Source organism: Saccopteryx bilineata, chromosome 3, assembly GCF_036850765.1.
Source record: "Saccopteryx bilineata isolate mSacBil1 chromosome 3, mSacBil1_pri_phased_curated, whole genome shotgun sequence".
Lineage (NCBI taxonomy): Eukaryota > Metazoa > Chordata > Mammalia > Chiroptera > Emballonuridae > Saccopteryx > Saccopteryx bilineata.
In genome coordinates, this window is record NC_089492.1 from 276,111,723 (window position 1) to 276,180,085 (window position 68,363).

The following is a 68,363-nucleotide window of genomic DNA, read 5'->3' on the forward strand; positions in this document are numbered from 1 at the left end:
CTTAAATAAATAAATAAATAAATAACTTGTTTATTCAACAACTACCATGGTATTTACTTACCACTCCTAGGATGAGGAAGTGCTCGGTCTGTCAACACAGACTCTGACCCCTCCCAGAGTGCAGGAGAAAAGCAGCCCATTGGGAGATATAGATTCCATGTCTGGAGTCCTGGGTTCTGGTCCCTCTTCGGATCCCGACTAGCTGCATGATCTTGAGCAACTTCCATCCCCTCTCTGGGTCTCAGTTTACTCCTCCCCAAAATGAAAAGTGTAGGAAAGGGGGTTGTGTTGAAGATCTTCAAAGTCTCCTCCAACTCTGACATGCTACAGTTCCCGCACTGATATGTGGGGCCTGGCTGTGCCACTTGGGATCTATAACACCGGTGGCAGAAGCCAGGCAGGTTCACATCGGATTCAGGCAAATAACAACGGAACTTCAGAGTCAGAAAGCATTGGGTCGTTCCTGTTTAATAGATTCTCGCCACAGTGGATGAGCAAACAAGCAGGGGTAAAACCACTTCTCACAGCAGCAGGCAGCCAAACAGTAAAATAGCTCATTGCAGTGGAGGGGAGGCAATCCACAGTCCCTGCAAAACCACCCTGAGTCAAAGCACCAGTAGCTTACACGGACTGTACACACGTGGTTCTGCCACATGCTCATGCACTAATCATGCAAAGTACAAGCGAGCAAGCCTAACACAACGGTTTTCCCTACAGGGTCTTTATATTTCCCATACCTGATGGCCTCACCTCGTGTCTGAGCACGCACAACATGTACAGATTGTGGAGAACTGGGCAACTTCCCTGCCAGACAAAGTTCACACAGGTACTCCTAGGGCCTGGGGCTCTTTTTAAAATTTTTTTCAATTACAGTTGACATTCAATATCATTTTATATTAGTTCCAAGAGTATAGCACAGTGCTTAGAGTGTTATAAGGTACCAAAAAGCTGAAAATTGATATTGATATTCTGGGAGGAAAGGTCAGGCTTTCCTGTCCCGTCCCTCCTTTAGGGAGGGGAGGGAGAAGAATGTAGAAGTTTCTGGCTTGCAAGAACAATGGGTCAGGTCCTGGCCGGTTGGCTCAGCGGTAGAGCGTCGGCCTGGCATGCGGGGGACCCGGGTTCGATTCCCGGCCAGGGCACATAGGAGAAGCGCCCATTTGCTTCTCCACGCCCCTCCTTCCTTTCTGTCTCTCTCTTCCCCTCCTGCAGCCAAGGCTCCATTGGAGCAAAGATGGCCCAGGCGCTGGGGATGGCTCCTTGGCCTCTGCCCCAGGCGCTAGAGTGGCTCTGGTCGCGGCAGAGTGACGCCCCAGAGGGGCAGAGCATCGCCCCCTGGTGGGCAGAGCGTAGCCCCTAGTGGGCGTGCTGGGTGGATCCCGGTCGGGCGCACGCGGGAGTCTGTCTGACTGTCTCTCCCCATTTCCGGCTTCAGAAAAATACCAAAAAAAAAAAAAAAAAAAAAAGAACAATGGGTCATTCAGGGTTTTTTTTTTGGGGGGGGGGTCATTCAATTTTAAATCTAAAATAACTTCTTCTCTTTCATTAGGAGGCAGAATTTACATACCACCTTGCATTGACTGTAGTTCCTCCCCCTCCCTGGAATCTTGAGGGTAAAATACCTCTAGGCTAGTGGAGGGAAGATGAACCCTGAAAGATTTGGAAACATCTTTGATTGTGTTACTTTGAAAGTCTTAATGTTTCTGTGTATCCCCTAAACAAATGTTGCCAGCTTGTACCCTGAAGTCAAGCTCTCCCCAGTGTGTGATCAGGGTATATAAGCAGCCCCTGAACTATTTTTGGGACTGTACGATTTGGGTCTGATGCCCCACGTCAGCCATATGCAGCCAGCATATTTAATAACTCTCCTCCTCTAATAAAACTCTTCAGAATTCATCTGGACTGGGTGTCTCTACGTGAATTCGATGAAATGAGGTACAATGCCTTTCAGAATCTGGGGTGTGGTACTTTATTTTTTTTTATTTATTTATTCATTTTAGACAGGAGAGAGGGAGAGACAGAGAGAGAGGAGAGACAGAGAGAGAGAAGAGGGGAGGAGCTGGAAGCATCAACTCCCATATGTGCCTTGACCAGGCAAGCCCAGGGTTACGAACCGGCAACCTCAGCATTTCCAGGTCGACAATTTATCCACTGCGCCACCACAGGTCAGGCCTGGGGTGTGGTACTTTATAACAAGACAATTCTAATACCTGCCTGAGACCATACATAGTTAATACAATTTTTTTTTTTTTTTACTATATCCCCTATGTCAGTGGTTCTCAAACTTTTTGAAGTTGGGGCACATTTAAAATCCTACAAATAATTGCAGGCGCACTATATACAAATTTCTGAGAAATATGTTATAATAATTGTCAAATATTAAAGAAAAAAATATAAAGTCCAAGCGTGTTTTTATGGTAATTAAATGAAATAAATACAACAAATTAAATTTATTATGACATTAAAAAACATTTTTTTTGCCTGACCAGGCGATGGTGCAGTGGGTAGAGCACCAAACTGGGATGTGGAGGACCCAGGTTCGAGACCCCGAGGTCGCCAGCTTAAGCATGGGCTCATCTGGTTTGAGCAAAGCTCCCCAGCTTGGATCAGAAGTCACTGACTTGAGCAAGGGGTTACTTGGTCTGCTGAAGGCCCACGGTCAAGGCACATATGAGAAAGCAATCAATGAACAACTAAGATGTCGCAACAAAAAACTGATGATTGATGCTTCTCATCTCTCTTTGTTCCTGTCTGTCTTTCCCTATCTGTCCCTCTCTCTGACTCTCTCTGTAAAAAAAAAAAAAAAAATTAAAACATTTTTATGTTACCTTTTTTTTTTGTATTTTTCTGAAGCTGGAAACGGGGAGAGACAGTCAGACAGACTCCCACATGTGCCCGACGAGGATCCACCCGGCACGCCCACCAAGGGGCGATGCTCTGCCCCTCCGAGGCATCGCTCTGTTGCGACCAGAGCCACTCTAGCACCTGGGGCAGAGGCCAAGGAGCCATCCCCAGCACCCGGGCCATCTTTGCTCCAATGGAACCTCGGCTGCGGGAGGGGAAGAGAGAGACAGAGAGGAAGGAGAAGGGGAGGTGTGGAGAAGCAGATGGGCGCCTCTCCTGTGTGCCCTGGCCGGGAATCGAACCCGGGACTCCTGCACGCCAGGCCGACGCTCTACCACTGAGCCAACTGGCCAGGACCTTTATGTTACATTTTTTGAGTTATGTTTTTTAGAATTTGTAAAAAAAAGAGGTGTTAAAAAATAAAAAACAAAAAACAAGTTATTTTTTTAATATACTGTATATAGATACATTCTTAGCAAGATTTAGTAAATTCGGCAGGTCCCTACATGAATGTGTTTTTTCATTCTTATGTTTATGAGAAACATAAGCCTGATGTGTCCTAGCTATTTCTTCCATGTTTGGGCATATATTTGAAAGACAAACTCTCATTTCCTCGTCAATACATTGAAGAATTCTTCTCTTCTTACTCTTAATTGTGCTGAGTGCAGAAAACCCCCACCATACATATCATCTTAACTTGACACCAAACAAAGGATAGAAGAAACTTGCCTCCAGTCTTTCTGGGGAACATGGGGGGTAGTGTAAACAATCCAGCACCACAGCTTAACAGCCTTTTGCAACCTAATCAGGCAAGTGAGGTGGGGAGTTGGGCAGACTGTCAGCTTACAGCCAATTCCCCACACTTCTGTCCCCCAAAAATCTAAACTCCAAAAACCCTGTTCGTCTTTTGGTCCCCAACAGACAGATATTTCTCTAGAATGCCATGCACCCTGGCGCACACTTTGAGAACCACTGTCCTATGCTATAGGGCCTGGGGTTCTTAATTTTCCTGCCCTGCTACTTTAAAAACGTTCCTTTGTGGTGAATTGTATTTACATGGGTCTTGTTTTTCCAATTAGGTGTTAAACCCTTTGAATTACTTCAGAATTCTCAAAGCAAGTATTAGCCAGGCAAAATGGTCATACCTGCTCTTCCTCTTTCAGCACCCACTTTTCTCCCCCTTCCTCCTTCAAAACGCTTCTACCGTCAGTATTTTACTTTCTACTTTGTTATTTCTACCAGGACGGTTACAATGCCCTTGCACCTGGTATTTCTGCCTCCAAGCTTGCTCTTCTGTCCTCAAAAAGTCCCTTATAGCCCTTAACAGCAAAATGCAGTGCTCCCAGTTCTCTGCACACATCAGGACTTCCACAACTCCACGATTTAACCCCGTTATTTCGTCTCTTCCAAAGTTTTCTTTCATTCGACCATCCGCAGAGCGCAGTCAGCGCCTCCTGGCGTCTTTCTCCCTTTAAGCGCCAGAGGGCGCGACAGGAACAGCGGACCACGAGGGGAAGAGACTCGGTAGCCAAGCAACAAGGGCTGACCCGCCCCATTTTCCTTCCAAGCCAATCATTAGTTAGATTGGGCGGGGCCGCGCTTCTGCACCTGCGCGTTTAGAGGGGAGGTTGGCAGCGGAAAGTGGAAAGAAGATGCGGACTTCAGAAATGAAGTCGTGGGCGCTGGAGGCCCAGCTGCTGCTGCTGCTGCTGCTGCTGGTTCTCCGAGCGGCAGTGCCGGCGCTCGGGTCTCAGCGCCGCTACACCCCGGACTGGCCGAGTGTGGACTCTCGGCCACTGCCGGACTGGTTCGACAAGGCTAAGTTCGGGGTGTTCGTGCATTGGGGCGTGTTCTCGGTGCCTGCCTGGGGCAGCGAGTGGTTCTGGTGGCACTGGAAGGGTCAGGGATTGCCGCAGTACCAGCGCTTCATGAGCGACAACTACCCGCCTGGCTTCAGCTACGCCGACTTCGGACCGCAGTTCACCGCGCGCTTCTTCGACCCGGACGACTGGGCCGACCTCTTCCAGGCCGCCGGGGCGAAGTGAGTGTCGCCGCGGGTGCGGGCGGAGCGCCTCCTCCCCGGATTGGAGCACCGGGAGCGGGGTTGGGCAGGTGGGAACCGAGCTGGGAAAGGTGGGGCGACCTGCCCAGAGTCACACAGCCCTCTGTCTGACTTAAGAAACCCCCAGTTCATGTGTTTTGTCCCCTGAGAGACGCAGAATTAAATGTGGCACACCTGATCATAAGAAGAAGGTGCGTCTGGTTGAGGATTAGAAGAAAATAAAAGGTTCAGGGAGGTGGTGGGTGGGAAAGCCGTCAGTATACACCTTTGTGTCTAGAGGATGAAGTTACCGTGACCTCATTGTCCATTCCAGGTCGGTAAGACAGTCAGGATTCGAGGATTTTAAGCCAGTGCTCTGGCACCTGGTCCTAGTTGAGCTGTGAACTTGAACAAGGCATTTTACCTCCCTGCAGCTTCCTTCCATGGCTGTGGATAGGGATTGTACTAGTTAGTTCCTTTCGTATTTAATATCTCCAAGAGGGAAGGGTAGGGGAGTTCAGGTGTGCAGTGTATTTGGGCAACAGTACAGATTCTCATTCATCTGTTCTCAATGCCTTGCACATGAAAGTGCTCAAGAAATGTCTGCATGTTTCGAGAGCTATTGGAGCTTGCTTGTGGATGGAACAGAGAACTGAAAGTGCAGTGTGCTGTGGTGGGGGGAGAGAGGCAAGGACCCATGAGGTTGTTGAAGGCTGGGGCCAGCCCTGGAGGAATAATCTTGAGGGGCAGTATGTGGCCAGGTGTTAAATCAGGGAATGGTTATCCTCAGCTTCTAGAAGGGTTTGTTTGGCAGCTGTTAGGGATGTGGGTTGGAGGAGAGTAAAAATGCAGACTGGGAGGTCTCCTGGCTGAGAGCAGTCCTCCACCTTGTTTCTTTTTTTTTCATCCTCCAGCTTTCAGTTCCTCTTGGATTTTAAGATCTCTTTTCCTAAGAAATTACAACTGGGTCACACTCTCCCGGAGGACGCCCATGCCTTTCTTCCCTCTGGGCCAGCATCTCCTAAACTCTAAGGGTCCTCAGAGACTTGCAACCAGGACCGAAGGGCAGTGGCAGCTGGTCCTGGCTAAGCCCTGAAACCCTCTCTAAGACCCCGTTTTCTCTGACCATTCAGTGAGCCAATAGCAGCTCCGCCTTGGCTCACTTCTGTCATTGACATTTCTCAGTGAGTCCATGCAGGCCCTGCCTAGACTCATTTCTTTCCTATAACACTTCTAGAGAGCAAAAGCAGCCCTGCCTAGGCTGTCTCCTGTTGCTTCTTCTATCCTAAGCCCTTCTTTGTTTCAGGGTCCCCAGCTGTAATAAAGATAGCACTGGGAACAAAATTTTTGTTGCATCCACAAAAACACTTGTTCTTACCTAATTCGAGTGTGCTGATCTCAAATCTGACATTAGTTTTTCTCTGTAAGCTACAGTTTTTTTTTTTCAATTCAAGATTTTAGGTTTTCTTTTTTTAGGTTTTCATCTTATTGTAAAATTTTCAACATTTAGTTTAACATAATGAAGTAGAATGTCTTCCTGGGCATCATCTTTGTGAAAATATAATAATTTATATAATGCAGTGAATATACTAATACAGTAAAAGATATGATTGCATCAGAATTTGTCTATAATTTCAAAACAGAACATATTAAAACACTTATTTTAATCATAAAATTTGTGCAAAACTTATTTAAATTCTTCTGTTCAGGCAAAAATTTGCGTTTGTCTACTTGTTGAGGACAATCTCGTTTGATGCTCCAGCAATAGTCTGCTCATCACTAACAGCTCCAAGATTTTCGGGAAACTTATCAAAGGTGACTGTTCAGGAAGTGAATCTTAATGCTCATGTTACAGCCAATGTCGCGGAAAGCCAACTGCATCCTTTGAACCAAAAGTTTATAGTTTTCTGCTTTTTTGTTGCCAAGGAAGTTCTTTGTAACTGCCACAAAGCAGCAAGACTGCCATGCTGCTTTCTCCTCCTATTCATCTTCCTGGCAAATTCTTTGTCACATATGAGGGTTCGAATTTGAGGTCCATCGAATATACCTGCTTTTATCTTCTCAAAACACAAGGCAGGAAAAGCAGAAATATGTTGAAAGCATTCACTTTCTCTATTGAAAGCCGGAACAAACTGCTTCATTAAGCCAAGTTTGATGTGAAGTGAGAGAAAAATGATCCTGTCTCGATTAACTACAGATTCATTCACAATATTTTGCATCCCTACTTCCAGAGCTTCACGTTTCAGCCATTCCTTCTGTGTCTAGTGTTTCTCCCAAGCTCGGCTGTCCCACAAACACAGAAAGCAAGGATACTTTGTGAAACTTCTCTGTTGTCCTTGCAGGAAATTTACCATTTTAAGATCCACACAAATGATCCAGTTATGTTCCTCATACTTCAGAAAGTCGAGGACAATTTTTATGTCATTATAATCTCACAGATGAGTTGAATAACCAATTGAAACTGCTGCGTAAACATTACCATTGTGTAGGAGAACACATTTCAGACTCCGCTTAGAGCTGTCAAGAAATAGCTGCCATTTTGTTGGACTGTAAGTGGTAACACCTAGCTGGCTGAGAAGACTACTGATATGACAGTAAACAAAGTGTTTGTCTTCGGAAGAAAAGTCCACAAAAATTTGTTCACACTTCCTGAAATGAGATACTTTAGCTGACCAGTGAAGTACATTCTTTTCTTGAAGCCTGGAGGCTAATAACTCAGCTGCTTTCTTTGATAGGCCCAAATCTCTTACTAAGTCATTCAATTAGGGTTGGCTAAACTGCTGAGGGGTTAATGACTGCTTGGCATCAGAAGAAGACCCTTCAGATTCTACAACCATTTCCTCATGCATCTTATCAAAATACACTTGATCACCATGTTCACTTTCTTTGTCCTTAGAAGAAATAAAACATTGAAAACTGGAACCGGGAGTGTCTCAGAGTGTGGGATAGGTCGTATTGCTGAAGAAATATGTGATCATATGCCGTTTTTTCTTGCCGATGCCCTTTGTATGGATCAGACAGAAATAACAGTCCCTGCTGTGGTCTTTAGGTTCATGACAAACCATGGGAATACCAAAAGGCATTCCTTTGCGTTTTCCTTTTGTCCAGTCACGGAGCATTTCCTCACTATTATGACACACAATATGAGGAGCCCAATTCTTGTCTTGATTGCCAAGGGCAACTTGAAAATAGGCAATATATGCACGTGTCACAAATGATGCAATATTGCACCTTTGATGTTGAAGTGTGTAACAGCCACATATATAACAGAAGGTGTCAGGACTATTCTTACATTTATGCCTACTCGAAGAAGCTATGATTCAATCTGAAAACAAAATAAGAGGGTGTTTTTATCAGATAATAATTTTTTATATTTAAAAACAACTGCAATTATATCAAAATGATGTTTGTAAAACATTAATTGCCTTGTGGTTATGTTTAATCCAAGAGTCCTTGCCCTCTAACTCCAATATAAAAACCAATGCATGCCATTAACTGTAACAAAAAGAAATTAAAATTGCATAAAAACTAGAGTATGCACCAAAAAATGGATTTCAGATTTGGAACCAGCGATGCAGAAATACATAGAAACAGTTCTAAAACCTCATGCAACAGAAAATGAAAAAAAATTTCCCCAGTGTAGTCAAAATAAAAAAAAGTAAAGAAGAAGAAGAAAAAGAAGGAAGGAAGGAAGGAAAGAAGGAAAGGGGAAGAAAGAAAAGAAAAGTTACAACAGGCATTTAGTGTTTGCCATCAACTGTATGGGGCTGTAAGGCTGGAATAAACAAGGAGATGTTCTCTACTTCTTAGGAACCTTAGAAATCCATTCTTTAAAAATGAAAAAAATAATCTGAGAAACATCCTTTGTCCAGACATCCTTATTTCATGTGGACCAGGTGACTAGCCCACATTGAGGAAGGGAACTGATATCCGAGACTCCAAATCTTGGGACTACAAGGTGAAAGTTCTTTCTCTCACACCAGAAGTCTACATACTGTGGCAAGAGGGATTGAGCCTCTGCTTATTTTTGTAAGTTCCATGAAACGAGAGTGATTTTTACTCTTTAGAAAGGTTATAACTCACAAAGCCTGAAACACTGTCTGGCCCTTAAAAGTCTTGGAACTCCCTGGCCCTGGCCGGTTGGCTCAGTGGTAGAGCGTCGGCCTGGCGTGCGGAAGTCCCGGGTTCGATTCCTGGCCAGGGCACACAGGAGAGGCACCCGTTTGCTTCTCCACCCCTCCCCTCCCCCTCTCCTTCCTCTCTGTCTCTCTCTTCCCCTCCCGCAGCCTAGGCTCCATTGGAGCAAAAGATGGCCCGGGCGCTGAGGATGGCTCCTTGGCCTCTGCCCCAGGCGGTAGAGTGGCTCTGGTCAAGACAGAGCAACGCCCCCTGGTGGGCGTGCCGGGTGGATCCCGGTCGGGCACATGCGGGAGTCTGTCTGACTGCCTCCCCATTTCCAGCTTCAGAAAAATACAAAAAAAAAAAAAAAAGTCTTGGAACTGTCCACACTGGCCAGTGATTAAATTACATCTCTCTTTTTGTTTTTTGGCCATAAAAGCAAATGGAATGTTAGATGATTTGGTTATGTCAACACTTGCCTTTTCTCCTCAGCCCTTTTGGATTTTTGTCACCTCTGTAAATAAGAGGCAATTTGTGTAGACTTGGTAAAACAAATAGCTTACTTTTCTATTATCTGCTATTTCCAGTTGAGATTTCTTTTTCCTTTTTTTTTTTTTTTTTTAGAGCAAAGGGTTAAGAAAAGTTAATCATTAATTCCCAGAGGGTTGAAGAATGAGAGCTAAGGTGCACATCTTTCCCTCTGGGGTTCCTCTTTGACTGGGGCCTAGGGACTATGGCTTCCTCTGGTTTGTTTCCATTCCTGGAGTGGTCCCCATGGGGATGTGACTGCAGCAACTCACACAAGTACGTTTCCAGAAGGCAAGTGTGCAGATGTGGCTGAACTGACTCCATCTTTGTAAGCCCCCCACTCTCTCTATTCAGGCTTTAACTTTGACCAAGCTAACTTTCTGGCCAGCATTCACAAGCCTTATAGTTAATGACTACTGTGTTCTGTAAGCCTATGCAATGTAATCATAAAGATTCTTGTCAGTAAAGGGCCAGACTGGTAGAGTAGCCAACACAAATATCAAACTAGGTGTCAGTGTCAATGCTAAGCAATTACCCACCGCTAGGAGGTAGCGTTCTTGACTCGCACTGCTTTCTGTGTCCCTTTGCCTTGTCAATCATTAATAGTTCAGCCATGCTATAAAACATCTGCTGTGATAACTATAGAGCAGCAGAGAATAGATGCTCAGAACTGCTAGGGTTGTCTATCCACTCAAGCCCTGCATCTCTGTAAATAAATTACTCCGTAATAAATTGTCATATTCTATGGAGTTGCCCACTTCATTTTTTGGTCTTAAGACACATTTATAGCTGGGTGGTCACCGAACCTCCACTCCACATTCAGCCAGTTCTCCTAATGATTTCCAAAGCCTCAGTTGTGCTGGGTAAGTTCATGCTCGTGGCCCACTGCCCACTTCCTTTGCTCATACAGTTTTGATGTCTACAGGTATGTAGTCCTGACAACAAAGCATCATGAAGGCTTCACAAACTGGCCAAGCCCTGTGTCTTGGAACTGGAACTCTAAGGATGTGGGGCCCCATCGTGATTTGGTTGGTGAGTTGGGAACAGCCGTCCGGAAGAGGTATGTGTTTACAGGTGGTTAGTCCGTCATTGCTTTTGATCTAGTAGCCGTCCAGCGTACCATACCTTCTTTACTCTTGTGTGTTTTCTAAGTTTGCATTTAGCAAGTAACCTGAAGGACTTCTGGCCTTTGACTTAGCGGTATTTGATGCTTGGCAGTTATGTGACCAAAGGTGACACCATCAGAGAAATTTGTGGTTCTGTCTGGTTGGGTGAAGGACACCCAGCATAGACCACAGTGGCCCATTTGTAGTTTGAGAAGGATTCTTTCTGGAAAGCCTTCCAACGCGGGCCCTTCTCTAGGGTCTGATGGATGGCAGGGACTGGGTCTCTCATGTTTGTGTTTCTCCTAGTTGTCAGCACAGATGTTTGTAGGCATTCAGGCAAAGTTTGGGTAATAATAGATTAAGAGGGAACTAAAAAGGGTTGTTAAAGCAGCAAAAAGTTAGGTAAGGAGCCACTGGTTTGATTCTAATTAACGCTCCTAATACTTGCCTCTTAAGTACCTTCCCAAGGTCAAAAAGCTAGGAAGTGGCAGAGGTGGGATTTGAACTCAGGTATTCTCGTTTTGGACCCTACAGTTCCAGGTATGTTTGTCTGTAAGGAGGAAAAGTGGTATTAGTGTCATGCCTAGTCATAGCTCTGTTGTGATTTGGTAAACTTGATGTCCTATTTAAGGGGTGGGCCAACTGCCTGTTTTTGTAAATGAAGTTTGATTGGAACATAGCTACGCGCATTCATTTATGTGTTGTCTACGGCTGCTTTCAATCTACAATTCAGAGTTAGAATAGAGACCACAAGGTCTGCAAAGCCTAAAATACTGTCTGGCCCTTTGAGAAAGTATGTGCTGACTCGTTACCTGCTCAATATTCAGTTTCCCAATAATGTCCTTAGATAATAGTCCTGCTGTAAAACTCTGAGGTGTTGATTAGACCCAGACTTTAGGATACTGGTTTTTATCTTCTTTGTATCTATTTAGTTCCCAAGTCATATGATGAAATAATTAACTTCAGTTCTTTCTGCCTTATCTGTGCTTTATTGTATATGGAAATAGGTCACTTTAGCCTTGGCTGGAGAGCTCAGTTGGTTAGAGCATCGTCCTGAAGTGCAGAGGTTGCTGGTTTGATCCCCTATTAGGGTACATAGAGGAGAAGATTGATGTTCCTATCCCTCTCTCACTAAAATCAATAAAAAAGAATTAAAAAAAAAAAAAAGGAAATAGGTCACTTTAACCACATTTTACTCTGGGTATGTTAAAAACTATTAGTCAATCTTATTTTCTTAAAATCAATCTTAGATAAAGGAACAATAATCCTGGCTTGAGCACAGGATAATCCCAAGATCACTGGAGTGAGCCCAGGGGTCTCTGGCTTGAACAAGGGGTCACTGACTCCATTTGAGCCCCCCGGTCAGGGCACATGTGGAAGCAATCAGTGAACAACTAAGGTGACGCAACTAGGTGTTGGTGCTTCTCTCTCTTCCCCCTCTCTCTGTCCCTCTCTTCCTATTTTTCTCTCTCTCTTTTTTTTTTTTTTTTTTTTTTTTTTTTCATTTTTCTGAAGCTGGAAACAGGGAGAGACAGTCAGACAGACTCCCGCATGCGCCCGACCGGGATCCACCCGGCACGCCCACCATGGGGCGACACTCTGCCCACCAGGGGGCAATGCTCTGCCCATCCTGGGCGTCGCCATGTTGCGACCAGAGCCACTCTAGCGCCTGGGGCAGAGGCCACAGAGCCATCCCCAGCGCCTGGGCCATCTTTTGCTCCAATGGAGCCTTGGCTGCGGGAGGGGAAGAGAGAGACAGAGAGGAAGGTGCGGCGGAGGGGTGGAGAAGCAAATGGGCGCTTCTCCTATGTGCCCTGGCCGGGAGTCAAACCCGGGTCCTCCGCACGCTAGGCCGACGCTCTACCGCTGAGCCAACCGGCCAGGGCATTTCTCTCTCTCAAATCAATATTTTAAAAATATATACTTATGTATAAAAAATAGTTACTTGTACTATCAAAAATATAGTAAACTCAATCATTTTAAATGAATGACAAGAGATAATTCAAGTAGTGGTAGTTGGATCCCACGCCCCTGCATGTCCTTAACGGGTACGTTTCACTGAGGTGTAAAAATGCTGCTACTGATTTTTCTTAAATTAGTTTTTCTTTGCTTAATGACAGTTGCTGTCTTGTTTTTCTGTTTAAGGAACATAAGATATGGACTCTACCATTCACTCTTAGAATGGTTCCATCCACTCTACCTACTTGATAAGAAAAATGGCTTCAAAACACAGTATTTTGTCACTGCGAAAACAATGCCGGAGCTATACGACCTTGTTAACAGGTAAAACACAGAAATGTTTTCGGCTTTATGACTTTTCTCAATGGAATTAGAGCTTCCTATAGGATGCTGTTATGTTGAGGAAAAGGAGAAAAGGTGGAATATGAAAAAAATCTGGATGACATCAGAGTATAAAAGTGATGGTTGTATTGAGACAAAGTGTGTTTTTCCTCCTACCCTTCAGAACTTCCATAATGTGGTCATATGACCTTTATGAATTGAAACCATCACACAAAACCCGGCTGGTAGCCTGACTAGGCAGTGGCACAGTGGATAGAGCGTCAGACTGGGATGTGGAAGACCCAGGTTCGAGACCCCGAGGTTGCCAGTTTGAGCGCGGGTTCATCTGGCTTGAGCAAAAAGCTTGCCAGCTTGGACCCAAGGTCGCTGGCTCGAGCAAGGGGTTATTCGGTCTGCTGAAGGCCCACGGTCAAGGCACATATGAGAAAGCAATCAATGAACAACTAAGGTGTTGCAATGCACAACGAAAAACTAATAATTGATGCTTCTCATCTCTCCGTTCCTGTCTGTCTGTCCCTGTCTATCCCTCACTCTGACTCTCTCTCTGTCTCTGTAAAAAAAAACAAAAAAAAACAACAAAAAAAAAAACCCGGCTGGTGGTCAGTCAGAACGTCACTTCCCTCCTTGTGTGCCATTTTCTTTGTCAGGAAGTTGGAGAGGCAACAGCCGACCCCAGACCCTGCGTGGGATTTGACATTGGGCAGATTTGTATTTGAATCCTGGCTCTTGTTATTTACAAGGCCTTAAACAGATCACCCTTCTGAACCTCAGATTCTCACTCTAAAGTGGGGATAATAATTGCCTTCTTATGGGGCTCAGAGAAATATGTGAAAAATATTAGTCACCATGCCTGGTACAGAGTAAATGTTGTTATTATTAATATTCTTTTTTTTTTTTTTTGTATTTTTCTGAAGCTGGAAACGGGGAGAGATAGTCAGACAGACTCCCGCATGCGCCCGACCGGGATCCACCCAGCACGCCCACAAGGGGTGACGCTCTGCCCACCAGGGGGTGATGCTCTGCCCCTCCGGGGCATCGCTCTGCCAAGACCAGAGCCACTCTAGCGCCTGGGGCAGAGGCCAAGGAGCCATCCCCAGCACCCCGGCCATCTTTGCTCCAATGGAGCCTTGGCTGCGGGAGGGGAAGAGAGAGACAGAGAGGAAGGAGGGTGGGGGGTGGAGAAGCAAATGGGCGCTTCTCCTATGTGCCCTGGCTGGGAATCGAACCCGGGTCCCCCGCACGCCAGGCCGACGCTCTACCACTGAGCCAACCGGCCAGGGCCTATTAATATTCTTAAAATGATCACTTTCAGTTTAGGATTTGTCTTCACCTTGTTTTATTCCTAGTTTACCCTTCTCACACCTGGGACTTCCTAAAGCAGGGATCGGGAACTTTTTGGCTGAGAGAGCCATAAATGCCACATATTTTAAAATGTAATTCCGCGTCACCTTAGTTGTTCACTGATTGCTTCCACATGTGCCCTGACCGGGGGGCTCAAATGGAGTCAGTGACCCCTTGTTCAAGCCAGCAACCCCTGGGCTCACTCCAGTGATCTTGGGATTATACAACGACCTGTGTACGTTATGCATTATCCAATAAAAATTTGGTGTTGTCCCGGAGGACAGCTGTGATTGGCTCCAGCCACCCGCAACCATGAACATGAGCGGTAGGAAATGAATGGATTGTAATACATGAGAATGTTTTATATTTTTAATGTTATTATTTTTTTTATTAAAGATTTGTCTGCGAGCCAGATGCAGCCATCAAAAGAGCCGCATCTGCCTGACCTGTGGTGGTGCAGTGGATAAAGTGTCAACCTGGAAACACTGAGGTTGCTGGTTCGAAACCCTGAGCTCACCTGGTCAAGGCACATATGGGAGTTGATGCTCCCTGCTCTTCCCCTCCTTCTCTCTCTCTCTCCCTCTCTTTCTCTCTCACCTCTCTAAAATTAATGAATAAAATAAAATAATAAAAGAGCATTCATTAAAAAAAAAAAAGCCACATCTGGCTCGCAAGCCATAGGTTCCCGACCCCTGTCCTAGAGAATGTTGCACCTTTATCGCTTAAGAGGCCACCATCTCTGCCTGGACTCATTTTAGGAGGGAGCGGGGACCTGGGCCCTCCATGCATCCAGATGGCTTCTCTAAGGAAAGAGTACAGCCATAAGAGACCAGCAGGACCTTGGAGTCAGATAGAACTGGATCTGAAACCTGGTTCTTTTTTCTTCTTGGCGCTGTGGACTTGAACAAATTACTTAATTGTTCTAGATCTCTGTTTTTTTAAATCTGTGAAGTAGGTATAATATACACCATAGGATCATTCTAAGAACTAATGAGGAAATGAATATTAAAAAACCTCCTATAGCCTGACCTGTGGTGGCGCAGTGGATAAAGCGTCAACCTGGAAATGCTGAGGTCGCCGGTTCGAAACCCTGGGCTTGCCTGGTCAAGGCACATATGGGAGTTGATGCTTCCAGCTCCTCCCCCCGTTTCTCTCTCTCCTCTCTAAAAATGAATAAAGAAAAAAAAAAACAAAAACCTCCTATAGCTTCTATTTCACATAAAACACAGATTGTGTTATATTTTGCCTGTTAAACAGGCAGGCAGTCTTCTTCTGGAGGCTGTTTGCTATCCTCATTACAGAGTACAGTATGGGAGTTGGCAGCAGGCAGATTCGCTTTCAAGTTCCAGCTCTTGTTTACTTATAAGCTTTTTCACTGAAAACAAGTTGCGCTGCTGAGCACGGCATCTTGCTCTCTAAGGTGGGACTAATACTGCTTATTTCACAGGTATATACTCACACTCCAACCTCATGGGGCTCAGCATAATAACATGTGAAAGGCGCACCAGGGCTCAGGTGGTTCTATAAATCCTTTATGGTCAAAGCTTTTGTTTGTTGTCCAAAAAATTGCATTGGACAGAATAGTTCAAGCTCTAGTACATCTTGAAAGCAGAAGCCTTAATCCTATAGTAGTGGAATACCATTCTTTTAGTTGGAATTAGTTGCTAGACGGAGACCAAATTGTATACTACTGGTTACAAACTCTACTTTTTAAGAAGACATTAAGAAAATAAGTTAGGTGGAAATATACCAAAATGCTGTGTGTTAAACAGTGGTTCTGAGAACAGAGGCGTTTCATGTGTGTGTGTGGTTCTTTTTATCTCTTAGGTTTGCCATATTCTCAGCGCTCTGGTAATTTTATGATACTTTCAAAATGAGAGAAAGTTGATTTTTAAGCATTTGTTGCAGAAAATTAGTCATAAGACTTTACCATGAATGGAGTCACATAATAAACTTTGTTCTAATTGCCTGTCTTTCAGGTATAAACCTGACTTGATTTGGTCGGATGGAGACTGGGAAAGTCCTGATACTTACTGGAACTCCACAGGTTTTCTTTCTTGGCTCTACAATGACAGCCCAGTCAAGGTATGCAATCATATGATTTATCTCTTATTTATCTGATGTTATAGAAGAATGTATAAGGAGACAAGGTCTGGAGTAATAACAACCTGAAGACTTCATGGATGTTAAAGGTTTCTCCTTTCATTCTTTTTTTTCTCTTTTCTTTGAAGTATCAACTTTCTTTTTCTCCTTTTTTCTTTTTTTTTTTTTTTTTTAGTGAGAAAGAGGAAGGGAGAGAGATAAGAAACATCAAATCGTAGCTGCAGTACTTGAGTTGTTCATTGATTGCTTTCTCATATGTGCTTTGACCAGAGGGCTCCAGCCGAGCCAGTGACCCCTTGCTCTAGCCAGCAACCTTGGGCTCAAGCCAGTGACCTTTGGGCTCAAGCCAGCAGCCATGGGGTCATGTCTATGATCCCACGTGCAACCCCACGCTCAAGCTGCTGAGCCCATGCTCAAGCCAGCAACCTCAGGGTTTCGCACCTGGGTCCTCAGTGTCCCAGGTCAACGCTCTATTCACTGCACCACTGCCTGGTCAGGCTCTCCTTTAATTCTTGATTTTGACAACACATGTTTAAACCTTGTTAAAATTAATATACCAAACAAATAGTCTAACTTGTGGTCACTCAGTGGATAAAGTGTTGACCTGGAATGCTGAGGTTATCAGTTCGAAACCCTGGGATTGCCTTAGCAAGGCACATATGAGTTGATGCTTCCTGCTCCTCCCCCCCTTTTCTATCTCTCTCTAAAATGAATAAATGAAATCTTTTTTTTAATTTATTCATTTTTTTTAAAATTATTTATTTATTTATTCATTTTAGAGAGGAGAGGGAGAGACAGAGAGAGTAGAGGGGAAGAGCTGGAAGCATCAACTCCCATATGTGCCTTGACCAGGCAAGCCCAGGGTTTCGAACCAGCAACCTCAGCATTTCCAGGTCGACACTTTATCCGCTGTGCCACCACAGGTCAGGCTAAATGAAATCTTAAAAATAAATAAATATATATATACACACCAAACAAATAAAATTAAATGATAGCAGTAAAATGCAAATATCTGTGACCTCACCTGCTCTTTGTTGATTATGTAGTTTAGCTCTCAAGGGGAAATTTCATTTCCCTCATATCCAAATTCTTTTTTTTTTTTTTTTTTTGTGGCAGAGACAGAGAGAGTCAGAGAGGGACAGATAGGGACAGACAGAAAGAGAGAGAGATGAGAAACATCAATACATCAATTCTTCATTGCGGCTCATTTAGATGTTCATTGATTGCTTTCTCATATGTGCCTTGATGGGGGGGCTACAGCAGACCATGTGACCCCTTGCTTGAGCCAGCGACCTTGAGTCCAAGCTGGTGAGCTCTTGCTCAAACCAGATGAGCCCGCGCTCAAGCTGGCGACCTCGGGGTCTTGAACTTGGGTCCTCTGAGTCCCAGTCTGAGGCTCTATCCACTGCGCCACTGCCCGGTCAGGCTCATATCCAAATTCTTTTTTTTTTTTTTTTTTTTTTTTACAGAGACAGAGTCATAGACAGGGACAGACAGACAGGAATGGAGAGATGAGAAGCATCAATCATTAGTTTTTCGTTGTGTGTTGTGACACCTCCTTAGTTGTTCATTGATTGCTTTCTCATATGTGCCTGACCACGAGCCTTCAGCAGACTGAGTAACCCCTGGCTTGAGCCAGCGACCTTGGGTCCAAGCTGGTGAGCTTTGCTTAAACCAGATGAGCCTGCGCTCAAGCTGGCAACCTCAGAGTCTCGAACCTAGGTCCTTCCGCATCCCAGTCCGACGCTCTATCTACTGCACCACCGCCTGGTCAGGCTCATATCTAAATTCTTGAGAGAACTTTGTCTTCCTCTCCCATACCTCCATCCAGTCAACACTATTACAGTGCGTAACAGCTGTCCACATACAGTATGTATTCTGGTACACTTACAAAGTAGCAGAAGTCTTAATCCTCACTACAGAATATTTCAAAAATGTTGCACATACTGGAGTTGTGTATAAGAACAATTTGAGCTAAGCTCTCTTGGTAGAGTCATAAGCCTCATATTGGGTAAATAGCACAAAACTCAGGAAATGGGAAGAAAGGGAAAAGGAAAGAGACATTATGTGACAAATAGAGACAAATTAAGAGTGGTCTTCTGGGACCTGCCAGATGTGTGGGGACTTTTAGCGGCACCGCATCATGGTTCTCCCCAGAGGTCCTCACACTGGGGTGGCCCAGCTGAGACCCTTGCGTAGCATGCTGCAGACCCTGATCTCCCACGTTTGTTCTGAATGCTTTCTCATGCGTTAGGAAAAGGGGTTATTTTGGGGCGATAGATTAGGAAAGTATTTTTGGGAGAAATAGCTCATTCTCCCTATCGTTCTATTTGTAATTCCTGCATGGCTCGCTCCTGGGATTTCTGCAGAGGTCCTCTGTATAGTGCAGCCACCTGTCACCATGTATAAAATTGCAGCCTGCCTCTCACACTACATGTCTTTGTCTGCTTTCTCTTAGCGCTTACCTGGTCTGACATATTCCAGATAGCATTTACACTGTTTAATATTTGTCTCTCTCGCTGGAGGGTCAGCTTTCTAAGGGCAAGGGCTTCGGTCTGTTTATTGCTATATCCCCAACCCTGAGAACAGCATTTGGCCTAATTAGGCACATAATAAATGTAAACGAAATCTAGCTCCTGACAGTTTATCTTCCTGGAAGTATTAAGAAAAAACTGGATCAGTATCCTGCATTTATTTAAATCCCTAGATAATTGACTCTAATGTGATGTCATATTATAATTGTTCACATACCTGCTCTTCAGCTAGCTTCTGCTGGATCTCGGAGGGCAAGAACTGTGTTTTATTCACCTTAGGTACCCCAGTATGAGTACTAGTACTAGTAAACATTTACATTTAGATATTCCAGGTAATGATTTCTCGTAGTTCAGCTAATCGTTGAAGGAAAGGAAAGAATACTTGATTGTTGACTTTCTTTACCTAGGTCATGTAGTGGGCAGTGTCCTGGGCTGGGTTCAAATGCCTGGTTCATAGTCCTAGCTTTCCGAAACGACCTGGGGATATTACCTTGGGCCAGTCTTCTCACCATTTCTCCTCCAGTAAAATAAGTGGTTTACGCCTGGCCTATACTGGCACAGTGGATAGAGCGTCCACCTGGAACACTGAGGTTGTTGGTTCGAAACCCTGGGCTTGCCCGGTCAAGGCACATATGACAAGCAGCTACTACAGGTTGATGCTTCCCTCTCCTCATCCTCCCTTCTCTCTTTCTTTCCTCTCTCTAAGATCAAGAAATGAAATCTTTTTTTTTTTTGACAGTTTTGTTTTTGTTTTTATTCTTCTGCAACCAAACTGGTTAAAATAAATAACATCTTTAATTATTGTAAACAGAAGAAATGAAATCTTAAAAAGAAAAATAAGTGCTTTACAAGATGATCTTTAAAACAGGCTCTTCCAGGCCTGACCTGTGGTGGCGCAGTGGATAAAGCGTCGACCTGGAAATGCTGAGGTTGCCGGTTCAAAACCCTGGGCTTGCCCGGTCAAGGCACATATGGGAGTTGATGCTTCCAGCTCCTCCCCCCTTCTCTCTCTCTGTCTCTCCTCTCTCTCTCTCTCTCTGTCTCTCCCTCTCCTCTCTAAAATGAATAAATAAATAAAAAAATTAAAAAAAAAAAAAATAAATAAAACAGGCTCTTCCAGCCATAACATTACAGATCACTTGCCCAGAGTTTCTCAGCCTCAGTACTATTGACATTTAGGGCTGAGTATTTCCTTGTTGTGATGGGGCTGTCCTTTATGTCCTAAAAAGTTTAATACCATCCCTGGCCTCTACCCACAAGATGATAGTAGTACCACCCCAGTGGTACTGCTCAGAATGTCTCTAGCCTCTGCCAAATTCCATTCTGGGGCAGAATGGTCCCCAGTTGAGAACTACTGCTCTAGATTAAGTCTGTTCCTTGCTTCCAGATCAACTGTTAATTTATCACACTGTATTATGTAAGAAAGGTAAGGGGTTTTACCCTTCCTGACCCAGTACTGTTTCCTCCTTTAGGATGAGGTAGTAGTAAATGACCGATGGGGTTATAACTGTTCCTGTCACCATGGAGGATACTACAACTGTGAAGATAAATTCCAGCCATCGAGCTTGCCGGATCACAAGTGGGAGATGTGCACCTCCATAGACAAGCAGTCCTGGGGCTACCGTCGCACCATGTCGATATCTGACACTGCGAGTGCATCTGAAATCATTTCGGTAAGACACCTGTGAGTTAGTTATTTGTTAACTGCCCTCTGAGAGTGGCGGAAACACCCTGCATGAACATGCAGGTCGATGGAACCCTGTAGGTTACTGAACCTACTCAGAGGAACCTGTCCTGAGGAAATCATTGGAACTACAGAAGTAAGTTTTATGTACAGATATGTTCTTCCCAGGGTTATTTTCAGTTGGACATTTGGGCTGTTTCCATTTCTTGCAACCATAAAGGGGATTGTTCAGTAGATTTGGAGGTTGTCCTTAACCATTAAAATGTTCATCAGTGTCATATGGCTTAATGCTTATAGGGTTGAGTTAAAAAATAAGTTGAGAATTATCACAACTATATAAAATTAACTACATATGAAAAACACTGCAAGGAAATGAAAAGTTAACGGTGTAGTGTCTTTGAGGTACAATAACAAATTCTCCTTTATAAAATTTTCTGTACATGATCTTAATTTTTCTGGGTTACCCCAAAACACACCTGTTTGTGGTCACGGTAAACAAGTAAACACACACATGTCCCACTTTAGAAGCCTTTAGGAATATGCATTAGTCCCTCCTTGTTCTCACTTATTCTCAGGGATGTGTTCCAAGACCCCCCATGGGTGCCAGATGCCAAGGATCGTAGTACTTACTGAACCCTCTACATCCTATGTTTTTGTGGGTTTTTTTGCATTTTTCTGAAGCTGGAAACAGGGAGAGATAGTCAGACAGACTCCCGCATGCGCCCGACCGGGATCCACCCGGCACGCCCACCAGGGGGCGACGCTCTGCCCACCAGGGGGCGATGCTCTGCCCATCCTGGGCGTCGCCATGTTGCGACCCTCCTGGGTGTCGCCATGTTGCGACCAGAGCCACTCTAGCGCCTGGGGTAGAGGCCACAGAGCCATCCCCAGCGCCCCGGCCATCTTTGCTCCAATGGAGCCTTGGCTGCGGGAGTGGAAGAGAGAGACAGAGAGGAAGGCGTGGCGGAGGGGTGGAGAAGCAAATGTGCGCTTCTCCTATGTGCCCTGGCCGGGAATTGAACCCGGGTCCTCCGCACGCTAGGCCGACGCTCTACCGCTGAGCCAACCGGCCAGGGCCTACATCCTATGTTTTTTTCATTTGCTATACATACCAATGATAAAGTTTAACTTATAAATTAGACACAGTAAGAGATTGACAGCAACAACTAATAATAAACTAAAACAATTTTAACAGGGGTCTCCAAACTTTTTACACAGGGGGCCAGTTCACTGTCCCTCAGACCATTGGAGGGCTGCCAAATACAGTGCTCCTCTCACTGACCACCAATGAAAGAGGTGCCCCTTCCAGAAGTGCAGTGGGGGCTGGATAAATGGCCTCAGGGGGCCGCATTGCGGCCCGCGGGCCGTAGTTTGGGGACGCCTGTTACGGCCCTCACCCTTCCTGTGGTGAAGTGAGAGGATGCGGCGCTTACTGGATGAGAGGAAGTGATGTACTCAGAACGGCTTGCGATTAGAAACTAATGAATTGCTTGTTTCTGGAATTTTCCATTTAGTATTTTCAGACTGCAGTTGACTGTAGGTGACCGAAACCATGGAAAGCGAGACCAGACTGAGGATAAGCGGGAACTACTGTATTTCTTTTTTTTTTTTTTTTTTTTTTTTTAAATTTTATTTATTCATTTTTAGAGAGGAGAAAGACAGAGAGGGAGAAGGGGGGAGGAGCTGGAAGCATCAACTCCCATATGTGCCTTGACCAGGCAAGCCCAGGGTTTTGAACCAGCGACCTCAGCATTTCCAGGTCGAGGCTTTATCCACTGCGCCACCACAGGTCAGGCAACTACTGTATTTCTTTACAGCACGTTTTCCCCATAAGGCAGCGTGTACAGTTACATAGCCCGGGGCATACAGAGCGTCCTGAAATTCTTCAGCTCTCTCTGTCTCCCCAGAGTCTCCACAGCTCCCGCTCAGAACCTCTTCTCTCCGAGCCCCCCGTGTCCTCTGTGTGGCTCCATGCGATAGCTTCACGGCCACGTGCTTTGTTCTCAGCTTTCCTGCTCGTACTTTGTGCTCCTGACACGTGACCCCTCCCACTGCCTACGGCTCGTGGAGGTGCAGTCTCACAGGGAAATGCCTGCGATCACCCCCTGGAATTCGAGTTAACATATTTCTCCATCTTGTAGCCAGGTTTTTTCAGTTTTCTTATATAATCCTGTCTTGCTTTTATAATGACAAAAATATATGGTATTTTCAAAAGAGTAAAGGACATTCACAAAGCGGAGAGAGAAGGTGTCCCAGATTCTTTTTCTTAATATAGTATCAGTATCTGTGTGTGCTAGGCACTAAGCCAGGCTTGGAATTCATAACTAGGATTTCATTGTTTCTACTCTCCCCAGGAACTGGTTCAGACAGTAAGTCTGGGAGGAAACTATCTTCTCAACATTGGGCCAACGAAAGATGGACTGATTGCTCCCATCTTCCAAGAACGGCTGCTTGCTGTTGGGAAGTGGCTGAGCGTCAACGGGGAGGCTATCTACGCCTCTAAACCGTGGAGGGCACAGCTGGAAAAGAACGCATCTGTGTGGTGAGTCCTGTCTTCTGTTGTGTGTGGGCACGGGACTGTGGCTCATCCTGAACTGGCATCTCCTTGGGTCCACACTGTTAGAAGCCACACTGGAAGTCATCTTAAAGAAACCCAAAAGCTGTTCTTTTGCTGTTAATTTGTATTCCAGTTTATGACTTCAGCCACCAGGATATATCTTTGACTAGCGAGAGCAGTGATAGGCTTGGTACAAAAAGCATCAATCAGTTTACTTGACACTACCCTGTCTTCCTAAAAATAGTCGTGTAGCACCTACAATGTGCAAGGATCCATACTAAATTCTTTCCACCATCTAATCCCCTCCACAAGCCTACCGACCAGATACTGTTGTTACCCCCATGTTACGAGTGAGAAAGGGGGCCCAGAGCAGTAGTGTAACTTGCTATCAATATAACAAAGGTAGTAAATGGAGAAGTCATGATTAATACTTGGAATTGTGGAACTAGTTGTTTGATCTTGGGCCTCAGTTTTTGTAACTGCAAAATGAGGTGATGATACTTAACTTCCTAGAGCTGTTGTGAGGGTTAAGTGAGAAAACGTAAGTAAAGCTTCCAGCAGAGTGACACATGATGTGTTTAGTAAAAGATACCGGCTAGTGTTAGACCATAAAATATCAGCCCTTGGGTCAGGGGAACCATGTTCGTCCTCTGTTTTGGATGAGCTCCTGTTTAGTGATTTCCATCCTCTTTTCTAAGCATGGTGACATCTCAGAATAACAAATTTGTCTTCATTGCACATCTTGCCCTTGTTATGTCCTCTGGTATGTTCACATGGATTTGGAGTTGAAAAAATGTTGGAATAAGAAAGCAGATAGCGCCTGACCAGACGGTGGCGCAGTGGATAGAGCGTCGGACTGGGATGCGGAGGACCCAGGTTCAAGACCCTGAGGTCGCCAGCTTGGGCATGGGCTCATCTGGTTTGAGCAAGGCTTACCAGCTTGAGCCCAAGGTCACTGGCTCAAGCAAGGGGTCACTTAGTCTGCTGTAGCGCCCTGGTCGAGGGACATATGAGAAATCAATTAATGAACAACTAAGGAGCCGCCAACGAAGAATTGATACTTCTCATCTCTCTCTCTTCCTGTCTGTCCCTATCTGTCCCTCTCCCTGTCTCTGTCACAAAAAAATTTTTAAAAAGGCAAGCAGATAGCTTCAGTGTGAAACAACTAGTGTACAAGTTAAAATATTTTGAAGAAAACTTATAACCCAACAGAGAGGATATAGAGAAGGTATCACCAGAAAGAGACTGCCCTCTTCCCACACTCCTCAGCTGCTCGTGAGTTATTAGTGCTTCCAAGTACCAGTGACAGACGCAAGGTCTTGGAATTGGTAGATAACAGAAAGGGGAATGTCGAAGGTTATGGGTAGTAGTAACCTTAGGTGTCAGGGTGACAAGCCAGATGTCTGACAATGATGTTTCTTTGTTCCCAGGTATACCTCGGAAGGGTCAGCTGTGTATGCCACTTTCCTGAACTGGCCACAGAATGGAGTCTTAAGCCTTAAATCCCCCCAAACTACCCCCACTACACAGGTAAGGAGCCTCAGTCAGTCCTTTCGGAGCTGTAACTCTTTCTAAAGGAATGGGCAGGGCTTCTCTACTTCCTCTTTCCTCCCCCAGGTTTCTCCCATATTTATTCCCTTTGCCAGTCCTCCCTGCCCTGGTCATTTTCCACCACGTTCAGCCGGGTTCTGACCCATTAACACATTCCGGTGTTTTCCATTGCCTTTTGCTTCCTTCAGATAACGATGCTGGGGATCCAGAAAGATCTGAAGTGGTCCACAGATCCACACGACGGTCTCCTCATTTATCTGCCCCAGTTACCACCCTCTGCTCTCCCAGTTGAATTTGCTTGGACCATAAAGATGACGGGAGTGGAGTGATCCTTGGAGTTCAAGAGGAAAGGGACACTTCCTGCCGTTCACTGTCTTGGTTTCTTCTTACAGTTCCATCACTTAATAAACTACTCTCCTCTCCCCAGAGATGGCTTTTCCCACAAATTGTAATCAAAGGAGACCCCTTGCTAGCATATCCTTCATCAGCAGAAGAAGGGACTAAAACAGTTAAGCTCTGGGTTCATCCTTTCCTAACTTCGGAAATAATCAACAATGGAACCTTCCCTCCATTCCCTTGTTTGGCAACCTACCTACTTGCTTAATGACTTCAGATAAACAGTACACCGATTCACCATTTTGCCTATGGAAAGAGGTTTAAAGGGTTTGATGAGGTCAACCACGTGCTGTTTATTTAGCATCAGTTGTCACCAGCAGGCCCTGGAAGAGCCGGAGAGCCTGGAGGGAAAGGAAAAGGCTTACTACACTAATGGCTCTTCAGAAGTTTCTGAAGCCAACTAAGGGCTTGTATGGTGTTACTGTGAGAAAATGGATGTGATTCTGCACTGGTTTTAAAAATACAATCAAATAGATTTTCATGTCAAATCATTTCTACCAAAAACCATATGATGGCTTTCTTCTCCCAGTTTCTATATAAATTGCTTATAGCTTTATGTTTCTGTGTTTAAAAAGGGCCAGCCACATCTCCTTAAGGTGGTGTTGGGCAGATAAAATGTATTATGCTCACTTTGTTAAAGAGGCCGTTGCCCAGGTGATATTAATGTGTGTTGGGGTGGGCTAAAGGCAGGCGGAATCCTTGTAGCGTGGGGCTTGGTTTTGGGATTAAGCCTTTCCTACCCTTTTTGATGTAGGGCAGTACAATCCAATCATGCCTCAGAGAAGTGACTTTGTATTAGAGACTTCCCTGTTTTGTATATTGGATTAAGAGTTTGGATTGCTACACTATAAAATGGGGACGAAGTGGGAGCTTGGGCTCTTGGTTCCTGAGATAATCATTAGAAGAGAGAGCAGAGGAGAGCAGAGAAAGGCCACGTGGAGGAGGCCAGGAGAAGCAGCCAAGATGGCGGAATGTTGAGTGAGAAGCCAATTTGGGCAGAGTTTGTATCTGGGATAAGGAAAGGAGATGGGGAACAGAGGTGAATAAGTCTGGTGAGCTAGAAACCTTTGATTCTAGGAAACTCGGATAAGTCAGTAGCTTTGTGAGCACTGAATGTGACTGGGTTTTGGAGCCCAGTGTGTATTTTTACTTGCCCACCGGGTGCAAAGCTAGAATTAAAGACTATGGCCCACCAGTTTTTGGTTCCGCTGTTTCTTTGCCGACTGTCCGAATCCAATGCGAACCTGCATGGACCAGAAGGCTGCTGTGATAGTGGCTCTGGCCCTGGCTCCTGGCTTTACAGGTGGTACAAAAAAATGTTATTTCTTTGGTTTTCCTGTCCCTCACATCTAATACCAACTGAGCTACTCAGCCAGGGTGCCATAATATTCCACCCTCCTTTTTAAATTTATTGATTTTGGCCCTGGCCGGTTGGCTCAGCGGTAGAGCGTCGGCCTGGTGTGCGGGGGACCCGGGTTCGATTCCCGGCCAGGGCACATAGGAGAGGCACCCATTTGCTTCTCCACCCCACCCCCCCCCCTTCCTCTCTGTCTCTCTCTTCCCCTCCTGCAGCCGAGGCTCCATTGGAGCAAAGATGGCCCGGGCGCTGAGAATGGCTCCTTGGCCTCGCCCCAGGCGCTAGAGTGGCTCTGGTCGTGGCAGAGCGATGCCCCGGATGGGCAGAGCATCGCCCCTGGTGGGCGTGCCGGGTGAATCCTGATCGGGCGCATGCAGGAGTCTGACTGTCTCTCCCCGTTTCCAGCTTCAGAAAAATACAAAAAAATTTAAAAAAAAAATTTATTGATTTTTAGAGAGAAGGGGAGGGAGAGAGATACAGAGAGAAACGTTGATTTGTTGTTCCACTTATTCAGGCCGTCATTGGCTGACTCATGTATGTGCCCTGACCGGGGATTAAACCTGCCATCTCAGCATGTCAGGACGACACTCGAATCAATGGAGCTTACTGAGCCAGAGCCAGTTTTATCCTTGATAATTGATAGTATCCTTTGATGCACAAAGTGATGAAGTCTAATACATATCTATTTTCTGTTGTATGTGTGTCAGTTAAATAAGTTTGTAAATATGATGTATATGTTTGCTTGCTTATAGTTTGCATTGGGTGTGGGGGACAGGCTGTAAGCAGACAGGGTGGGTCATTATAGCCTAAGGCTCAGTTTTAAGACTAAGCCTTTCCCACCCTAAGTGACGTTGTATCAGAGACTTCCTTGTTTGTTTATTGGATTAAAGGTTTTTATTTCTACACTATAAAATGGGGCAGAGGAGCCCATGCAGGAGCATGGCAGAAAAAGGCCACGTGGAGTAGAGGAGAGGCAAGGCAGCCAAGATAGCAGAGTGCTGAGGGAGGAGCCAGTTTGTGCAGAGAGAAGAAGATGGGGAACAGAGGTGAATAAGGCTGGTGAGGTACAAATCTTTGATTCTAGGAAACTCGGATAAGTCAGTAGCTTTGTGAGCACTGAATGAGTGGGTTTTGGAGCCTAATGTGTGTTTTTACTCACCTGCCAGGTGCAAGCTAGGATTAAAGCTAATGGCCCACCAGTTCTTGGCTCCGTTGTTTCATTACCGTCTGTCTGAATCAAATGCGAACCTGCATAGTCCAGGCGGCTGTGATGGTGGCCATGGCTTCTGGCTCTACACTGTGGTTTTGGTGTCGTACTCAAAAAATCATTGCGGCCCTGGCCGGTTGGCTCAGCGGTAGAGCGTCGGCCTAGCGTGCGGAGGACCCGGGTTCGATTCCCGGCCAGGGCACACAGGAGAAGCGCCCGTTTGCTTCTCCACCCCTCCGCCGCGCTCTCCTCTCTGTCTCTCTCTTCCCCTCCCGCAGCCAAGGCTCCATTGGAGCAAGGATGGCCCGGGCACTGGGGATGGCTCTGTGGCCTCTGCCTCAGGCGCTAGAGTGGCTCTGGTAGCAATATGGCGACGCCCAGGATGGGCAGAGCATCGCCCCCTGGTGGGCAGAGCACCGCCCCTGGTGGGCGTGCCAGGTGGATCCCGGTCGGGCGCATGCGGGAGTCTGTCTGACTGTCTCTCCCTGTTTCCAGCTTCAGAAAAATGAAAAAAAAAAAAAAAAAATCATTGCCAAATCAAATGTCATAAAGTTTTCCCTCCTATGTTTCTTCTAACAGTTTTGTAGTTTTAGCTCTTACATTTATGTCAGGTAAGGGCCCAACTTCATTCTCTTGCATGTGTGTATCAAATGTTTCAAGCACCCTTTGTTGAAAAGACTATCCTTTCGCCCATGTAATGGTCTTGACATCCTTATTGAAAAATGACAATATACGCAAAGGTTTGTTGTAAAGTACTGTACCGCAGGTGCTGAAAAGTACCGTACCTCACTCCTGTGGGTTTACGTAGAGACACCAAGTCCAGATGAATTTTGAAGGGTTTTATTAAAGGAGGAGATTTATTAAATATGCCAGCCACATATGGCTGATATGGGGCATTTGCAGACCCAAATCATGTGCGCCAAATACATCTCAGGGGTTGGTTATACACCCTTGATCACACACAGGCTGTGGAGAGCATGACATCATGACACAAGCTTACAACAAAACATTAAGGGGATATACTAAAACATTAAGACTTTCAAGGTAACACAATCAAAGATATTTACAGTCTTTCAGGGTTCATCTTCCCTTTGCCTAGAGGTATGTTACTCTCAGGATTCCAGAAAGGGGGGAGGAACTACAATCAATGCAAGGTGGTATGTAAATTCTGTCTCCCATTGAAAAAGAAGTTTCTCAGTTAACCTTTATTTTAGTTTTAAAACTGAATGACCTGGCCTGACCTGACCTGTGGTGGCGCAGTGGATAAAGCATCAACCTGGAAATGCTGAAGTTGCCGGTTCAAAACCCTCGGCTTGCCCTGGCCGGTTGGCTCAGCGGTAGAGCGTCGGCCTGGCGTGCGAGGGACCCGGGTTCGATTCCCGGCCAGGGCACATAGGAGAAGCGCCCATTTGCTTCTCCACCCCCCACCCCCCCTCCTTCCTCTCTGTCTCTCTCTTCCCCTCCCGTAGCCGAGGCTCCATTGGAGCAAAGATGGCCCGGGTGCTGGGGATGGCTCCTTGGCCTCTGCCCCAGGCGCTAGAGTGGCTCTGGTCGTGGCACAGCGACACCCCGGAGGGGCAGAGCATCGCCCCCTGGTGGGCAGAGCGGTGCCCCTGGTGGGCATGCCGGGTGGATCCCGGTCGGGCGCATGCGGGAGTCTGTCTGTCTCTCCCCGTTTCCAGCTTCAGAAAAAAAAAAAAAAAAAAAAAAATTAAAAAAAAAACAACCTCGGCTTGCCTGGTCAAGGCACATATGGGAGTTGATGCTTCCTGCTCCTCCCCCTTCTCTCTCTCTCTCTCTCTCTCTGTCTCCCCTCTCTATAATGAATAAATAGAATCTTTAAAAAAACCCAAAAAACTGAATGACCCATTGTTCTTGCAAGCCAGAAACTTCTCCATTCTTCTCCCTCCCCTCCTCAAAGGAAGGACGGGACAGGAAAGCCTGACCTTTCCTCCTAGAATATCAATATTAATTTTGCAGCTTTTTGGTATCTTACTACAGGTTTATTTCTGGGTTTGCTATTCTACTGGTCGATATATCTTCCTTTATGCCAGTACCACCCTGTTTTGATTAATATAGTAAGTTTTGAAATAAAAATGTGAGTCTTCCAACTTTGTTCTTCTTTTTCAAGGGTTGTTTTGGCTATTCAGGGTCACTTGAGATTACATATGAATTTTAGGATGGATTTTTTTGTTTCTGCAAAACCATGGTTAGGGTTTCAATAGAAATTGAAGTTAATCAGTAGATCACTTTGGGGAGTATTAACATCTTAATATTAACTCTTCCAATTCATGAACATGGGATGTTTTTCCACTTATTTTTGTCTTCTTTAATTTCAGCAATGGTTTTTAGTTTTCAGTTGTATGAGTCTTGAAAGTCATATTTACTTTAAACACCATGCTAGTATTTTGGGGTCCCAAGCTTCAGGTTTGAGAATGCTGTGAGTAGTGCTTTGTTATGATGGAGGAAATTTTCAGGGCTGCAGAAGCATAACAGAACACATCATTTTTTGTTCTCTGCTTAGCTAAAATACGAGCCCCCTGAAGCAGGGACAGTGCCTTCCCTGCTTCTCCATGTAGTGCACTCACCAGTTGGCTATCCACTCGCCCAGTAGCCAGTGACTATTTCCAAAATGCAAATTTGATCATATGCTGCTTAAAACCCTTCCAATGCATTACTACAAAGGTAGGTATTAATATATTACCCAAAGCCCTGTGAAATGGTCCCTGCCAATCTCTCCCATCTTAATAGGAAGTCCCCTTCCTACTCCCTCCCTGCTCTCCAATCAGGCCATCTCTTCATGTTTCCAAAACAATGTTTTTTACCTGACCAGGCAGTGGCACAATGAATAGAGCATTGGACTGGGACACAGAGGACCCAGGTTTGAAACCCTGAGGTCACTGGCATAAGCACAGGCTCATCCAGCTTGAGCACAGGGTTGCTGCTAGCTTGAGTGTGGGATCATAGACATGATCCCATTGTTGCTGACTTAAGCCCAAGGTTGCTGGCTTGAACAAGTGGTCACTTGCTCTGCTGTATCCCCTCACCCCCATCAAAGCACAGGCACATATGAGAAAGCAATCAATGAACAACTAAGGAGCTGCAACAAAGAATTGATGCTTTTCACTTCTCACCCTTCCTGCCTGTCTGTCCCTACCTGTCCCTCTCTTTGTCTCTCTCCCTGTCTCTGTCACACACACACACACACACACAAAAAAAGTTTTTCAAACATTTCTAATTACTTTCTACATTAAGAAATTTATTTTACAGCCTGACTAGGCAGTGGCGCAGTGGATAGAGCGTCGGACTGGGATGCTGAGGACCCAGGTTCGAGACCCCAAGGTTGCCAGCTTGAGCATGGGCTCATTTGCTTTGAGTAAAAGCTCACCAGCTTGGCCCTGGCCGGTTGGCTCAGCGGTAGAGCGTCGGCCTAGCGTGCGGAGGACCCGGGTTTGATTCCCGGCCAGGGCACACAGGAGAAGCGCCCATTTGCTTCTCCACCCCTCCGCCGCGCTTTCCTCTCTGTCTCTCTCTTCCCCTCCCGCAGCCAAGGCTCCATTGGAGCAAAGATGGCCCGGGCGCTGGGGATGGCTCTGTGGCCTCTGCCTCAGGCGCTAGAGTGGCTCTGGTCGCAACATGGCGACGCCCAGGATGGGCAGAGCATCGCCCCCTGGTGGGCAGAGCATCGCCCCTGGTGGGCGTGCCGGGTGGATCCCGGTCGGGTGCATGCGGGAGTCTGTCTGACTGTCTCTCCCTGTTTCCAGCTTCAGAAAAATGAAAAAAAAAAAAAGCTCACCAGCTTGGACCCAAGGTCACCGGCTCAAGCAAGGGGTTACTCAGTCTTCTGAAGGCCCGCAGTCAAGGCACATATGAGAAAGCATCATTGAACAACTAAGGTGTCGCAATGAGCAACGAAAAACTAATGATTGATGCTTCTCATCTCTCCGTTCCTGTCTGTCCCTGTCTATCCCTCTCTCTGACTCTCTCTCTGTCCCTGTAAAAAAGAAAAAAGAAAAAAAATATAAAAAAATTTATTTTACATTGCAACCTAGTTGACATAATATACAAAAGGTTTGCAAAGCAGTACTCAGTAGCTACACAATGCACTCTAATATTTCCTATTTCTTTTTTTCTAAGTTGCTATCTACTAAGTTGATATTATGACAACATGTATTTTGAAATACACTGCTCTGTGCATTCGATTTCTTTGCCTTAGGGTCTTTGCATAGACTATGCTCTGTCTGGAGAACTTTTGTATTCTCTTTACCTAGATAGATTTTATTCATTCTTCAAGGTATAAAATGAAAGTATGCTTCTCTCTCTGGAGTCAACTGCCTGCATTTGAATCCTGAAAATGGTGATGAATAAGTTAATATGTGCAAAGAACTCAGAACAGTGTGTGGCAAATAGTAATGCTTCATCTTATTATTGTGAAAAGTAGTAATTATACAATTATTTGTGTGATTGTTGTGCAGGAAAATGGGACCACAAACTAAAGCTGACAAGCTCCGGCATGGAGGGGCACGTGGCAGGCCTTACAAACTGGTGACTGAAATTAACCACACGGGATGGTCTGAACATAAAAATTCCTAACTAAAGCAGGTCATGGTAGTTAGGCATGTCATAGGCCTGCAGCTTCCTTGACAAAGGTCAGTCTGTACATTAAGTGAGCCTATTGTCTTTATGTACCTAGGATAACTTACCTTTAAAATTTCAGAGTAATTTTCTTTTCTGGATCCCTCCAAAGCACAAATTCTGGCACCTAAGCACAAGATCAAAGACTCCCCTCATTGTTGTTGCCCACATACCATCTCTATATACTGTACATGTTAATTATTAACTATCCTGTGCCCACCGATGTGTCTCTTAGTTATGTCTTTCATCCAATCCTTGAGATTTCCCCCATCTGCTTTCTCCAACCTCTTTAATCTACCACCAATAGATTTCATGTAACCCTCCTTATGACTTCTCCTTTGATTCTAATGCATAAAGTAAGCTGCAAAACTGCTGTTATCCAGCGGCTACTCAATTCATTGAGATTTTGCTTCCTGATATATCCCCAAAATTTGCCTCAAATAAACTCTTAGAAGGCTTTTCTATAGGCTGGCTGTTCTTTCATCAACATTATTATCTGGGCCCTGGCCGGTTGGCTCAGTGGTAGAACGTCGGCCTGGCGTGCAGAAGTCCCGGGTTCGATTCCCGGCCAGGGCACACAGGAGAAGCGCCCATCTGCTTCTCCACCCCGCCCCCTCTCCTTCCTCTCTGTCTCTCTCTTCCCCTCCCGCAGCGAGGCTCCATTGGAGCAAAGATGGCCCGGGCGCTGGGGATGGCTCCTTGGCCTCTGCCCCAGGCGCTAGAGTGGCTCTGGTCGCAACAGAGCGACGCCCCGGAGGGGCAGAGCGTCGCCCCCTGGTGGGCGTGCCGGGTGGATCCTGGTAGGGCGCATGCGGGAGTCTGTCTGACTGTCTCTCCCGGTTTCCAGCTTCAGAAAAATACAAAAACAGACAAACAAACAAACAAAAAACATTATTATCTGTCTTCCCACACCTCCCAGGCTCTAAACCTATGAAGACAGAAACTTTGGTTAATTTTTGTTCGTCTTTGTAGTCCTCGGGTCTCACTCTGCCTGACATTTCAACAGCGCTCAAAAAATCCCGGAAAGGCCCTGGCTGGTTGGCTCAGCGGTAGAGCGTCGGCCTAGCGTGCGGAGGACCCGGGTTCGATTCCCGGCCAGGGCACACAGGAGAAGCGCCCATTTGCTTCTCCACCCCTCCGCCGCGCTTTCCTCTCTGTCTCTCTCTTCCCCTCCCGCAGCCAAGGCTCCATTGGAGCAAAGATGGCCCGGGCGCTGGGGATGCCTCTGTGGCCTCTGCCCCAGGCGCTAGAGTGGCTCTGGTCGCAACATGGCGACGCCCAGGATGGGCAGAGCATCGCCCCCTGGTGGGCAGAGCGTCGCCCCTGGTGGGCGTGCCGGGTGGATCCCGGTCGGGCGCATGCGGGAGTCTGTCTGACTGTCTCTCCCTGTTTCCAGCTTCAGAAAAATGAAAAAAAAAAAAAAAAAAAAAAAAAAATCCCGGAAAGGGTGAGGAAGAACTGACCCAAGGACTAAAAGCGGAGAGGCTGGGGGCGGAGCTGGGGGCGGAGCCAGTGTGGGCGTCACCACGTCGCTCCCGAGGCCCGCCCCAAAGGCGGGGCCACGCCCACCCGGAAAGTGGCTGGTCACGTGGGACCAGCTAGGCCTTCGTGTGATCTACAGAGCCGAGATGGCAATGAAGGGAGCAGTGCGGCAGAGGCTGGTGGGCCTGGCGACCATTAGGGCTGTAAGTGCCACGGCCGGCGAGGGGCAGCCATGCAGGCACCGTGGCGCTCGGGGTCGGGGGCTTGGCTTGTGACGGCTACTCTCTGCGACGTAAAGCCAGACAGCTCTTCAGGCCGGAGTCAGGAGGACCTTAAAGTCTTAGGCCCTCCATGTACCCCATATCCCTTGAGAAATATGGGGGAAACTGAGGACCCGAGAGGGGGAACGGCTTGCCGGGGTCGTGGAGACCTGGGAGGCCATCCCAGCGTCCTAATTCCCTGCCCAGGACTCCTTCTGGTGACCCTGGTGCCTTGCTCCTTCTGATTGAGCTTCAGATCTCTCCAAGCTCTTATTTAGTGGAAAATCACAAATACTTCTCCAGTTCTGAGTGGGGAAAGCAAGGTCATTCCCCTCCCTTCGCCTGAATTCTTAACTGATAGGCAGTCGGAAATGAGTCGGAACTTCAAGTTGGAAATGGGCCTGTATTGGGAGCATCCATCTCTTGTTTATTAGATGTTTATTTTTTAAAGTGAAACAGTCTTTCCGCCCTTAATTCTAAAACAGACTGTGAATTAAATGGTGAGAAATATTGCTCCTGGTCTCAGTATTAATGGAAATGTGTCCATTCCTTCACATTTTCCCCCTGGGGAATTGTGACAATCTGTTCCTGTTATTTCTTGTTTTCTCTTTTAAATCAAAGGTCAGCACCTCATCTGTGAGTAGTACTCTCCCAAAGCAGGTGAAAATTGTGGAAGTTGGTCCCCGAGACGGACTACAAAATGAAAAGGTAAAGCTGGAAATCAACCAAAAATTGTTTCTTGAGCAGAGTCCCGTTGTAATAGGTGCAGCAAGGGTCAACAGAGCTATGCAAGACAGGATCACTCTGCCCAATTTAGGGCAGAGTCAAGGTGACCAGGCAGGCACCTGTGACATTTAAGCAATGTAAGATGGTGCAACAGGTGTGATATCCCTGGGTCTATTTCCAAGCCCAGTGGGGTGGATGAATGGTGACTGCTGCGGGCGTGCAGCGTGAAGGTGAGGGCATGCCTTTAGATCCAGCAATTCCACCTAAGGGGACTTATCCAAAGGAAGTCATGAAGAACACATGCAAAGATTTAGCCTTGGAGATGCACCTTACAACCCTGTCGGTAGTAGCAGAAAATTGGAATAGCGCTGTCCCATAGAACTTTCTGTGAAGATAGACATGTTCTAGACTTGAACTGTCCCATGTGGCAGCCACTAGACAGACACATGTGACTATTGAGCACTTGAAATAAGACTTGTGTGGCTGACGATTTGAAATTTTCTTTTCATGTCATTATAATTTAAATTTCTATAACCATGTATGGCTAGGACCTAACATATTAAAGTTCACAGATGTAGAAAGTTACTTATCCAAGAGATTTTAAGGGTGTTTTTCTTTTTCTTTTTGATATGTGTTTCAAAAATGATTGTGTATTAATTATTTTTTCATTAAGAAAGCTTTTCTTTTTTTTAAGCATGACCAGCCTGATTTTAATATTGAGCACTTGCTAGAAACAATAAACTGTTAAGCTCCACAAGGGCAGAATCCTGTCTGTTCTGCTCATTGCTGTAGCCCCTGGCACCTAGCACAATCCCTGGAACATGGAGGGCTCTCAGAAATGATCTGTGGAATAGATCACATTAAAGCAGTGCAAGAGCCATCATGAGAGGGGATGGAAGGTCTTGAAATTCTTAGGAATTTTTACCTGGTCCTGTAGGTACTAGGGAGACATGGAAGGCTTTTGAGCAGTAGAGTGAGACAGTGGACACATTTAGGAGGATTCCTGTGGGATGAACTGGGAAGTGAGACCAGGCATGGTAGAATGATATTAGATTTGGAAAGAGGAATCCATAGATTAGGATTTGCTTAGAAACTAGACATGGTGGAAGAGGAGAAAAACAGCAGGCTGACCATGTGAGGATAAGCTCCAGTGCTAAGGCAGAGCATTGTCCAGATATGCCAAGGTGGCAGGTTCGATCCCCAGTCAAGGCACATACAGGAATCAACCAGTGAACGAATAAGTGGAACAACAAATTAATGTTTCTCTCTCCCTTTTTCTCGCTCTAAAATAAAAAAATCAATCAATCAATAAAAAAGCACTATTTGTAGAACTTGAAGATGTTTTGTACTCTATCAGCAAGGATTACATGTGAGTTCACGTTAGTGTTTGAAAGTTGAGATAGTGAAGTGTTTGCTATTGCTAGAGCTTTGAACTAATAAGCGCTGCTTTCTGAGGCCGTTTTCTTCCCAGCTTTGCTGACCTGTCCTTTTTGGTGTCTGTCTCTCTGTTACAGAATATCGTACCTACTGCAGTGAAAATCAGAATGATAGACATGCTTTCTGAAGCAGGACTCCCCGTTATAGAAGCCACCAGCTTTGTGGCTCCCAAGTGGGTTCCTCAGGTGAGCCCCAACCCTCAGGGAGAGGTGTTTTTCAGGTAAGAGAGATGGAAAGGTTTGCATTTGCCTGGAAGTAAGTAGGTAGAAGTCAGGAACACAGGTTTTCAGGTGTCTGGCTCTCAGGGGTCTCAGATGATTAATAACAATGGTGCAGAATAAAATAAAATGTAACCTAGAGGTAGGAGGCTTGGGTTCAGCCTGGGCCTGGCCCCTGAATTGCTTGTTGACCTTCCCAAGACCATCCCCTCTCCAGGTTAAAGGTGGCAGCTTCTGGCTCTGGAAGTGTAGAATCTCGAGGCCTGGCCTGGGGTTTCTGCATTTGTAAAAGAGAAAGAACTATTGAGTCCTGCTTCACAGAGACAGGTGGGGAAGAAAGGTCCTGTTCTGACTGAGTGTTAGATAACACAGAGAGAGCTGAGCCCAGTGCCTGGCTCGGAGTGTGTTCTCGGTAAATGGCTGGTGGTATTGTTCCTGCTGTCTCTGCTATGTAAGCTGACGGTATCAGCACTATGGAGAAATGGGCTACCGCCCGCACCCAGGGGCCTTCCGACCCATCAGCAGTCAAACAAGTAGTGCAAGCGTTGGGGAGACTCCGCTCTGCAGGACTCACCTCCGAGGGTGCTCTAGAACAGCGATCTCATGATAAGTAAGGTTTTCTCTACCTGAGCTTTCTGCCTGCTCCTGGGGATGACTCCGTACTGTCTCCTTTGGTTCCCAGCTGGCTGACCACGCTGAAGTCTTGAAGGGCATCCAGAAGTTTCCTGGCATCAACTACCCAGTCCTGACCCCAAATCTCAAAGGCTACCAGGCTGCGGTAAGTTTGTTGGAGTCCCCAGAAATGAGCATGATGGCACTGGTCCCTCCCTGCCTTGTTCCTGGGCCTCAGTCCCTGTCCTAGGATGTCTGTCTACAGAGCACCGCCAGGCAGGCCAGCCAGCTCTCTGGTCCTGGCTGGTCTCCGGTTCTGCATGTAAAATAGGGCTGGTGATGGGGTAACATTGTGAGGACTTCAGAAGATAAAATGCACATAAATTGCTCAACAAGAGCCTGGTAGAAGGTGAGTGCTCAGTGAATGGCAGCTTCTGTTGTTCTTACCCATCTCTTTAGGGAAAGGCGAGCACATTCTCCCCGGAACTTCAGTGGTAGTTGCTGGTATCTGCCAACATTATAATAAATTTAGATGAGAACATCATTGGAGATACTGATTCTAAATTTAGGCAAAAAGCTTCTCTTAAGAGTGACTTCCAGGGTGGTGATGGCAGTGGCAGTGTTGATCCCTGGAGGAAAACCAAAGTTTCTTTCTTGATTTTTTTTTTTTTTTTGACAGAGAGAGAGTCAGAGAAAAGGATAGACAGGGACAGACAGACAGGAACAGAGAGAGATGAAAATCATCAGTTTTTCATTGTGGCACTTTAGTTGTTCATTGATTGCTTTCTCATATGTGCCTTGACCCGGGGGGGGGGGGGGGCGGCTACAGCAGACTAATTGACCCCTTGCTCAAGCCAGCGACCTTGGGCTTCAAGCCAGTGACCTTTGGGCTCAAGCCAATGATCATGGGGTCATGTCTATGATCCCATGCTCAAGCCAGCAACCCCACGCTCAAGCCGGCAGCCTCGGGGTTTCAAACCTGGATCTTCCACATCCCAGTTCAACGTTCTATCCACTGTGCTACCATCTGGTCAGGCTGCTTCTTTCTTATTGAGATATAATTCATCATATTAATTTTCTAGGGCTGCTATAACAAAGTAATAATAAAACCGAGTGACTTAAAATAACAGAAATGTATCTTCTCACAGTTCAGGAGGCTAGAGTTCTGAAATCAAGGTGTCAGCAGGGCTGGCTCCTTCTAGGGGAGGATCTGCTCAGTACCTTTCTCCCGGTTTCGGGTGACGGCCAGCAGTATCTGGCACTCCTTGGTTTGTAGGTGCCTCACTCTCATCTCTACCTTCCTCATCTCTGGCCTTCCCCTCCATGTCTCTCTGTCTTCACATGGCCGTTGTCTTATAAGGACACCAGTCCTATTAGAGAGGAACCAGTATGGCCTCATCTTAATGAATTAGATCGACAATGACCCACTTCCAAACAACACATTTTGAGGTACTGGAGGTTAGGACTTCAACATATCTTTTTGGGTGGAGGACAGAATTAAAGCCATACCGTCCATATATCATAACATTCACTGTAAAACAAGGGTTTTTAGCCCATTGGTTCTCAAACTTTTTGAAGTCGGGGTGCATTTAAAATCCTACAAATAATTGTAGGTGCACTATATACAAATATCTGAGAAGCCTGACCAGGCGGTGGTGCAGTGGATAGAGCCCCGGACTGGGATGCCGAGGACCCAGGTTCGAGACCCCGAGGTCACCAGTTTGAGCGCGGGCTCATCTGGTTTGAGCAAAAAAGCTCACCAGCTTGGACCCAAGGTCACTGGCTCGAGCAAGGGGTTACTCGGTCTGCTGAAGGCCCGCGGTCAAGGCACATATGAGAAAGCAATCAATGAACAACTAAGGTGTCGCAATGAAAAAACTGATGATTTTTTTAACTTTTTTTTTTATTTTTATTTATTTATTTATTTACAGAGACAAAGAGTAAGTCAGAGAGAGGGATAGACAGGGACAGACAGACAGGAACAGAGAAAGATGAAAAGCATCAATCATTAGTTTTTCATTGCGCATTGCAACACCTTAGTTGTTCATTGATTGCTTTCTCATATGTGCCTTGACCGTGGGCCTTCAGCAGACCGAGTAACCCCTTGCTGGAGCCAGCAACCTTGGGTTCAAGCTGATGGGCTTTTCCTCAAAGGAGATGAGCCTGCACTCAAGCTGGCGACCTCGGGGTCTCGAACCTGGGTACTCTGCGTCCCAGTCCAACGCTCTATCCACTGCGCCACCGCCTGGTCAGGCAAAAAAAAACCCTGATGATTGATGCTTCTCATCTCTCTCCGTTCCTGCCTGTCTATCCCTCTCTCTGACTCTCTCTCTGTCTCTGTAAAAAAAAAAACAAAAAAAAAAATATCTGAGAAATATGTTATAATTAAGTCAGATATTAAAGAAAAAAATATATAAAGTCCAAGTGTGCTTTTATGGTAATTAAACAAAATAAATACGACAAAATTAAATTTATTCTGACATTAAAAAACATTCTTATGTTACACTTTTTGAGTTACGCTTGTTAGAATTTGTAAAAAAGAGGGGTTAAAAAATAAAAAAAAAGAGCCTGACCTGTGGTGGCACAGTGGATAAAGCGTTGACCTGGAACACTGAGGTCATTGGTTCAAAACCCTGGGCTTGCCTGGTCAAGGCATATATGGGAGCTGATGCTTCCTGCTCCTCCCTCCTTTCTCTCTCTCTCTCTCTCTCTCATTCTAACTCTCTCTTCTCTCTAAAATGAATAAATAAATTTAAAAAAAATTTAAAGACAAAAAGGTATCTTTTTTTTTTTTTTTTTTTTGCATTTTTCTGAAGCTGGAAACAGGGAGAGACAGTCAGACAGACTCCCGCATGCGCCCGACCGGGATCCACCCGGCACGCCCACCAGGGGCGACGCTCTGCCCACCAGGGGGCGATGCTCTGCCCATCCTGGGCGTCGCCATGTTGCGACCCTCCTGGGCGTCGCCATGTTGCGACCAGAGCCACTCTAGCACCTGGGGCAGAGGCCAAGGAGCCATCCCCAGCACCCGGGCCATCTTTGCTCCAATGGAGCCTTGGCTGCGGGAGGGGAAGAGAGAGACAGAGAGGAAGGCACGGCGGAGGGGTGGAGAAGCAAATGGGCACTTCTCCTGTGTGCCCTGGCCGGGAATCGAACCCGGGTCCTCCGCACGCTAGGCTGACGCTCTACCGCTGAGCCAACCGGCCAGGGCAAAAGGTATCTTTTTATATACATAGATACATTCTTAGTAAGATTTAGTAAATTCGGCGGGTCCCGGCGCAAATGTGTTAAATTTTTTCATTCTTGTGTTTATGAGAAACATGAGCCTGATGTGTCCTAGAGATTTCTTCAATGTTTGGGCATATATTTGAAAGGCAAACTCTCATTTCCTCGTCAATACATTGAAGAATTCCTCTCTTTTTACTGTTAATTGTGTTGAGGGTAAAAAATCCTAATTCATATAAATAGGATGTTGAAAATTGTAGTGAAATGTTCAAAGCTTTTTTAGATATTGCCATATATTCTTCTTTATAGAAATCCAAAAGGTTTCAAGAGACAACTACTTATGTTTAATCATCAATCCACAATCAGTGGATATAGCTGCCAGTTAATGTTAATGTTAAACCAAAATCACTTGAAGCTTCCATGAATGGTTTCTAATCCAATCATATTGTTCAGTGTTAAGTGATGGAAAATGCTATAAATTAAATTCTGCCCGTCAACCTTCAAGTCCTATTTTGTTTACACTTAACTTTTGCTCACTTCTAGAATCGCATTCTTCAATATCACGCTTCTTTTTGAGAAATCTATCCATGTTATTTGGGTGTATTTATCTAAAAATAATATAGCCTGACCTGTGGTGGCGCAGTGGATAAAGCATCGACCTGGAAATGCTGAGGTTGCCGGTTCGAAACCCTGGGCTTGCCTGGTCAAGGCACATATGGGAGTTGATGCTTCCTGCTCCTCCCCCCTTCTCTCTCTCTCCTTCTCTGTCTCTCTCTCTCTCCCTCTCTCTGTCCTCTCTAAAAATGAAAAAACAAACAAACAAACAAAAAAAACAAATAAAAATAATATAATGATGTGTTAACAAAAAGAGCGGTATTTCCATAATGAAATGGTATAGTAGAGTAACTATATTTATTTTTATATCTGGGCACATGCTGCAAACCAGCACAGCTAGTAATTCCAGGTCCCGAGTGGGAATGGTACAGAATTAAGAAAATACAGGATTGGGAGGGCCCTGTAATTTCTGCTGGCAAGAACAAAGCATGCCCAAAAACCACATCTTGCTTTATTTATAGGGCAAAGTGAGGCCATTAGCAAATTAATGGTCTCTGATCACGTTTCCGAGGCAATCCAAGAATTCTACCAAGTGCGGAAAACCCCCACCATACATATCATCTTAACTTTACACCAAACAAAGGATAGAAGAAACTTGCCTCCAGTCTTTCCGGGGAACATGGGGGGTAGTGTAAACAATCCAGCACCACAGCTTAACAGCCTTTTGCAACCTAATCAGGCAAGTGAGGTGGGGGGTTGAGCAGACTATCAGTTTACAGCCAATTCCCCACACTTCTGTCCCCAAAAATCTAAACTCCAAAAACCCTGTTGGTTTTTTGGTCCCCAACAGGCACATATTTCTCTGGAATACCATAGGGCGCACCTGGAAATCTTCTAGGGCACAGCAGTGTGCCCTGGCGCACACTTTGAGAACCACTGGTCTAGCCAGTGGGGTTTTCCTGGAAGAGAAACATGCTGAAAGGGGTGCCCCTGGCTGTTGGCAGGTTGCGGCCGGAGCCAAGGAAGTGAGTGTCTTTGGGGCTGCCTCCGAGCTCTTCACCAGGAAGAACATCAACTGCTCCATAGAAGAAAGCCTGCAGCGGTTTGGCCAGGTCCTGAAGGAGGCTCAGGCAGCCAGTATCCCTGTGCGAGGGTGAGTCGGACCACACTGGCGATGCCAGTTTTCCCTCGGGGCCATCCCAGACCAGTGCCGGAGTGACCCTCTCCCACATTCTCCTTGTCCTGGGCAGGCAGCCTAACCCCCTCACCTCGGCGTCTTTTCCCAAGTGAATGTACTCAGAAGGTATCCTGGCGAGTGCTTTCTCCAAACCCGGTTTTTGGGTTGGTCACCAGAGGAAATCTTGCAGGACAGGACACTAGACAGGGTTTGTGGAGGTCACTTAACTCCTGGCCCCACCACTAACTCTTGACATGTCCCCGAAGAATTCCTTAGGCCTCTTTTGTCTCCACGACCACGTTTTTAATAGAAGTAGTACCAGGAATCGTCATAGGTGACTTCACTATCTGCTAGCAAGAAGGGGCTAGACCCACTTAAAGATGACAGAACTAAGGCAGGAAGGGTGAAGAGTCTGCTGGAAGGACACACAGCTGTCCAAATGGCAGCCAGAGCGCTTTCAAAAGTGCACGTCTGGCCCTGGCCAGTTGGCTCAGCTGAAGAGCATCCGCCCGTCATGTGGAAGTCCCAGGTTTGATTCCTGTTCAAGGCACACAGGTGAAGTGCCCATCTGCTTCTCCACCCTTCCCCCTCTCCTTTCTCTCTATCTCTCCATTGGAGCAAAGTTGGCCCAGGCACTGAGGACAGCTCCATGGCCTCCGCCTCAGGTGCTAGAATGGCCCTGGCCACAATGGAGCAATGCCCCAGATGGGCAGAGCATCGTCCCCTGGTGGGCATGCCTGGTGGGTCCCGGTCAGGCACATGCAGGTGTCTGTCTGTCCACCTCCCCCCTTCTCACTTCAGAAAAATACAAAAAAAAAAAAAGTGCACATCTGACCACGTCACCTCTTGGTTAAAAACCTTCTGGTTGACTCCCCAACTCCTGGCTTGCCCACGTGCTTTACAAAACCTTGTGTGACTCAGCCCTTGCTCTTCGTGCAGCCTCGTTGTTCACTGCTCCCTTCTGGCCCAACTAGAACTGCTTTCCACTTGTCACATGTTCCCACTCTCTCTTGTCTCTGGGCCTTTGCACACGCTTTCCATAGACTCAGAACTCTCTTCCTTCTACACCCTACTTATCAGGACTAACTCTTGTTCATCCTTCAGGTCCCCTCATGATGCCAGTTTCTCCGAGAAGCTTTCTCTGTCCCTCAGCTGGAGTCAGCGCCCCTCCTCTGGGCCCCCATAGTCCCTTAGAATAGACGTCCTCTAACACAGCACTTAGCTGCTTGTTAAATCGTCCCCTGACTCCCACCCACACTAGACCGAGTCCACGTCTCTCTCAGTCCCCGGTGTGCCCCTCTCCCAGCTCGAGGCCCAGCACATCGTAGTTGCTCAGGAACCGATGGGCGGATGGAGAGCTAGGGAGGCAGGGGCTTGTCAGGCCTGCCCGGTTCCCAAGCCCATTCTCTTTCCTCAGTATGTCTCTTTAACTTTTCCTTGCTTAGCAATAATTGGAAAATAAGGGGGAAAATTAAAATGGAAAAATACACTGAGATCTTCGAGGCTGAAGTTATTTAACCAGCAAGCATTTGTTATGCCTGTTAATAGGCAGAATATACTGCTCACAAAAATTAGGTGATATTTCAAAATGAATGTGAAGCAAAAAACAAAAGAAGCATTTGATTTTCTTTTAATTAAACAAAAACATCAGAAAAGCAAATGACAAGTCAAAGAAAAATTGTTCAATTATGCAAATGAGATGCAAAACCAACTTTTATTTCATTGGTGAAAATGCATACACAAAGCTGAAAGTACTGGTGTATCTGCACGTTCCCTGATCCCCTAATTTTTGTGAGCAGTAGTTGACTAGGCTCTGAATGGTTTTAGTGGACCCCGGCTCCAGGGATGTCAGTGGGAATAGAAGCCGCCTACATCCAAGATCCAGACTCCTTCATAGCTCACGGACCCTGTGATCAGGCCCACGCCCACCTCTCCAACCTCCTGTCATACTCCTTTGTCCCTTGCTCTTCATGTCTCAGCTGTTCCGTCCTTTGTTCTGTGTCTTGAATACTCCTGTTCTTCCAGCTCAGGGCCTCTGCACCAGCCCCTCCCTGGCTGGAATGGGCTTCCGATGGCCGCCCCCCTTCTCTCAGCCTCAGTGTCAGGTCCTCACAGGGGTCTTCCTGGGCCACCGCAGCTACTCTTGGCCTCTAGTTGCTCCTGCCACATCCCCTGTCCTTTTCTTCATGGCACATTGCTTTCTGAGATTATCTCATTGACTTATTTGATTTCTCTTTAATCGGCTATCTCCCCCATTTGAAATAAGTGCCATGAGGGTGGGGACCTTGTCAGTCTTGCTCACTGAGCTACCCTAGTGCCTGGCACTAGTGGGCAGCTCAGTAAATGTCAGTTGAATAAAGGAGTGAATGAATCATCTGGCAGCTTACCAGAGGAGGAGCCTGTGGTTTCATGGGTCCCTGGTCCCATCCTGGGAGTATGGGCCCCAGCCGCCCTGGCCCACATTCTGCTTTACTCTGCCTCTGAATAGCTCAGGTGCCTCCTCATATTGCCCTGTCCAGCTCCTCCTCCCTGGCTGGTTTCTGGCTGACTCTCCTAGACCTGTGCAGCCTCTGTTCCCTGAACGGCAGGCCTGTTAGTTCCGCCCTTTCCCTGTGGAGGCTGTCCACTGCCCCCTCCTGGCACTAAGCGGCAGTACCTTCATTCTGCTGCACCTCACTGAGTTAGCCTTTCTCCCAGACACGTGGCCTCCTGCCCAGCTCCAGGTTTTGATTGCAGGCTAACCAGGAGTGTGTGTCCAACTGCCACCCTGGCTCCGCCCTGCTGGCCAGAGACGGCAGGGGCGTTGACTGCATTCCTCCCCTGTCTTCCCACAGGTACGTCTCCTGTGTGCTTGGATGCCCCTATGAAGGGAAGATCTCCCCGGCCAAAGTAGCTGAGGTGTGTGCGTGTGTCAGGGCAGGGGTTGTGAGCGCTGGATAGCTTGCCTGCCTGAGTGCAGAGGTTCCTTTTGCCACCCTTTCCTGACGGGTCACTGATTTCCTTCGTTCACGCCCCTGCCCTCACCCCAGAGTGAATGCCTCCAGTTGAGTTTCCAGTGTGGTCAGTGGACAGGTCACAACTGAGGTGATAATCCTTTGTGGAGAGGCTGCTCACCCAGGGGTTCCTGCAGTCCCTTGTCATGGTCAGAGAGGCCACTTGACATCCTCTGAGCAGCAACCAAGTCAGCTCTGAGAAGAGCACAGTGCGGGAATTGAGTTTGAGCGAGAGACTTCATGTCGTTCAGTCCTCAGAATCACCCTGTAAATTCAGTATTATTGCTGTTGTCTCATTTTACTGTTGAGGAAACAGACAAACTAACTTGCCACGCAGGTTGCCAACAGTGCAGCCAGGTCTCAGCCCCCGTCCTGTTTATGTCCAAAGCCTGCTTGCTCTTCCCTCAGCACTGTGTAGCATCCACAACTGAGGAATGGTAAGAGTCACACCTGCCGACTGAAGTGGCCGCTTTGCTCAGATCAGCCTGCTGTTGCCGCCATAGCCCTTCCAAGGCTCGGCACTGTTTTTCAGAAGCAGAAATCAAAGCTCAGAAAGTTAAGTCCCTTGCAAGGCCCCACAGCTAGGGAGCAGCAGAACTGGGACTTGAATCCGGCACCGTGTCACTCCAAGGCTGCTCCCTCCACTGCACCTCTGTCCCCACGGCCTGCAGGACGCCTGTCACTGCTCTCCCCATTTCCTTTACCTGGCAGACCGTTGCTGAGTGGCCTCTGGGTCCCTGGCCCTGCCACCTCCTTCCTCCACCTTCTCGGCGGCACGGGGTAGGGTGGCATCCTCTCGGCCAGGCGTATGCTGCTCTGGTTTTGCAGTAATTTTAGGGGTTTGCAAATGGGCTTCTAAAAACTTAAATAGTAATGCATTTCTATTAAAAATGGACAGCTGTTTTCTCAGACCCGTGATTTCACAGACCTTCTTACCGAGGATAAAGCTACAAGAAAGGGGCCAGTTTTACTGATCCCAGTAGCCTGCTCTCACAGTGTGTGAGGGCGCTAAGTGAAGGCCTCGAGTTTGAGATACAGGGCAGGAGGAGAGCTCAGGGGTTAGAGCCCCAGGGCCCGCCCTGCAGCCACTTCCTCTGGTCCCAGTCTCCTGATGAGAAGAATGAGGAATATCATTCCACTCGAAGGTGTAGGAAGCCTGTGATCTGGTTGATTTAGTGCTCAGACATGCAGGTGTTCTGCCCCCACTCTGAGCTCTTTGACTCTCCAAGTGCTGGCTTGTTTTTCCAGGTTTCCAAGAAAATGTACTCAATGGGCTGCTATGAGATCTCCCTGGGGGACACCATCGGCGTGGGCACCCCTGGGGTCATGAAGGATATGCTGTCTGCTGTCATGCACGAGGTGCCAGTGTCTGCCCTGGCTGTCCACTGTCATGACACCTATGGCCAGGCCCTGGCCAACACCTTGATGGCCCTGCAGGTAATGCAGGCATGTCCTAGGAGAAAAGCACGTGTCCGTTCTCCCAAAGGGCACGCGGCAGGACTGCCTTTTCGTCTGTGCTTTCAGCAAACGTTCACTGAGCTGGATGCTGCTCCTGGTGTGCCAGGCCCTGGGCTGCAGGACACAGACATGTGACCCTGCCCCAAAAGTTCTTACATCTGTGTGGTAGGGCCAACAGTAAGGGAGTTAGGTGATAATCCTCATGCATTATAACAAATGCCACAAAGGGAGGAAGCATGGGGCTGAGGTAGGTCCCCATCCCAGCTGGGAGGTCAGAGAGGATTTGCCAGAAGAGGCCCGAGTGAGGCTGGGAGGATGTGAAGAAGTTCAGCAGTTGGACAGGGAAGCAAAAGGGTGGCCTGCATTGTAAGACAGAGGCATAGGATGCAGGGAGAACTCGTACACTGAGGCGCTGGGGTTGGCATGCTGGGTGGGGAGCTGTGAGCACGCCTCCATGTGGGAGCAGCAGGCAGGAGCCAAGCTGGGGGTGGGGGGTGGGCAGAGCTCACTCAGAGAAGAGCCTTGAATGCTGCCTCCCAAAGATTGGCCGGGACCTCAGGTTGGGTTTCCCTGGAGGTCAGCTTCCTGTGGGCTGGCCCCGAATGAGGAGCCCACGGCTTTGCTGCGCATTAGAGGGAAAGTTTTCAGTGTCTGACCACAGGCTACCTTGCTGTGGTCATTAGTCTGATTCCAACCTGTTGTCTTCACGTTAGCTCGAGTAATCCTGGGTCACCTCTTTGTTTTTCCCTCACTCTCAAGTTATCTCCTAGAGCAGGGGTTCTCAACCGGTGGGTCGCGATCCCGGCGGGTGCCGAACGACCAAAACACAGGGGTCGCCTAATTGGTCGTTCAACCCCCGCCGGGGTCGCGACCCACAGGTTGAGAACCGCTGTCCTAGAGGCTCATGTCTCGGGTGATTCTGGTCCTTTCTGGGTCTGTTTTCTCAGAGTTGTGGTTGTCAAGGGTAAGGTCTGAGAGGTGTAAGGACAGAGGAAGAAGTGAGACAGTCATCTAGGAGAGTGGGAAATGACTGACTGAGGGAAATGGCCTCGGTTCCTGGGGTTAGAGAGTGAGTGGCCTTGTGGGGGAGGGGTGCATAAGTGAATCACAGGGAACAAGGGTCTGAAATCTCCACAGTGGGAGGCAGTGCTTTAGGTCAGTGATCAGGAAGAGCCTCACTGAGGAGGTGGCTTTTAGGCTGAGACTTTACGGGTAAGAAAGAACCCTGAAACCATTAAAGGAACTGAGGGGAGCCTGTCCTGACAGAGGAAACAGTATGCCAGAAAGACTCCCGCTGTTCCGGGAGCTAAAAAGAGAAACTGTCCCTTTCAGTGAGATTTTCTCTGTAACAGAATCAGAATCCGAAGGGTGAATAACTTGCAATGGAATTTCAGGCAGCAGACAGTTGGGAGGTTTATAAGGACCAGCTTTGTTGGCTCTGGTCCCCAGTGACAGCTGTTTCACCATCTTTTTGTTTCCAGATGGGAGTGAGTGTCGTGGACTCTTCTGTGGCAGGTCTTGGAGGCTGTCCGTATGCACAAGGGGCATCGGGAAACTTGGCCACCGAAGACCTGGTCTACATGCTGACGGGCTTGGGCATTCACACGGTAGGCCTGTCTGTCCCCTGTGGCGACAGCCCTGAACTAACCAGAGCTCCGCCTAAGCCAGAGGGCAGAAGCTGATGGGTTTGTTCAGGGTCGTTTTTATTTTTTTGTGATGGGGTCAGGAGGAGCAGTTAAGAGGGGAAGGTTGCTAGGGAATTATTGGATATTTTTGAGAGAGCAGAGTATGGGTGATGAAGGCCAGGCTCTCAGTGTGAGTTTGACATTTTAGTTTAAGGAGGCACCAAGGTATAAGGAAAATCCCAAAAGGGTCCAGGTGTGTGACTTAAAATGAGTCAGTTCTCTAGACCTTTGTTTTGTTCTCTGCCAAAGGTGGGCAGTAGAATTTGACAGCCCCTAGGGCTTTGTCAGTCAGCATGGATTGGAAACATAGCACCTGTACTTTGGGGTCAGATAGAACTGGGTTTAAAACCTAGTCCTACCCTGCCTAGGTGGTTCAGTGGGTAAACCGTCGACCCTGTGTGTCAGAGATTGCGGTTTGATCCCCAGTCAGGACATATACAAGAAGCAATCAGTGAGTGCATAACTAAATGGAACAGCTAAGTGAAACAATGAGTTGATGCTTCTCTCTCTGTCTCAAATCTTTGAGGGGGAAAGAAAACAAAACCCTAGTTCTGCCACTCACAGGCTATGTGACCTGACAAATTACTTCACCTCTTTGGGCCTAAGAAATAGAAATAATAGCACCTTGAAGGGCCATTATAAGGATTATGTAGAAGATGTGGAATGATTAGTCCAGGGCCAAGCACAAAGTACATACACATCAGTAAATAGGAGCTATTGTTATGAACAGATTTTTCCAGAGTGGCCCTTTCAGTTGGTGTTTTTACTGTCTCTGCTTCAGTTCATTACTTCAGTAGGCAGCTTTTGACCATTGTGGGCCAGGCCCTGTGCTAGGCCCTGAGATGGAGCACTGAACAAGACTGATGAGATCCATATTTTGGTGGTGGCACTGCAAACCATTACATAGATTGAGGCATCCTATATAGGGGTGTCGGGGGGGGAACCCAGATGCCAGGAGGACATGATCATAGGCAGCTAGCTGGCACGCCATCATGAGAGGAACAAAAGCGTGTTTGTTGTCACTTTTCCTTTTTCAGTATCACAGTTATCTGTTCAGTCTGATGTTTCCCTGGGTGTTCAGGGCATGTCACGACTTACTGCATCCTCCAATTTGTTTCTCAAAGGGTGTGAACCTCCAGAAGCTCCTGGAAGCTGGGACCTTTATCTGTCAAGCCCTGAACAGGAAAACCAGCTCCAAAGTGGCTCAGGCTACCTGTAAACTGTGATTCCCCGGCCCACCTGAAACTCTAGGGACTGTGTGGGAATAGGAGCACATCTGGATGGACGTGTGGAAATGGGAATTAAATTAACAAGAATAGGCATCTCACCGCCAGCCCTGCACATAGGTCTCTCCTGGTAGAAAGGAGGCAAGGGTCAGGAGCTGCTTGGCCTCCGGCGTTTCCTGCCAGACCGGAGTGAGAGGCTTTAGAGGCTGGAGGCCTCTTTGCTGTGGACCCAAGAGCCTAGCAGTTGAATCCCTGAGGTCACTTGGGAACCCAATTCCCTGGCTTGGGTTGATCCTCTCTGGGTGAAATTTTCAAATGGCAACACAGCTCAACCCTGCCATGGCCTTGGTACCGTTCATTGCTCTCTGACTTTGTAGGCAAAAGGGCAGGGAGGGATTTCTCCCCCAGCTGGCACAGGGCATTTGCTTAAGGGATGAGGGCTGAGCTTCTGCAATGGCCACCTGCCAACTCTGCACCTCGGGAAAATCTCCACTCTGAATGTGATTTTTGAAAACAGCTATGTAATTAAAGGTTTAATGATAGAACCATTCCATTATTCCTCAGAAGTGTGTATGTATGAGAGTGAGGGAGTAAAACATCTTTATTTGCATTCTGAGAGGAAAATGCGGACTATTAATCTCTGGATTTTTCTGTTTCCCCATCTGGACCACAAATTCACCATGACTGGAAATTGGTGGCTTTGGACTTATTCAGGGCTGGCCAGCATACCCTGGAAAGTCTTTCTGAGGCTCTTGGCTCTGAGCAGGGCTGTTGCACAAGCTCCCCCATGGGCAGCAGGGGCCATTTGCTCCACTGGATCTGGACTAAAGCAGGTCTGGGTACCTAGCTCTTTGTACCTCAGGCCTGCCTGGTCCTTGCTGGACTCCGGCACGCCCAGCGCATTCCCAAGGTTTTGGGAAACACTTGTGCATTTATTTCTTTGCTCGGGTTTCATCACTCAGTATGCCATGCCTTTATACGTATCATTCCCTAGCCCTCCTTTATTTTAAACAGAAACATAACCCCTTTCTAACCCACTATGGTAGGCAGGGTGCAGAGAAACCATTCCCAGAAGCTGGGGGGCACAGTCTGTGTGAAGGCTAAGCGCAATCGGTACATAATTCCTATTTTAGCTTCAGAATTCTCTCCAGTTATTCGGTGGGTTTTCGAACTAGCCTCCCCAGCAGCCTCTGGGCGACGCGCACCATTTCCTTCTATCGGCGCTGCCCCTTACTGCCTTCGTTCCACAGCTGTGTATCCATGCAAGGCTCAACCTGAAGAAAGGGTCTGGCAGAAACAAGTCTGGAAAACCTGCGGGTGAGCTTGGAGCCCGGCTCGCGGGCCCCGCTCCGGACCTGTGGCTCCCGCCGCCAGACAGCTAACGGGTGTCCGCCACGATCCACATCTCCCGGAGCGCTGCCCTCCGCTTGCTTCCAGGAGTGAGGACGAGCGCTCGTGCCTGGCGCGGGAACCCGGGATACCCACCAACGGAGTAGACCTCCGCCGCTTGGTTCCTGGGCCCCAGCTCTGGCCTCTCCTCTCTGCAGACGTCCCGGCACTGGACTGTGCGCCCCCCTGCTGGCCTTTGTAGGCGCGCGCTGCGCAGGTGCCTTCAATCTACAGCTCTTTCTGTCCTTCCGGCGCCCCGTAGTGTCGTCTTCCCAATGAGATGTTCCTTGGGGGCGTGGAGGGGGCAGGGCCAGGCGGGCCCTCGCCTCTTAAAGGGACCGAGGCGTGGGAGGCGGCACCTCTGGAGGCAGCGCGGGACGTGCCGTCCGGAGCAGGTTCGGGAAGGCATTGAGGGGCTGGACGGGCGGGCTCTTGAGGGGTTGGGTGGTCTGCGGAGAGCGAGGGAGAGTTTTGGGGGCCGGGCTGCGTTCTGGGCAGAGTAGCGCCAGGGCGGCCCGCCCTCACTGCGCCCAGCTCCCGCTGTCGTGGCTGGGGCGACCCGATGTCATTCATTCCCAGCCTAGGAACTTCTTGCGCGGCCCCCTCCTAGCCGCCGCCCAAATCCCTGCCCGAGACCCAGCGTCTCCTCTCATCCATATGCAGACTGGGAAAACTGAAGAGGCGACAGCTGACCTGGGTCACTCCGCTGGTCCGGGGCAATCCGGCTTGACCCAACTTCCTGCCTCCCAGGGAACACTTCGCGACCACTTTCTGGGGATCTGCACAGTGCATGGACCTCGGCGGGATGGGGTGGAGGAGGCTTCGGCGTCTGGAGCAGAGTGCGGTGGGGTGGGGGTGGAGAACGAATTGCTTAGGCGAGGGGCTGGCCTGGGAGCCTGGAGATCCGGATTCTAGCCTAGCTATCACTAGCTATGTGGACAGCAGGCGAATAACTTGACCTCTTTGACTTTAGCATATCTGTCTGTAAATTGCCAGTGATAATATCTGCCTCATTAGGATGTTGGAAGAATTCAGGAAAATAATGCAACAGTGCCCGATATACTGAAGGCGCTCAGCCAAATTGGTTGAAGCAAGATGAGCCCAGGAGGCAATAGAAGCAGCCTGGAGGAAGGCGGCTGCAGGCCGTCTCGAATGAAAGGCCCCACTGTCTGGGGCTTCTAACACCCTTCCACCTCCTCTGCCCACGGAAGTTTGTTCAGGGCGGGGTGCACACCTGGCAGTGGAGTAGGCGCCAAGGCCACGTCTGCACCGGCCAGTTCTGTGCTGCCTACAGTTAGTTGGGCGGGACCCTTAGCTCCAATCCAGGAGTGATCCAGGCTGGCCCCAGCAGGGGCAGAGGTGGGGTGGTTGGGGCCAACGCTAGGACGGCAGTGCTGCAGCCCCAGAGCTGGGCTCAGCCTGCCAGGCAAAGGACCCCACCCTGAAGCCATCGGGTATATTTCCTGCTTTCTCCCAGCTGACTCTTGAGGGAGAGTAAGTCAGGAAAACTGTGTATAACGTGAGCCCAGAAGCCAGTTTACATCTAATGATGGCAGAGGGACTGGGAAGGCCTGAGTCTGAGCAGACAGAACCCCTTCCTGGGCTCTTGGAGTCCCGGTGCTACTGCCATATTTGTTTCTGTCTAGAACTGTCCAGTTCCCAGGCACCTTGGGGAAGAAGGGTGGAGCCTTAGATTCCATCTTCTCAATGCAGTCCGTTGAGCCTAGAAAATATGGCACCTGTGTGCAGGCCTTTTTAAAACACCTAATTTAACTCTTACACTATCACATGGCATTTGTACAATTATAAGCTCCATGTTGCAGAGATGGCAACTGAGGCCAAGAGAAGATAAGTGATTTCTAAGGCCAGAAAGTAATAGTCTCCAGACTTGGACCAGGCTGTTGGTCCAGCCTATTAACTAGGACACACTCTGCCTCCTTCTGAGGCCAGACTGCAGTTGGATGGAGGCCCTGAATGGCCAGCCTCAGCCAACTCTGAGACTGGGTGTTCTGGGCCAGGTATGATGGCAGAGAAGGTGCTGGTAACGGGCGGCGCTGGCTACATTGGCAGCCATACGGTGCTGGAGCTGCTGGAGGCAGGCTATTCGCCTGTAGTCATTGACAACTTCCATAATGCCATCCGTGGTGAGTGGGGGGTCGGGGGCTGGGGATTCTGGAGGGGATGAAAGGGAAACCCTGGGTTCCACCTCCAAAGAGTTTGTGTCTGACTAGTCTCCAGGACCCCATCTCCTCTGATTTTGATGGTTTCCGTGTGCCCAACCAGGAGAGGGCGCCATGCCTGAGAGCCTGCGGCGAGTTCAGGAGCTGACAGGTCACTCTTTGGAGTTTGAGGAGATGGACATCTTGGACCAAGCATCCCTGGAGCGTCTCTTCAAGAAGGTGGGGGGCTTGGCTGGTGGCAGGGCACTGCTGATGGCCAGGGCCCATAAAGCAACCTCTGACCCAGCTTTGTCCCTGCAGCACAGCTTTGTGGCGGTCATCCACTTTGCGGGGCTTAAGGCCGTGGGCGAGTCAGTGCAGAAGCCCCTGGATTATTACAAAGTTAACCTGACAGGAACCATCCAGCTTCTGGAGGTGAGATGTGGGGCAAGGACACAGATGGAGAGAGCCCCTAGCCAGGCGGGCAGTGCCCAACACAGTGGCTAATGGTACTCAGGCAGGGCCCAAAGCTGTATTATCTTGGACACATCTTTCTTTACCTCTCAGCCTTGGTCTCCCCATCTGTAAAAGGGTGTGCCCATACCTCAGTCCCACCCACCTGTAGAGGAGTAAAGGACTGGGAATAACATGTGAGGCAGAGGCCACTGACATCTCCCCCCAATGGCCAGATCATGAGAGCCCATGAGGTGAAGAACCTGGTATTCAGCAGCTCAGCTACCGTGTATGGGAACCCCCAGTACCTGCCCCTGGACGAGGCCCACCCCACAGGTGGCTGTACCAACCCCTATGGCAAGTCCAAGTTCTTCATTGAGGAAATGGTCCGGGACCTGTGCCAGGCAGACAAGGTGAGGGATCCCCTTGACCCAGCCGTACCTCTGCCGCCCTGAGCCTGAGATCCTGAGCAAGCCCCAAGGAGGAAGCAGCAATGACGGCCCAAGGTCATAGCACCTGGGGGTGGGCTTGATCCCCCCACTACTTTCTAGGGATAGAAGTCACTGGGGACATGAGAGAGAAAGAGCTCTGGATTGAGCTGGGACACAGCCTGCATCCTCGCTCCATCATCTGACCTGTGTCCCACAGACCTGGAACGCAGTGCTGCTGCGATATTTCAACCCCACGGGTGCCCATGCCTCAGGCTGCATTGGTGAAGACCCCCAGGGCATCCCCAACAACCTCATGCCCTATGTCTCCCAGGTAAAGGAGAAGGGGAGAGACGGGGGATTGGCTTAGGGTTGAGGGGCACAGCTTGTGCTTAGAGCCTGGGAAGAGTAACCTGACTTCCACCCCAGGTGGCAATCGGGAGAAGGGAGGCACTGAATGTCTTTGGCAACGACTATGACACAGAGGATGGCACAGGTGAGCCTAGGATCAGGAGGATCCAGGAATGGGAGTCAAGAGGGAGAAGGAGGTGGGATAGACTGTACTGAGCCCTCCCACCCAACCATCTCCTATGCAGGTGTCCGGGATTATATTCATGTCGTGGATCTGGCCAAGGGCCACATCGCAGCCCTGAGGAAACTGAAGGATCAGTGTGGCTGCCGGGTAGGAAGAGAAGCAAGGGAGCAGAGGGAAATGGGAGTCTTGAGCAAATGGGACCCAGAGGGGTGGTTAGTCCAGCCCCCTCCACAGTACTTGTTCTCTCCTGGGCAGATCTACAACCTGGGAACGGGCACTGGCTATTCAGTGCTGCAGATGGTCAGGGCCATGGAGAAGGCCTCTGGGAGGAAGGTAGGCTGTCTACCCTGCCCTGCCCACCTGACTTTCAGCAGACCTGGCCTCTCCCACTAGCCTACTTGATGGGGACTGCCACGTCTACTCAGCCTACCTTAGCACTAGGCACCTGCAAGATCCTGCCCTGCACCTCCATTTCTTGAGGGTCTGGTCAGCGGCTGGCTGGCTGAGGCCAGGCGAGGCTCAGCTAAGCCATGACTGTCCCCTCTCTTGCAGATCCCATACAAGGTGGTGGCACGGCGGGAAGGTGACGTGGCTGCCTGTTATGCCAACCCAAGCCTGGCCTTCCAGGAGCTGGGCTGGACTGCAGCCTTAGGGCTGGACAGGATGTGTGAGTGCCAGCCTGACCCCTAGGAGAGAACTAGGGGCTAGGAGGGGCTGACTGGGTCTGGATATGCCTCCCCTGAGCTACCAGAGATGGCAGGGGCCTTGCCCCAGTGTGGACCCTGACCACACACCTCGCCCTATCACAGGTGAAGATCTGTGGCGCTGGCAGAAGCAGAATCCTTCAGGCTTTGGCGCACAGGCCTGAGACCCGCCTCCCATGGACCAGAAAAGGAAAAGAGAAACAACTGCCTGTTCTCCAGCATCTGGCCTGAACTCAGGGGCCTCAGAGCCTGCCCTACCTCAAACCCCAGCCAGGCCCATTCAGGCCACAGGCAAGAGGCCAAGGGCTCCACTAGTCAGAGGTCAGGGGTCTCCAAGTCTTCCCTTCCACAGGGTCTGGGGACCCATGAGCATCACCAGGAGCACATAGGGGAGGCAGGGCCCTGAGACAGAACACCCTACTCCCAGGCCTTAATTTATACTGCTATGAAGGCACTCTGCAAAATATTTAAAATAAAGTTTTCTTACACTGGATCACTTTCTCACACATAGTGTCTCCCTACCCCTTGGGTAGAGTCAGCCAGGCCTAAGAGTTGAAGCAATTTCTTTAATTTTATCGGAATCCGGGACACAACAAGAAAAACACCCAAAACCACATGGAGACAGAAGACGAGACACAACTCCTCCCCCACCTCCCCTGGCCCTAGAGTGGGGACAATGTGGGGGGTAACACAGCTGGGGGAGACCTTGAGCCTCAGTCCAGCCCTGCAGGCTCCAGGCCTGCTAGGGGAGGAAGGTAATGTGGAGGCAGGGCCCAGCCCCCAAGTCAGAAAGGGCTGAAGGAAGGCCCCTTCCAGGGACTCTGCTCCCTCATGAACACTTCTGCCCAGGGGCAGGTAGCCCACAGCAGCAAGGGGGCCTGGGGTCATGGACACATTCATGATTGAAAAGCAGCTGGAGTGGAGGCAGGAGACATACGATTATCTGGGCAGAATCAGTTGAGAGGGGGTAGGTGGGGCCTGGGTGGGCCCCTTGGGCCAAACCCTGAGGTCACAGGAGGGGGCCCAAAGCAGGGCTAGTGAGTGAGGTCCTGAGTGAGTGGGTCGGCGGCTGGGCCCCTTCTCCCGCTGCCTACAGCCCCTCCAATACTGCTGCCAGGGGGACCCACCTCCAGGGGAATGGGAGAAGCAGCCCAACCCCTGCTGCAGACAGCCAGCTGGTTAAAGCCAGGAAGGAAGGCCTGGCTAGGCCTTGGCCCGCCTGCCCCAGAGGCCTATGGGAAGAAGGTGGGTCAGGGAGGGTGGGGACAGGGGCTCGACTGGCTCAGATCCAAGATGGTGCCACGCGTGCTGGGTCCCCTATGAGCTGAGGGACTGCGCTGGAGCCAGCAACTCTGGTTAGACAGGAGGCAGCAGCTTCTCAAGAAATTCCTTCACAGCTGCCATCTCCTGGGAGGAAGGGGGTACTGTGAGAGGCTCCTGGTTGGAAGGAGGAAGGAGAGGGTAGGAGCAGGAAGTGCCCTTTCCCACTGACCTGAGGACAGGAGCTATGCATGACACCTGGATAAGTCTTGAACTGGACCCTGGCAGGTGTGACAACGGACCGGAGCTTCTCAGCTGTCAGGGCCCCAAACCGTACAGGAACCATGGGGTCCAGCTCCCCATGGCACTGAAGGATGGCCAGGTCCTTGGCACTGCCGTTGGCTGCCTATGGGCCAGACAGGACTCAGAGGGCAAAACCAGTGCTCAGCACAATTCCCAAGCCATAAGGAAACCCAAAGGGCAGGAGAGGGGTCATGTAGGCACTTACCTGGGGGAAGGCCCGGTGCAGAGGCAGCCAACAGCTCAATGCCACAATGCCAGCCAGAGGGTGGGGGCAGGTGAGGGCCGTGTAGAGGGACAAGGCCCCTCCCTGCAAAGAAGGGAGAATGAGAAGTCATGAGGGCACAGCTCACCTACCCACCACCCACCACTCTCTCTCTCCCCTCACCTGTGAAAAGCCTCCCAGGACGATACGATTGGCAGGGATCCCATTCTTCATTTCGTGTTCAATCAAGGCCTTTACTGGGGGAAGGGGGGAATGTGACTGCACTGGGGGGAAAGCTGCTGGAGGGCCCAGGGAAGAGAGCCAGACAGACGTACTGCCCAAGGCTTTCCTACAGGGGGGAGGGGGGGGAGGGAGAGTGCTGAGGAGGGGCTGGGGCCTTACTGTTTTCTGCTGCCTTCTTGATGCCAGCCTCATCCTCAGGGGCATCTGGACTCAGCCCCATCAGATCAAACCTGGGAAAGCAGAGGCATTGGCAGCTACAGGAGACCCTGGCCAGCCCCTCACAGCTCCCTCAGCTCCCATTCCCACTCCTCAACTCACCAGGAGGGCATCACCATCTTCATGTTGAGTGTCACAGGGATCCGAGGCCTGGGGAAATCAGCAAGAATGACCATCATGCTCCAGAGGATGAGGAAACCATAGCAGTGAGCCCAGGAGCTGGCAGAGCAGCCTCTGGGGCCCCTCCCAGCAGGCAGGGCCTGTGTTTAAGGTGTTGCCAGGCAACCTGCCACGTGAGGCTGGAAGCTGAGGTTAGAGCATCAGCAGCACAGATGAAGAAGCAGAGCCCAGCACTCAGCTTCCCAGGGCTCCAGATCACTCGGTGAGTACTTGGGGAAGGGGAACAGGGGTCCTGGTTCTATGACGCCTCATGTCTAGGAGGCCTTGGCTGGGAGCTGGGGCTGAACCCCATCCCTGGGGGCTTCACAGGAATAAAGGCTGAAAATAGCAATTCTGACTGCCCTGGGCCCAGGCGGCAGGATGCAGCTGGCAGGACAGAACAGACCTGGGGCCACAGATCACCCCCCAAACGATTCCCATCCTCAGCCCCTCCTTTGCTAGGGTGACACTCACGCATGGGGACAGATGTACTTGACGTGAGGGAGCCGGATGGTAGAGAGGGCGTCAGCCCAACTGTGTCTGTAGGAGGGAAGGGAGAAAAGGCAACAATGTGGAGAGGGAGAAAAAGGGCACAGGCCCTCCAGCCCTGCCCACAGGGCCAGTCCCCACCTCCCCAGGGAATACCCACTCCCCAGCTCGCTCACCCTGTATCTCCAAGGCCATGTAAAAAAATAACCTGGAAAAGGATCAGAGATGGAGAGATGTGGAAAAGGGCAGTCATTATCTTGCTATCGTTTCTTCTGGCCATCCCTCCCCCTCCCCTGCACCTGGGGGGAACTGAGGTAGCAGGCAGACATTATCCAGCCCCCCACCTCCTGGCTCTAGGCTGCTCCCTTCTCATCACTGCCACCTCTATTTTCCCCACACCCTCTCAAGCCAGTTCCTCAGCTGGCCTGGGGGCTGCTGTGGGTAGGCGTGGACCCTTACCGCAGCCGTTTCCCGCTCAGCTCCAGACACAGTGGCAGCATCGGTGAGCAGGGGCACAGACATGGTGTTGCCACACATACACTGCAGGGCTCCAGGCTGGGGCCTGTGTAAATTCGGGGGAGTGGTCAAGAGCAAGCCCAGGCAGGGGAGAGATTCCTGACACAGGGGCAGAGCCTCACGTCCAAGGCCCAAGGCCCACCATGGCCATCAGCTCCACACAGCACCCTGGGTTCTGTGCTGGGCACAGAGAAAAGGCAGGCAAGAAGTCCTGGGCAAGAGCAGATAGGAAGTCTGCCTCCAGTCCAGGGAAGAGAAGCAGAGGTGCCCCTTCTAGTGTGCCTGGTTCTGGCTACTACACAAACTGAGCTTGCTGAAGATGGGCAAAGGCAGGGCCTAGGGATTGTGGGGGAACGGAGCCAGGACATCCCCTGCAACCTTACTCCCACCTAACAGTCCTCAGCAGGTAGCTGCCTCCTCCCAGTTCTCCGATCATCCCACTTCTCTAGAGCTCCCGAGTCCCTTCCTCCCCAACTCCCAGCCCTATGGGGAAATAAAGGGGAGAAAATACCAGGGAAATAAGCCTCCAGCCCCTACTCCAGCACCCTACACACACAAACATTTTCTCCAACATCCCTCATATCCTGCCCCCACCCAGCCTTCACAATAGTTTCTAGCTCAGCCACTCCCAGAGCCCCTGGGGACTGCCCATGTCCCCAGAAGGCACTGACTCCAGTCCACCACCCATCTCCTAACTGGTGCCCCATGCCCCCCTTAATGTGGCAACCTGCTGCTGCTGCCCACTGACTCCAAGTAGGCCCCCCAACTTGACCAAGCTCTGGGACTCCCAAACACACAAAAGAATGTAGGCTGGCTGGCTCCTTGCCATCCTTAGCATCCTCCAAACTCCCAAGAAGCTTCTGCTACCTACCCCTAAGTCGCTGCCCTTCCCTGTGGCGCCCACCCCTCTCACCCTCCCAACTGGCTCCCACTTTCCATTCTGACTCCCAATGCACCTCTCCACAGTGGGTCCCCTCACCTCTGACCCTAGGTCCCTCTTTCCACAAGAGAATACAACTTTCACCCTAAGCTGGGATTTTCTCCCTTCTAGCCCACTTCCACCTCTCACAACACAGTCGCCGCCCCCTCCCCCCCCCCCCCCGCCCCGCATCTGAGATCTACCCCCACACCGTAAAAACTTCCACCCTGATCCAGGGTCACCCACTCCCCACAATGGGAACTTCTGTTCTGACTAAGCATCGCCCCCTCCCTACAGTGACATTTTCTACCCTGACCCAGGACCCGGTACTGCCCACAAAGGGCCGTTCCACCTTTGACCCTGGGGAGCCCCCGCCCCACAATAAGATCTTCTACCTCCGACCCTAAGTCCCTCTCATCACACTCAGATCCCCACTTCTTACCTCTCTTTACTCCCCAGATCCTCAAGACTGGCCAGCGCCTCTTTGCACCTCACTCCCCACCCCCATCTCTAGCACTTGCGGTTCCCCCTCCCCACTCATCAGGACCCTCCTGTGTTGCAGTCCGATCTCCCCCAGTGCCCTCCCTCTGCCTGTTGACCCGGGACTAGGGTACCTTCACTCCCTGGGGGTTTCGAGACCTCTCGGGCGATTCCCCTTTCTCCGGCACAGACACACACTCTTCCCCCTCCACCGCCCCCGCCGGAACTTCCGTTTGAGTCCCGGGAACCCAGCCATCGCTCTACCGGAAATAGCCGGGCCAGCGGTACGGAACCCGGAAGTGGGCGTGGGGCTTGCCCCAGATAGAAGCTGCCATGTTGGCTACGGTGGGGCCACTCCCCATAATTAAGATCCAGAGTCACCTGCAGAATTCAGACAGCGCATCCGCATCCGAGACTCCCATTTGCTGCCATTACCCAAGCGTCTCCTGGGGGAAAGCTATATGGAAGCAGTGGGATTCCTCACTAGAACATGAAGTCTCTCATCCTCCCATCACCCTATCCCAATGGGCCACAGTTCATCCATCATTGGCTTCTATGACCTAATCCAGGATCATGGATGGAATCCTTAAAGATCCTTAGAGACCATCTAGTTCTCCAGTCTCACATTAAAGATGAGGAAACTGAGGCCCAGGGAGGGGAAGTAAACAGCAACCTTAGGATTACACTGTAATGCTACCTCTGCACCTGTTTTCTGGGCTATAAAATGGTAATAATAATCACCCTGCCTACTTCACAGCTTTGTTGGTAGGCGCAAATGAGGTCGTGCAGAAATGCTTAATACACTGTAAAATCAGAGTGTGGCCTTAATGACTCTACAAAGGACCCTGGGAAAATAACACAGGCCATCACAGGGCAGCTGGGCAGGTATTGGCAATGTTTTAGCTCTGCCCTGGACAAGCAATGCCATGCAGACAGTGCACAAAATACCACCATCAATGAGTTCCAGTTATTAAGAACAAAAGGGGCTTCATTTGGGCATCACTGAATCACCCTTTGCTCCTTGCTGAAGTGGAGATGAGGAGGAGGGTCCACAGTGACGGGAGGAAGAGAAAACATGAGGCCAACTGCAAACAGGAAGCGAGTCAGGCCCATTTCTCAGAAGCTTAGGGCTCTTTCTTTTAGCATAAGATACCCTAGTTTTTCTTTGAACTGAGGGGGAAAAACCCCAGCAAACTTGGAAGTTCAACAAAGAGCTTTTTCCCAGGGTAAGCAGCAGTTTGGTTTTAAGACTCAACAGATCACAGAGACAGAAACCTAAAATACCAGGATTCTGAGCAGGAAAGCTTGGGTCCAGTGGACCACAGCAAGCCAAGGACCCAGGACCAGAAAGGGAATTATGAGTGGATGAAGACAGCACAGCTGCTCCCACTCTCGACAAAACTCCTGTTGGATCTGTTATGGAACAATGAACAATTCCTTGTGCACCCTTAAACACCGGAGAGACAATGTGCACTTTGAGCAAATCCTTCAGAGTGAAGCTTCAAATTCAGAGCCCAGTCCCACAGGCTGTGATTAGTACTTTTAATTAGTGGAATTAATGAAGAGCTATTCTGCTCTAAGATTTTTCTTTTTCTTTTTTTAGATTTTATTTTAGCCCTGGGCAGATAACTTAGTTGGTTAGAGCATTGTCCTGAAGTGCAGAGGTTGTCAGTTTGGTCCCCAATCAGGTCACATACAGGAACAGATGTTCCTGTCTCTCTCCCTTCCTCTCTTAAAATCAACAACATAAAAGTTAAAATAATATATTTTATTTTATTGGTTTTAGAGAGAGGAAAAAGAGGGGTAGAAGAGCAGGAAGCACCAACCTGTAGTAGCTTCTCATATGTGTCTTGACTGAGCAAACCCAAGGTTTCCAACCAGTGACCTCAGCATTCCAGGTCAATATTTTATCCACTGCGCCACCACAGGTCAGGCTGCTCTAAGATTTCTAATGTTATATTTCCTCCTACTTTAAATTAAAGCACAGTCCTTTTATTTTTATCTCCAAAATGATCCAACTGCAATCAAGAGGCCCAAGAGGAGAACCCTTAGGTGTATCAAGAATTGCATTTGCATTCTGGTTGATTTCAAGTTGTCTTTTATAATGTTGAGGCTCGATAAAGCTAGATGGTGGCAGGCTTTACCTAGGACAGGCTGGGTAAACAGAGGATATATCCTCCTAACAATAGTGTGGGTCAAACCCTCAGAGGAATTCTTTCAATAAGTTTAGATTCAACACTAATTCCCATTATCAATTGTTTCTATTTCTTTTCTTTAGAGAGGAAGAGAGAAATAACCATTTGTTGTTCCATGTATTTATGAATTCATTGATAGATTCTTCTATGTACCCTGACTGGGATCGGACCCGTAACCTCTGGTTTATTGGGACGACACACAAACCAACTGAGCCAGGCAAAGTGTTTCTATTTTCTGCAAAGGAAAGAATACCGACCATTTGAAATCCCCCCTTTGTAGATAACTTAAATTCTCTCCAATTGCTGTCCTGACTTGCAAAATTTAAGTCTAGTCTTGGGTCCACCTTCAGACTGCAGGTGCTGCTAGTTTCTTCGCCCTCATTTCCTCTGATGAACTCCAGAATCTGTTTTCCCTCATTTACACAACTTACTTTCTTTCTTTCATGAGGAATGGAATATAGGTTTTTAACCTCATCCTCCTCTTTACATACTGTGAGTGGGTGGGCGCAGGAGTGTTTTAGCCTACTGTACAAAATTAAGCTTGACCTTTCCTGTAAAAACTGATCCAGTCTTGATATAATTGTAACATTTATAATCTACCTGGTCCAAAACAACAAATTTAAAAGTTATATACAGTTCCCAATAAAGTAAAAAAGTTTTACCAGTACTACCAAGAACTCAAAAGAATACAGAACCATTAAGTCTGGCAAGGATTTATTAGGAAGCTTATTAGTCACAGTGAATAAAAAGCCATGAACAGAAGAACTGAGATCTCCAAATTCTGCCACTGGGCTTACACTAGTTAGAAGCTAATAAACATTCAGGATGTTCCAAAGGGAATCTTACTTAAGTTCCAATCTTGCCTCGACCAAATACCCGCACACAGAAATGAGATGCCCCTGCTCTCCCCAGAATGCTTACCTAGGTAGCAGGAAAGACCTTCTCCTTAAGCTATTAATTAAGCATCATCAGGAGAGTCTTGCTCTTCCAGCTATAACCATGGGACACTAGTGCATGACAGACAACTCCAAGCTGGGTAACTTGACAAAAATGCTGAACAAGACAGGGAGAAGGAGCAAGCAGGGACAAGAATTTCTAGTTAGAGGCCCTCCTGATGGCTAATATGAACACAATGCTGAGGCTTCAGAGTTTACTGCAGCCTAGGAAGTTTCCATTAAAAAAAAGTCACACAAAAATCCTGCCACAAAACAAGACGCTTGGAATCCCATGGCCACACTGACTGGAAAGGCAGGCATTATCCATGACTGCCAGATGCTGACCAGACCAAGACCTAATTTCTGCAGGGCCCTAGAGAACCACGATTGTCCCTGGCACCCACACAACCCTCCCCGGTGGTGTGGTGTCTTCCATAGGCCAGGTTTCTGCAGCAAGCCCCAAAGACAAAGCTTGGCAGTCTGTGGCAGCCAACTCTCTCTGGAGCCCCATCTCTTTGTCCTTCCCAATAGGCTGTCATACATCTTCACTGACACAGGGCCTTTGTGGGAGCCTTGGCAGCCCTTAGGAAATGAAGTGTGTCTGTGGGGTAACCTGATGGACCCTGTGGTCTGCTGGGTTGGCTGATGCTTCATAATTGCAGATGGTCACCTCATGTCGGCGCAACTGCAAGAAAATTGAGAGGCTAGGTCAGCTGGCCATTTCCCAGATGACACACTGGAGTAGTCCTTATTCAGGTCTATTTCTAGAAATCATCATCCAATCTCTTTCCCTTTCTGGTACATTTTATCTTGAGAGGCTGAAAAGATCATTATCAACAGTTCACCTAAAACTGAGAAGATTCATTCCCCCTCCTATACTGGAGGCACCATGAGAAGAGGAACTTGTCTATCTTGTTTATCATCTTACCTCTTACGCCTAAAAAAAGAAAAGTTATCAAAAGTGCTGAATGAAAAAAAAAAAGTTGAATGAAGGAAACAATTTTAAAGTAAAAAAATGAATTGGTATCAATTGTATTATTTCAACCCCCTTAAAAATACCTCTAGCCTCTCAAGTGAGAGGGACAGTTTACAGTGATGAAACAGAAAAATTATAAACACACTGAGAACAATCAATGTCTCAACTTGCTTTTTCCTTTCCTTAAAGCTCCTGTTACCACAGCATGCTGATATACACACACATCTATACACACACTGGAGAGGGCAATAACATTACCAACCCTATCTTACCTCAGTCCATTCTCCTCTTAGGCCAATATAAAAGACCTTTGTAGTATCTGCTCCAAAGTTTTTTGAAATATGAATTGAGAGATGATAGACATTTGAAAAACGAGATATTCTAGAAGATAAAAGGAGTAGGGAGAGAAGACATAGGTTAGAGTTCAATGAGCATCTCACCACAATGTCAAAAACAATTCTAGCTCCAACTTGTGGTGAAACCCAGACAAATGTCAGAAAACATTCTTAGAATATTAGGTCTCATTCTTCTTCTTTGGACAAGCAATTAATTCCATGAACATTTACTGAGCATTGCCAGTTCCTGTCCAAGGCAATAGGGGTAGGACAATGAATCAACACTGCCCCTGTCCTCAAGGAGAATTAAGAAATACTGTATGACCAAGCAGAGATTCCAACGCAAGAACAGTTTTGACCTCATCTTAGGAAAAAGAGAGAACTAGTGAAGAAATAAGGTGGTCACGTGTCACTTGTCCTGCTATAAACCAATTATGCAGAGAGGAATTCTGAAAACACCTTTCCTAAGACCATCCTAGGAGCTCATTCAGATCTGCCAATTGCTAGCAAGTTAACAAATCTGTGGCTTGCATTGAATCTGCCAAAAATTAACCAAGCCAAGGATCAAGCCTCCTCCACTGTTTTAACTTGTTTCTGATGCTAAGAGAGCAGGAGATGAGCCAAAAAATAAATTGCAAGCCCAGTGAGTGCTAATGCACACAAGTGCACTGCAAATGAGGAAATGCTGGCTCTTCCTCCGAAGCCAGAGAACACCTGCAACCTATATCATTTTTTTAACCAATGTCATCCCAATAAATCCAATTAAAAAATAAATAAACTTGAAATTTAAAAAAAAAAAAAAAAAAAAAGAACACACACATAGTGGAAGACAGGCCCAGCGCTTACTTTGTAGCATATTCTAATTCTCCTGTAAGATCCCGGTTCAAACTAAAGGTCTGATCTGGCTCCCTGTCTGTATCATCAAAGGACATCTGTGGAATGTTCTTGTACCTGAGAAAGGAAAGAGAAGAAAAATAAAACTGCATCATCACATTTTTAAGTTTCTCAAAACTTTCTACAGACTCAATTATTGCCTTCAGTTCTATCAAAAAGAGGTCAAATTTTGCAGATGGCATTTTACTGGTATTTATACACAAATACCTTTAATCCAACAAGAGCTGAAAATTCAGACATAAGCCAACGGCATCTTTGAGTGGGTTAGGATCACATGAGAAGCAATACACAAAGGGACAGTTCAAACTAGGTCACATGCAGTAGTAAATGCATAGAGAAAATAAGCAACTCAGCGCATTCAGACCAAGCTGAAGATGTTTAAATAAAACAGCTTACTCATGGGGAGAAAATTACTTTGGCAGAAACATATTAAACATAATTAAGAGATAAGATCAGGTAACCCATCACTCAAGCAGTTGTATTCAAAATTACTCTAAAAAAATGATATCCTTAGTCATCTTACAATTCTTAAAAAAATACAATGTTGGGATTTGTTTTGAAAAGAGCACAAAAGGCTGCAAATTCACAAAAGGCTCTTGGAAAGTAAAATTGCTATAGTGAAGAAAAAATTCTTCAAAAAATCCACTGCCCCCTCTATCTAACCTTAACTCACAAGTTCTAAAGGACTGGGCCACACCTTGCCACAATCTCTAGAGAATTTTAGCAACACACTCATATAGGATGGGGCCTAGATGTTAGCTACAGAAAAATGCATGTAATTTAAAAAACGAATGTTTGCTTCAAAGTGTTTCTAGGAATGAGGCACAGAAGAATAGTGAACATTTATGAGCAGCATTATGAGGGGCAGTATAGCACTGTAGTTAAAAAGCAGTATCTCTGGCAAGACTTCCTAGGTTTAAAGACTGGCTCTGTTACTTACCAGCTGTATAATTTTGGGCAAATGATTTAACCTCTCTGTGTCTGTTTCCTCATCTATAAAATGGGGATAGTGATAGTACATATCTCATATAGTTGATGTGGAGATTAAATTGAATCAATTCTAAGAAACACATATACTGAAATAAACTTTACCGTGAAAAATTTCAAACACACTGACCTGTGGTGGCACAGTGGATAAAGTGTCGACCTGGAAAATGCTGAGGTCGCTGGTTCAAAACCCTGGGCTTGCCTGGTCAAGGCACATATGGGAGTTGATGCTTTCAGCTCCTCCCCCCTTATCTCTCTCCTCTCTCTCCCTCTCTGTCTCTCTCTCCTCTTTAAAAATGAATAAATAATAAATAAATAAAATTTCAAACACATACAAAAGCAGAGAAAATAATATAATGCATCTCCTTATTCTTTTTTTTTTTTTTTTTTTTTGTATTTTTCTGAAGCTGGAAACGGGGAGAGACAGTCAGACAGACTCCCGCATGTGCCCGACCAGGATCCACCCGGCACGCCCACCATGGGGCAACGCTCTGCCCACCAGGGGGCGTCGCTCTGCCGCAACCAGAGCCACTCTAGCGCCTGGGATGGAGGCCAAGGAGCCATCCCCAGCGCCCAGGCCATCTTTGCTCCAATGGAGCCTTGGCTGCAGGAGGGGAAGAGAGAGACAGAGAGGAAGGAGGGGGGGTATGGAGAAGCAAATGGGCGCTTCTCCTATGTGCTCTGGCTGGGAATCAAACCCGGGTCCCCCGCACGCCAGGCCGACACTCTACTGCTGAGCCAATCAGCCAGGGCCCATCTCCTTATTCTTATCACTCTGCTTCAATAATCCACATTATGCCAATTTTGCCTATCACCCCATTTTGTGCGTGCTTGCTATTTTACTTTTTTTCAGAGAGAAACAGGAAGAGAAAGAAAGGGAGAGGAGACAAAGATAAGAAGCATTACACCTCATACTTCCTTCACTTTAGTTGTTTACTGATTGCTTCTCATATGTGCCTTGACAGGGGAGGTGGGAGAACTCAAGCTGAGCCTGTGACTCCTTGCTCAAGCCAGTGACCTTGGGCTTCAGCCCAGTAACCTTGGGATCATGTTGATAAATCCCACACTCAAGCTGGCGACCTCGGGGTTTCAAACTGGGGTCCTCACTATCCTGGACCGACACTCAATCCACTGTGCCACCTGCTAGAACCCCCAGATCAAGGCACATATGAGAAAGCAATCATTGAATAGCTAAGATGCTGCAACGAAGAACTGATGCTTCTCATCTCTCTCCCTTCCTGTCTGTCTATCCCTGTCTCTCTATCGCTAAAAACAAACAAACAAAACAAAACAAAAAAATCCCACTGCACCACCACCAGTCAGGCTGTGCTTACAATTTTAAAGCAAGCCCAAACATATCATTTCACTCATAAATATGTTAGTATGTATCTCAAAAAAGAACTTCTTAAAAAAAAACTATCATGTCATTTGACAAAAATTAACAATTCTTTCTCTTTTTTTTTGTATTTTTCTTAAGTTGGAAATGGGGAGGCAGCCAGATTCCCACATGCGCCTGACCGGGATCCACACGGCATGCCCACCAGGGGGCGATGCTCTGCCCATCTGGGGCTTTGCTCTGTTGCAACCAGAGCCATTCTAGCGCCTAAGGCAGAGGCCATGGAGCCATCCTCAGCGCCCGGGCAAACTTTGCTCCAATGGAGCCTTGGCTGCAGGAGGAGAAGAGAGAGACAGAGAGGAAGGAGAGAGGGAGGGGTGGAGAAGCAGATGGGTGCTTCTCCTGTGTGCCCTGGCCAGGAATCGAACCCAGGACTCCTGCATGCCAGGCCGACGCTCTACCACTGAGCCAACCGGCCAAGACCTACAATTCTTTAATATCATTAGACATCTAGTCTTTCTTCAAATTTCACTGATTTTTCTTTTTTTTTTTTTTTTTCCATTTTTCTGAAGCTGGAAACGGGGAGAGACAGTCAGACAGACTCCCGCATGCGCCCGACCGGGATCCACCCGGCACGCTCACCAGGGGCGAGGCTCTGCCCACCAGGGGGCGATGCTCTGCCCATCCTGGGCGTCGCCATGTTGCGACCAGAGCCACTCTAGCGCCTGAGGCAGAGGCCACAGAGCCATCCCCAGCGCCCGGGCCATCCTTGCTCCAATGGAGCCTTGGCTGCAGAAGGGGAAGAGAGAGACAGAGAGGAAAGCGCGGCGGAGGGGTGGAGAAGCAAATGGGCGCTTCTCCTGTGTGCCCTAGCCGGGAATCGAACCCGGGT

The 68,363-nt window shown here is 48.0% G+C and overlaps 5 protein-coding genes across 8 annotated transcripts in view; 3 read left to right on the forward strand and 2 right to left on the reverse strand.

Annotated features, from left to right (window-relative positions):
* Positions 1-4,461: 4,461 nt before the first annotated feature.
* Positions 4,462-27,661, forward strand: FUCA1 (alpha-L-fucosidase 1). 2 transcript variants are annotated; one of them, XR_010730496.1, is made up of 9 exons: positions 4,462-4,885; positions 10,458-10,592; positions 12,784-12,921; positions 16,260-16,365; positions 20,390-20,590; positions 22,956-23,143; positions 24,589-24,688; positions 24,898-25,701; positions 26,409-27,661. XR_010730496.1 is itself a non-coding variant. In XM_066270116.1 (8 exons), exons 1-8 carry the CDS (start codon positions 4,497-4,499, stop codon positions 25,036-25,038), a joined length of 1,398 nt encoding a protein of 465 aa, XP_066126213.1. In that variant the 5' UTR covers positions 4,462-4,496; the 3' UTR covers positions 25,039-27,661. The 2 variants fall into 2 exon arrangements, 1 of the variants encoding a protein (XP_066126213.1); XM_066270116.1 differs by having other exon boundaries at positions 24,898-27,661.
* Positions 27,662-33,862: 6,201 nt separating this feature from the next.
* Positions 33,863-49,968, forward strand: HMGCL (3-hydroxy-3-methylglutaryl-CoA lyase). Its single transcript, XM_066270123.1, has 9 exons — positions 33,863-33,989; positions 34,668-34,754; positions 36,287-36,394; positions 37,110-37,205; positions 41,824-41,972; positions 44,831-44,894; positions 46,238-46,426; positions 47,929-48,054; positions 49,257-49,968. The coding sequence occupies exons 1-9, from the start codon at positions 33,933-33,935 to the stop codon at positions 49,356-49,358; spliced, it is 978 nt and encodes a 325-aa protein (XP_066126220.1). The 5' UTR covers positions 33,863-33,932; the 3' UTR covers positions 49,359-49,968.
* Positions 49,969-50,994: 1,026 nt separating this feature from the next.
* GALE (UDP-galactose-4-epimerase) lies at positions 50,995-55,519 on the forward strand. 3 transcript variants are annotated; one of them, XM_066270120.1, is made up of 11 exons: positions 50,995-51,142; positions 52,766-52,891; positions 53,031-53,146; positions 53,228-53,341; positions 53,596-53,772; positions 54,008-54,121; positions 54,217-54,283; positions 54,384-54,469; positions 54,578-54,655; positions 54,875-54,989; positions 55,132-55,519. In XM_066270120.1, exons 1-11 carry the CDS (start codon positions 51,028-51,030, stop codon positions 55,188-55,190), a joined length of 1,167 nt encoding a protein of 388 aa, XP_066126217.1. In that variant the 5' UTR covers positions 50,995-51,027; the 3' UTR covers positions 55,191-55,519. The 3 variants fall into 3 exon arrangements, with proteins under 3 accessions (XP_066126217.1, XP_066126219.1, XP_066126218.1); XM_066270122.1 differs by having other exon boundaries at positions 51,051-51,138; XM_066270121.1 differs by lacking the exon at positions 50,995-51,142 and adding an exon at positions 51,216-51,586.
* Positions 55,520-55,578: 59 nt separating this feature from the next.
* LYPLA2 (lysophospholipase 2) lies at positions 55,579-60,089 on the reverse strand. Its single transcript, XM_066270124.1, has 10 exons — positions 59,948-60,089; positions 58,358-58,460; positions 58,075-58,106; positions 57,884-57,949; positions 57,353-57,400; positions 57,194-57,264; positions 56,975-57,048; positions 56,795-56,896; positions 56,519-56,692; positions 55,579-56,433 (listed from the first exon to the last, which is right to left on the reverse strand). Exons 2-10 carry the CDS (start codon positions 58,433-58,435, stop codon positions 56,383-56,385), a joined length of 696 nt encoding a protein of 231 aa, XP_066126221.1. The 5' UTR covers positions 58,436-58,460; positions 59,948-60,089; the 3' UTR covers positions 55,579-56,382.
* Positions 60,090-62,705: 2,616 nt separating this feature from the next.
* Positions 62,706-68,363, reverse strand: part of PITHD1 (PITH domain containing 1) — an 8,539-nt gene continuing 2,881 nt past the window's right edge. The window contains exons 4-6 of the mRNA XM_066270125.1: positions 65,101-65,205; positions 64,192-64,300; positions 62,706-63,628 (exon numbers count right to left, since the gene is read on the reverse strand). Coding sequence (XP_066126222.1) covers positions 63,527-63,628; positions 64,192-64,300; positions 65,101-65,205 — 316 coding nt within the window. The 3' untranslated portion in view covers positions 62,706-63,526. The remainder of the gene's footprint in view (positions 63,629-64,191; positions 64,301-65,100; positions 65,206-68,363) is intronic.

Coding starts and splice junctions, on each gene's coding strand:
- FUCA1 (XM_066270116.1), top strand. CDS start 4,497: ATGCGGACTTCAGAAATGAAGTCGTGGGCGCTGGAGGCCCAGCTGCTG. Junction 10,593..12,783: donor GGAACAGCCGTCCGGAAGAG/GTATGTGTTTAC, acceptor TTTCTGTTTAAG/GAACATAAGATATGGACTCT. Junction 23,144..24,588: donor GAAAAGAACGCATCTGTGTG/GTGAGTCCTGTC, acceptor CTTTGTTCCCAG/GTATACCTCGGAAGGGTCAG.
- HMGCL (XM_066270123.1), top strand. CDS start 33,933: ATGGCAATGAAGGGAGCAGTGCGGCAGAGGCTGGTGGGCCTGGCGACC. Junction 34,755..36,286: donor ACGGACTACAAAATGAAAAG/GTAAAGCTGGAA, acceptor TCTCTGTTACAG/AATATCGTACCTACTGCAGT. Junction 46,427..47,928: donor ACACCTTGATGGCCCTGCAG/GTAATGCAGGCA, acceptor TTTTGTTTCCAG/ATGGGAGTGAGTGTCGTGGA.
- GALE (XM_066270120.1), top strand. CDS start 51,028: ATGTTCCTTGGGGGCGTGGAGGGGGCAGGGCCAGGCGGGCCCTCGCCT. Junction 54,122..54,216: donor TCATGCCCTATGTCTCCCAG/GTAAAGGAGAAG, acceptor CTTCCACCCCAG/GTGGCAATCGGGAGAAGGGA. Junction 54,284..54,383: donor TGACACAGAGGATGGCACAG/GTGAGCCTAGGA, acceptor TCTCCTATGCAG/GTGTCCGGGATTATATTCAT.
- LYPLA2 (XM_066270124.1), bottom strand. CDS start 58,435: ATGTGTGGCAACACCATGTCTGTGCCCCTGCTCACCGATGCTGCCACT. Junction 57,401..57,883: donor AAGTACATCTGTCCCCATGC/GTGAGTGTCACC, acceptor TGATTTCCCCAG/GCCTCGGATCCCTGTGACAC. Junction 56,693..56,794: donor TGCACCGGGCCTTCCCCCAG/GTAAGTGCCTAC, acceptor TCTGGCCCATAG/GCAGCCAACGGCAGTGCCAA.